This window comes from Miscanthus floridulus, chromosome 16 (assembly GCF_019320115.1).
Source record: "Miscanthus floridulus cultivar M001 chromosome 16, ASM1932011v1, whole genome shotgun sequence".
Lineage (NCBI taxonomy): Eukaryota > Viridiplantae > Streptophyta > Magnoliopsida > Poales > Poaceae > Miscanthus > Miscanthus floridulus.
In genome coordinates, this window is record NC_089595.1 from 24,345,020 (window position 1) to 24,417,108 (window position 72,089).

The following is a 72,089-nucleotide window of genomic DNA, read 5'->3' on the forward strand; positions in this document are numbered from 1 at the left end:
AATCAAAGACCTTGTTCACCACATCCTGAGCAGGTGTGATGTCCACAATGGCCTCAGCCGCGACGACAAACTCTTCGAGCATATCCTCATGCTCATCGAGGCCATTGCCCAATGGGAAACCCGTCTCCATGGTGTGGAGCTCGTACCTAGTCTGAACTTGCGCCGCGGTGAGCTCCACCACCGCACCATGACAAACACTGTGAAGGGTGATCTCCTGAACGTGGGTTAGAACATCATGAAGATGAACATTGATGGGGGAGCCCTAGGCATTGATGGCATCTATGGCCGCATTCGCCACTAGTTGGAGAGACTCCAACTGTGCTGTCAGGGCTAACGATCGTAGAGACAGGAGAGTTGTCAACATAAAAGACAATGGAAATCATGATGAAATGTTCCTAGAATTCATCTTACCTGCCACCATGGCATCAGACTTGGCAAGCCATGCTCGGACGGCGCTGGCCTCCTCCTCAGCCACGTGAAGGGTAGCCTAAGAGATCCTAAGACGAATCTCAAGTTGGCCGTTCTCCCAAGTCACCTCGGAATAACGATAATGAGTCATCCTCCACTCATGAAGGTAACACCAGGCATCATCACAATTGTAGGAGTCGAAAGAATCTGATGATGAGGCCAACACAGAAGATGCGGCATTAAAGGGCCCACCGACCCTAGGGAGAGGACAAAGACTGTCCTTCACAACAAACCTATAGGCGAGTCAGAATAGTTCATCATCATAAATAGGAAATGTCAATCTCACCTCATGCGTCGGAGACGCTGGTTCATCGGCATGTTCTCCTCTGGGATTTGCTCCGCCGCGCACTTGCCTCAGTTGTCCTCGCCAGCCATGAAAAATGATTGGTTCTATGGAAGGGAGAAAGAAAACCACTACAGGGTTTTGGCAGGCGGAGAAGAGCAAAGGAATAGTTACGAGTGGAGATGTGTTCGAGGCCAAAGCCATCGGCTGGTATTTGAAGACATGAAGCGAAGAGGCGAACGCATCGGGGGGCGCAAAAGGCAACCGCAATTAATGGAAGGCGAAGCGCCACTTCACTAATGCCGATGAGAATACGGTGTTGGGCAACTGAGGGTAGGAAATCAAAGAGTTTTCTTAATAAAAGCCATGTTTTCAGACTTAATTGGATTAAGATTGGAAGTATGGAATCGACTGTTTTCAAATCAGCTCTTTAGCCAAAACGAGAAAAACAACGAGACAACGGAAACATGGTTATCATTGATCCTACATAAGACACATGTTAACATGCAGATTATAAGTTTAGGACATCCTGGATGACTTTTAGTACTTCCAGCCGGATAGCATCAGCTTCTGCAATCTTTTGCTCATATTCTTTGACTGTCCTAGGAGTGTTCTCTAGGATGCCTTGGATGGCTCCACCTTCTTTCACCTTGGCTAATAGTTCATGTTTCTTCTATTTGATAGCATCAGGTATTTGGGCCAGAGTGGACTTGCGATGATCAATGGCAGCCTTCATGTTTTCTAGCTCCTTCTCAAGTTCTACATGCTTGATTTCCAATTGGGACAACTCTGGATCGGTCTTGAGGGAGGAGTTCTTCAAGTCATTAATCAACTGCGCCAGCTCTTTAGCCTCTTGCCTATTGGAGCTCCCCTGGCTAGCAGGGCTTCATGATTGGACAAATTTCTCTAAGTCTTTTCACATTCAAAGCTTGATCTTCGAGAGTGGACAAAGATGACAAGACTCTAGAGAGAGCTGGAGATGGATCGCCCTTAATGGCCAAGAAGACTCTCTGCATTGAATCAGTATCTTGGACCAGATCGGCTATATTCTTCTCAAATATTGACAGTGTATTTCTCAGCCAATTTCTAGTCTCCTTCGACAAAGCTTCACTAGAGGAAATAGTTGATGATCTGATTTCATCTTCATGAAAATATTCCTCAAGGTTGAAAGAGTAGCTCCAGGCTAGAAGATCGAGTGCCTATGTATAAGGGAAATCTTGATTGAGGGGTTTGAATCAGTTTATCACAAAGCAAATGGCAAAGAGGATACAATACCTTCTCTGTAGTAGCCTCTATCCGAAGAGGAGGAACAACTGATAATACACCCATAACATCCGGTTGAATCGGCTCTAAGCTTCCAATGTTGGTATCTGTAATGGCAAGGAAAATTTTAATTCATGATTATTGCAATAAAAAGGGGCATATGGCTTCCTTACCATCAGGTGTGTGCCAGATTGGGGAATTGGTAGTATGAGTATCAACAACAGGATTATTCCCAATGTCAACAGGATCGTTGTTAATAGGTAAACTGCCAGACTCATGTTCTTGCATGGGTGTTTCCTTAGAGGGTATCTGGCATGATAAATAATCAAATAAAGGGTGGAAAGCTAAGTGAATCAAAAAGTTAAAGAAAGTACTCCGATGAAATATCAAGGGTGGAAACTCACGTTTTCTGCTGTTGTGAAAGTATCGGTTATTTCAACCGAGATCGGCTCCTTTCTTGGATCAGCCAATGGGGGTTCAGTTGATGCTAAGTCAAACGCCTAGGATGGCAATTCCACGCCCAGGGCAGGTTGGGACACAATGCTCGATGACTATGAAGGGACAAAATCAGCAATGGGGTATCATTTTGAGAAGAAGATGAATTGTTTACCTGAGCAGCTGATGGTCTCATTCTACGGAGTCTCTTCCCGTTTACCTGAGCAGCTGATGGTCTCATTCTACGGAGTCTCTTCCCAGTGGTGGTTTTCTAGGTTGTCCCCTGAGCTGCCTTGTGCTTTGAAAACTGATACATCACGATAGTAGAGGTAGCCTGAGTTTTCATTAATTTTTTCAGTGAAGGCAGAGCCGATCCCATTCTTGAAACCAGGCATGGTGGCTGGTAATCTATAGGACGCCCCTTCCTATCCAAGCTTAGAGGATCAAATTCAACATCCTAAAAAGGTCGATTAGGATGGTTGGTGGAGGAATTCATCAAACATTTTTCCTGAAAAGAAATGGCAAATTACCTCTCCGTTAGAAACAAATTCTCCATCCAGGGCTATACACAAAGGGTGGATCGATCCACAGAAAAGATGAGAACACCATTCTTGCCACCAGGAGTCAAAGAAAGTAGAAGAGAGACTGACTCTAATCCAATCATGCAAACAGAGGGAAGGAAGATCTGATCCCAGCTGAAAGACTCTTCTAGCTTCTAGTACTTCACTGATATCTTCCCATGGCTTCAGTATGTTCTTGAAGAATAGTTGAGGAGGCAATTGGTCGAAACCAAACTAACAAGCTACCAAGGATGGGTTGTAAAATACATATGATGGGAGGTTGCCTGGAATGAAAGAGCCTATAGCCATTTTGCCACGGCCATGACAAAACTCGGATAGAAGAACATAGGGCTTGATGAAAGAACTAAAGATTGTAGCCGCCATATCGTCCGAACAACCTGACTCAAATCGAAACTTGAATGGGAAGGCCAGCTCATCATTCTCATCATCATACGGTAGCCAAGTCAGGATGTCTACACCAAACCCTTTGTAGAACTTCTTGAAGAGATGGCCAATATTGAAATCGATTGTTATGGCCGATGCAGCCTCACCATAGCTCATGCACTGTCGAGTTCTTCCTTCGTCACCTCTATATTCCTCATCAAAGTTGGAAGAAGGAAAACTCAGACTTTTGAGATTAGGTCTCACAAACTTATGCATATGCAGGTTAAGCCACAGTTGTATTAACCACCAAGGGCCACTGGCAGTTTGCACTGGTTCATTCTTCAACAATGGGCAGCCACCTGGTACATCAGATGATAAGTAGCTCCTAGTAAATACTTTTCAAGAGGGATATCCTTGCCTAATGCTAGGTGCTCCGCCATGAGCTTGTGATTGTAGGTTAGACCATAGGATGACTCATAGAAAATAAATCTTTCCAGCCACATGTTTAGAAAGGCCACGTATTCCCTTTCGCTGATAGCTGATCCATCTTCAACGTGGTTCAGAATATAACCGGCCCATCTTGTGCAATCTGCAATTTTGGCTAATTTCTTGGAGCCAGCACTCAAGTACTCGTAAGGCTGCATTGATCCAGTAATTCTAAGGATGGTCAACATGTAAACATTGACCAGAGTGATGGTCATTGGACCATGACTGAATACAAAGACATTTAGGGCATTAGATCAGAAATAAGATGCAAAAATCAGGAGTGAATCGTTCTTCTCCATCCTAGACAACGAGAGGGTTAGGCATTGATTTAGATCATAAAGCTCTCAATCTCCACCCTTTTTCTTGGACACCCTACGGAACCATTTTCTCCATCCCTTAAGGCATCTTTGGCCAATTTCTGAAGAGAGTTTTGGTATTCCAAGAGGACAAATCAACTGCAGATTGTTTGAAGGGGATTTGGTTGGTTTCTTGGTAGATGAAATCAGATGGATCAGGGTCACCCATAGGCCCAAGAAAATAGATATTGGGGGCAACAACTGATAGAATCAAGATTTCATTCCTCATTTCCTAAGAAATCGGACGAAATCAGTCTGAGGAGAAAAGAAATACAATGTAGCAGCCAATAATTGGAGAGTGGAAACTTGGAAACATATAGAGTGGAAACTTGGAAACATACCTCAGGGACGTGGTCGATGGTCGCCATTACAGCAGAAAAATTGATTTGAATCTGGCGAGGATCGCTTGGATGACGGCTTATTGGAACTAATGGTTTGCTAGGGTTTGGGGCCTTGGCGATAACGACGTCGACTGTTAAAGTTGGCTCGAGAAAGAAGGAGAAACCAAACAGGCCGAATGGGTTGGAAAAGATATTGTTGGGATGTTATATAAAACTCGGGCTGGGAAGTCAGGAGTCATGCGTATATCTCGGGATAGAGCAGTTGCGGCGTGGTAAACCAATGAACTGGAATTTTGGGATAAAATCATTTTATCCCAAAATTGGGGGGCATGTGTTTACACCAAAATTTGGGAGAAGAGCACAGGAACTCGTAGGCTTCCAAGATTGTGCCAATCAAGGAGTCGATTGTGTAAGGATTGATATCTGTCGGATCGGATGCGACACTAGGATCGTTTCTCTTTAAATGACGTCAGCAGGTAACGATGGTGAGATATGGTTGTCATCGAGAAGATACATATCGGACTCTACAAAAGGGGAAAGATTAGAGTCCAAGTTATCTTAAAATAGGAATGTTTTTTGTACCAAAGATTGTACTGAGTCGTACTCAAGTAGGATTCGTTTTTAGGCTCCGGGTATAAATATCAAACCCCGCTATTGTAAAAAACACACAATCAAACCAATACAAGTTATTTACTTTTTTCGGCTCTAGCCACCCCTTAGGAGTAGGAGTAGAGTAGATCTTGGCGAGTTCTTCAGCAAGTATGGCTACATCAATCCGGTCGACCTCCACTACTTGTCTGTAAGTACCGTCATGGCTTATACCTCTGTTCGTACGACTGCATCGATCTGGTCGACCACCACTACTACTCTAGTATAAGTTAGTTATCGACTCTTGTCTAGTTCAAGTAGGGTTGCATCGATCCGGTCGACCTCCACTACTCGAACTAGATTAAGGTCAAGTTATCGGCTCTATCTAAGGGTGGCGTTCCTTCGGATAGATTCACTAAGTTACCGATATTGCTTGTTGCTTCCATTATTTATTTAATTACAGCAATATCACTTTGCCTGATTGAGATTGATCTAGATTGGCCTTATATCTTTTTTAACCCATTGTTTGTTAATCTAAACTGATCTAATCTGCATTTTAAATGATGAGTTATGTTTTATCGACTGTTTTACATCAATCTTGATCGTGCATAGCATGCGGTTAAGACATGTTTGATCTTGAATGGATCTATTGGCTAACGAAAACTGTTCCATGGCTCGTTATTATGGCCTATGTGATTCTGCCTCACACCCCACGGTTAGCACCGTGGAGTGGGGATCGTATTTGGTAGATCTGTTCCTGAGAGGACATGACCTTAACTGTGCGCTATGTCTGAATCGGCTGTTTTAGCCGATATCGAGCGCTTTCACAAACAGTTCGCATCATGATATCGTTGAAGTAGCGATAGGTTGAAAGATATGTTAGCCCCATGATCTTATTATTGTATTATGGCCAGCATGATTCTGCCACATGCCCCACTGATATTAGTAATAAGTTAGGATCGTCGAGTCTATTGTTGTTTCTACGGCCTGCATGATTCTGCCTCATGCCCCACTGGTTATAGCGATAGATGAGATCTAATATGTTCATTAGATTTATCTCTATTAAATGGTTGAATGATGATAAACTATTTATTTTATAAAGGAGTTTGGTTACTTGTAGTCATTGGCTTAGCATGAACTAATTATTGTTAATATCTTATTGTCATTGACCAATATTTGTTTAAAGAATGATATTCATTCTGAATGATAACCGATTCTTCTTACACAACCCCATGAGCTTTAACCGATTTATTTTTATGAATATGCTGGAATCGACTATTTAGTCGATCTCCTTTTATATCAGGTCTTAGAGCCGCACATTCGGGATTGTCTGGCAACACCGGCATGTTCCACCTTTAATTACTGATAAACTTTCTCTCCTTGTCAATTGTAGGGTCAAATTTACTGGCACGTCTTAGGAGGAGTGCGCATGATTGACCACCCCTGTGCTGAAGTTAGGCAGATCTCTAGCTCCATCGAGCGGGCCCTTCCAGCTTGCTCGTGTGCCCTTGGCATGGGACAAAATTCCGTGTCGACATAATTCTAATGAAAAGAAAAGCTAAAGGGCGGTAAAATGGTAAAATGAATGCGCTAGCCATGTGCCATCCACACAGAACCCAGACTTGTTCATTACAGAAAGGTCGTACCCAAAATGCTGGATAATTACACTAGAAGACCCTCACGCATCGGGAGCCATGAACTGGAGACGAACGGTAGCAGCTGGCACTCTACTCGCGATGGCCTCCACACCTCGAGCAGTGGCACTACCTATGGTGAGGATGTCGCTCTCAGATCTCCCCGACGCACATCCTCGTCCAACGGCATCAAAGTTGACACCACCAGTGTGAGCCAACTGATGTCAAGGCGGTGTGAGCACCCCAATGAACCCCCTCAGAAATTAGGGAATCCTCTTGGAGATGAGCCTCGTCAAGGCGAGATGCCAACTAGGCACTCCCCCAGCGGCGTCAAGCACGACGTCGTAGAGAACCCATCTGGAGGTGGTCAGCGCTACCAGCTGGTTGCCCATCTCCAACACCTTTTGGTTCATAGCTTCCTTCTCCTCCTGATTTGAGAGCACCCTCGTGCGCAACCCTGAAGAAAGACATACCAGCTCATGGCCGGACGCGGCAATAGATCTAAAGCATAATGTAGAGTCCACGAGCCACGCTTGGTTGAGAGGAAGATCCTAGCTACTCGTGTACACCCATGTCCAGGTAGGACACCGGCACGGCACCACTTGGAGAATGGAGTGGTCGACATTGCCGATGGTGACATCGAGAAGCTTAGTCTAGAACCCATCCCACTGGCCAATGAGAATGCTGGTGCGCACGGTGGCCCTGGTGCAGCCATGGCGGGCTAAGACCTCGAGCAGGGTGTCATCCGGGAGGGCACTAAGGCAGTTGCTAGGGTGTGCACGCTGTGCCATCGGGATGGAGCTCAACTCGATCAACAGGGCACACTAAATCGTACATAGAGTAGAGCATCAACATTATCATGAAGCAATTAATATCGCCAATGCCATTTGTGGGCACCCATCGCATGGAGTCTTCCCCCTCGTGCAGTCACGTGGTAGCAGTAGGTGATCCCAGGCAGAATGGAGACATGTGCATGGTCACAGACGAGGAGCTGTCCAGCCAACGAAGGAGAGAGGAGCAGGACCCAAAATGTTGGGGAGGGAGTTCACTACATGCTCGCCGGCATAGCTCACGCCCAACAGGTGGCACATGATGATGGGTTTTCTCGTGCTCTGCCACTCCGTTGGTGTGCCGCCGTCGCTCATGATGTTTCGGCACTTCTTATTGAGGGACAGCGCCAAGACCACAAACGCCAACTACCGTCGCTCACCAGAGCCAGTGCATGGTGACCACGAGAGCACGACGCGTGCCCTCACGCCCATGTTGTACAAGCACTCAGATGCAGTTGCCAATTGAGCAACACATGTTGTAACTTATATAAACACACCAGAGATAAATGAAAACGCTGTTGGCTCTCATTCACTTTTCTACAAGGTATTAGAGAGCTCGGGTTGAGCCCTCGCTGCATCACCATCTTCTTCCCTCCACTCCGCTGCCTCTCCGTGGTTGTCGCCATGCCAACCATGGACGATAATCCCTTCTTCGGTCTCGACTCTTCTGACTCCGATGACACCTCCAAAGTCTCCTTCACCTCCTCTGTCGGTGACGATCCCCCTACCACCAAGCCTCCCACCACAGTCCTTCAAACCATCAACATCAAATCTCACATTCCCATTGTTCTCGAGCTCGCCACGCCAAACTACGATGAATGGCGGTGCTTCTTTGATGCCTTCCTCGGTAAGTTTGGCCTCACCTCCCCCGTCTCATCTCCTCCAACTACCGACCAGCACCATGATCCCAACTAGCATGTGGTTGATCAGTGCATCTTGAGTTGGTTGTACAACTCCATCGCCAAGGACGTGCGCGGCATCGTGCGCCATCCGAAGGCGACCGCGTACCATGTCTAGGGCGCCATCCACGATCAATTCTAGGACAACGAGCTCCATCACGCTGTCTACAAGGAGACGAAGTTCTGGAACATGGTCTAGGGCAATATGGACATCACCCAGTACACTGGATGACTCAAGCAGCCCGTGGATGCACTCCACAACGTTGGCTAGCCAGTGTAGGAGACGAGCCAAGTCCTGAACATGCTGAGTAGCCTGAGCTCCAAATATCACCATGCCATCCCCGCCATCACCGCTAAGCAGACAGCGCACACCTTCCTCTCAGCGCGCTCATACCTTCTTCTGGAAGAGCGCTACGACAAGGAGCATGCCAAGACGGCAGCACAGCATGCTCTTCTCGCCACTAGTGGACCTCGTCCCGTTGCACCCACCACCACCGAAGGTGGATCAAGCTCTACTATGGCTGGCAACTCTAGCTCCACTATGCCGACAACCGTCGCCAAGCCACCATCTACTACTCATGGTGCGCCTAACCACTATGACAATAGGCGTGGTCGTGGCTGTGGCTCATCTCTAGGTGGTTTCTCCTCCCCAAGGATGCCAATAGCCTAGATGCCCGGATTAAATCCGTGGACTGGCATGGTGCAGGCATGGCCCATGCCATTCCATGCCCTAGGACCTGGCGTGCTCGGCCCACGCCCCGACACATCACCACACTAGGCTTACTTCGCCGAGTCTAGAGTCGCTCAGCCACAACCCTCCATGGATCCATGGAACCATCAGGCCTTGCTCGCCACACTGAACGTGGCAAATTCCACAGCAGTTGCTCCTTAAGCGGCCGAATGGTTCATGGACACTGGCGCTTCTTCCCACTTGTCTTCCAACACTGGTAATCTCACCTCTTCCACCCTAGTTTACAATTCCACTCCTATTGTCGTCGACAACGGCGCCACGCTGTCGGTGACTCATCGTGCTTCCACACATATCCCCACTGCTCAATCCCCACTTTCCATCCCTAATGTTCTTGTCTCTCCATCACTTGTTAAGAATCTGATTTCAGTTCGTTCCTTAACTCGTGACAATAATGTCTCTATGGAGTTTGATGCTTTCGGTTTCTCTATCAAGGATCTTCCCACTCGTTCAGTGATCCTCCGTTGTAATAGCGACGGTGAGCTATACCCTCTGACCTCATCTATGCCAGAGGCCCTGACCGTCACCTCCATGCCCACTGTCGAGCTCTGGCATCAGCGTTTAGGCCACCCTAGAAGGCACACGCTGTAGCAGACTCTTCCTTGCCTTGAGTTCATCTCCACCAAACCATCCACTTGTGAAGCCTGTCAGCTTGGCAAGCATGTGCGTTTACCTTTTTCAGACTCTACTTCAGTTAGCTATGTCCCATTTTAGATTGTTCATGCTGATGTTTGGACCTCTCCAATGCCTAGTTTCTCCGGCTTCAAGTATTACCTTGTGTTGATTGATGATCTTACACACTATGTCTGGACTTTTCCATTATGCAACAAGTCTGATGTTTTTTAGTGCCTCATTGCATTTCATGCTTATGTTCATACTCAGTTTCAATTACCTGTCATTGCATTCCAAACCGATAATGGGAAAGAGTTCGATAACTTGGCCTTTCGGCGACATCTTGAACACCATGGTGCCACCTTGCGCCTATCTTGTCCATATACTTGATCTCAAAATGGCAAAGCCGAGCACATCATTAAAACACTGAATGACTGCATTCATAGTCTTCTCATTCATGCTGGCTTGCCTGATGCATATTGGGTGGAGGCGCTGTCCACGGCAACCTATCTTCTGAATCGTCGTCCCTATCGGGCCAGTGGTCAGACGACTCCATTTTAGCTTCTCCTCAGTGCCCCACCATCCTACATTCATCTAAGGGTTTTCGGGTGCCTGTGCTATCCCAATCAGGCTTCAACAGCACCGCATAAGCTCCACGCTCGATCCACATCATGTGTTCTTCTTGGTTACTCGGCTGATCAACGTGGATACCGATGTCTTGATCTACAAACACACCGCGTCATCACATCTCGCCACGTTGTTTATGATGAAACCCAGTTCCCCTTTCATTCTGAAACTCAGCGTCGTCAGCTAACAATAGCCAGAATGGCTATAGTAACTAACGAACCTGTCATTCTTCAGCAGAGCACACCTCACCCACCACTGCCTCCTCCTGCTTCTCTATCGCCTGCTATGTCTAGTGCCACACCCACTCCTTTCGCACCATCCTCTGGTGCTTCAGTTCCCACTCCATCACTGTCCAATAGTCCTATTCTCGACACCGTACCCATGGCGTCATCCCACGGTCACCAAATGCAGACTCGTTCCAAGGCAAGCATCTTCAAACCAAATCCACGGTATACTCTACACGCTGCCGACTCATCCACCGCGCCTGTGATCTCTCCGCTTCCTGCTACAGCTTGGACTGCTCTCAAAGATCCTAACTAGAGGGTAGCCACAGAGCTTGAGGTTGATGTGCTCCAGCGCAACAGAACTTGGTGCCTTGTTGATCGTCCACCGGGTGCCAATGTTGTCAGTGGCAAATGGGTGTTCCATCATAAGCTCAATCCTGACGACTCACTAGAGCATTACAAGGCGAGGTGGGTGGTTCGCGGAGTCACCCAACGAGCAGGGATTGATTTCAGTGAAACCTTCTCGCCTATCATCAAGCCAGCCACTATTCGTATTATCCTCGCCATCATAGCATCTAACCAGTGGCCAATGAAGCAACTCGATGTCTCTAATGCATTCCTTCATGGTCATCTCAATGAGCATGTTCTCTATCAGTAGCCCACGGGCTTCGTCGATGATGATTGCCTTGACACTGTCTGTCTACTCGACAAGTCCTTATATGGACTCTGTCAAGCACCGCGGGTGTGGTTCACTCGGTTCGCCGGGTATGCCACCAAGATCGGATTCAAGGCAACCCGATCTGACTCGTCCCTTTTCGTCCTTCATCGTGGCACGGACATCGCATATCTCCTACTCTACGTCGATGACATTGTGCTCACTGGGTCTAGCTCGGCCTTGCTCTAGCACATTGTCGACTGCCTTCGTGCTGAATTCACCATCAAGGACATGGGGGCGCTGCGCTTCTTTCTCGGGATCGACATCAAGCGCACTAAGGACGGGTTCTACCTTTCTCAAGAGAGGTACGCTAAAGACATCCTTGAACACACTGGGATGATGAACTGCAAACCTACCTCAACACCAATCGACACCAAGAACAAGCTCGCCGCCAATGGACCACCAACAGATGACGCGACGTCATACCGCAGTTTGGCAGGCGCGCTCCAATTCTTAACGATGACGCGGCCTGACATAGCCTTTGCCGTCCAGCAAGCCTGCCTCCACATGCATGATCCCCGCACACCGCACATGGTGCTTCTCAAGCGTATACTACGGTACGTCCACGGCACGATGTCGCACGGCCTCTAGCTTCGTGCCTCCTCCGACCTCAGCGTCACCGCGTACTCCGACGCGGACTGGGCGGGCTGCCCAGACACTCGGCGATCAATGTCGGGATTCTATGTCCATCTTGGTGACTCCCTCGTCTCCTGGTCATCCAAGCGGCAGCCCACTCTGTCACAATCAAGCGCGGAGGCTGAGTATCGGGCGGTGGCGAATGTAGCCGCGGAATGCATCTGGTTACGCCAGCTACTCAGCGAACTCCATTGTGGAATCAAGAAGGTGATAGTTGTGTTCTGCGACAACGTATCCGCGGTATACATGTCCTCGAATCCCATTCACCACAAGCGCACCAAGCACATTGAGCTCGACATTCATTTTGTCCGAGAACGAGTTCAACTGGGTGAACTGTGCGTCCTTCACGTTCCAACAGGTGAACAGTTCACCGATGTCATGACAAAAGGTCTACCGACGGCGTCGTTCGAAAGCTCCCACTCTAGTCTTTGTGTCCTGCCAATCACCCATCAGACTGCGAGGGGGTGTTGAGGGACAGCGCCAAGACCACGAACGCCAACTGCCGTCACTGACCAGAGCCGATGCATGGTGACCACGAGAGCACGACGCGCGCCCTCGCGCCCACGTTGTGCACTAGCACTCAGATACAGTTGCCAATTTAGCAACACATGTTGTAACTTATATAAACACACCAGAGATCAATGAAAACATTGTTGGCTCTCATTCACTTTTCTACACTTCTTCCTACTGTCCATTGTCAGCCAAAAGCAGAAAAAAAGGCTGGTACTGTTTTTGATCCAGGGACAGCTCAACGAGGCCGTCTCTCACTTCTCGTGCCATTACTGTCGCCGCCACACCTGATAGTCTGGCTCTCGCAGCTTCACTTCTTTCCTCTTCCAATCCTCCCTTACTTTGACGGACACCTATGTCCCCTGTGTGGTTCAGCAACAACGACAACAAAAATTTGCCCTGCAAGCAATTGCCAACTGAATCCATGTCGAACACGCCTTCCATCTTGGGCTTGCTCAGGATACTGGACAAGGTTCCCAAAAACATTCCTGTCGGCTCACTACCTTTCTCCTCCGCGGCGGATTCCGATGCGTGTGTCATATTTGGGACATGCACTAGACCCGACATCAAAGACGAGTTCCTTGGGTACGAGCTGCGCGGTGCCTCGGAGCTGCATCTGTGTGCCCACATCGAGGCAGGACACGGTAACCGCATGAGGGCAAGCTGCGCGGGCTTCGAGCGCCACTTGGAGAGTAGAGTGATCGATGCCGCTGATGGTGACGTCGGGAAGTGGGGTCCAGAGTCTGTCCCATCGGCGAGTGAGGACGCTGGTGCACGCGGAGGTGCAAGTGCAACCGAGGCGCGCTAACACCTCCAGGAGAGTGTCGTCGGGGAGAATGCTGAGGCGATCGCCATGGCGTGCACTCTGTGCCATGGCACCTAGCATATTCAAATCAAACCAACCAACTATGTGAGCTAGGATGGGTGCAAGCCAACTGATATATATCTTATTCTGTAGCCACTTTGAGTTACGATAATTACTATGTTAATTTACGAGATTATAGTAACTCTTTACTAAGTGGTTTACTATAACATTATGGTAAATATCCCCATGTGTTATAGTAACCCAACTATCATAAATATGTATTGACATTATCGTAAATTAGTATATAAAATTATCGTAAATGGAGGTGGCTACTGTCGGGTATCATAAGAAGGGGTCCCTTAAGCAACAACCAAAAAAATCGCTTAGACCCCGTCAAAACCAAGGCCAAGAGACAAACTATTGGCTAACCCCCAGCCTCGGACGGCCTACCAAATCTCCGCATCACTCGAGGCCTCGTACGAGAGGCCTCGGACGGTCTACTGATTTTCCGCCTCGCTCAAGGCCTCGCACGCAAGGGCTCGGACAGGGAACCAATTCTCCGTCTCGCCCGAGGCCCCACGCGTAAAGCCTCGGATGAGATGCCGATTCTCCATCTCGCTCGAGGCCGGCTCGGCAATAACCCTATCGCCTCTGCCTCGACCGATCTCCCCAACAGAGCATCGCGTCCAATTAATGCGACCAACCACTCTCGCAAAGTCAGATGGACGACGGCTCGACACAGCAGAGCAGCCGACGAGACAGGAAATCGCATTAGCACCATACCGTCCAGGACAGGACAGGGCAGGGGTTATCGGCCACTGTGCTCGGTACTGTGCCCACGATCGGCGCCCGTACTGCACTATGCTACCTAACCCCTGCTCCGGGAACAACGTGGCATGCGGAGTCAAGTTTGGGTTACTATAGCCTCGGAATCATTATACAGGACCAACTGCTCCCTCCACGCCTCGGCAGTCTACTTTAGGGTCTTGGCAACCTCGGGATTCACGCCCACCGAGCCCCCTCCCCCCACGATGGCTCAGCCTTGGCATCAACTGAGCCTCGGCTCTTCACGCGGTCAACACACAGCGACCAGCACGTCGCTCGCTAGGCCCTGCGTCAAGCTATCACTGGAGCTCCCACGTCACACAGGATCGGATGTGACCGGCGCGTTGCTCCAGCACTTCAAAGGCAGGACCACTCCGTCAACCATGCCGCTAGAGTAATAGGCTATAGGGCTCGGACATGCCGCCTCTGTTCGCACGACGCCATGTAGCTAACACATGTGTCACCCCTGTCCCCCCTTTAACTATAAAAGGGAGGGATCGGGGCTATTTCTAAAAGGGAGACCCGAGCGCATGAGATAGACAAACAAGTATAGGAGGACAGACTCACTCTCACACTCGCACACACCCAGGCATAGACGGGTTCATGAGGTAGACGAACACACGCTCGACACTCTGTAACGCGCACGCTTCTCTACTGCCTGAGATCAACATCTCAAGCAATCCATGCCGCTCCACGCAGAGACCTAGGACCAGCTCCCTCTCGCCCTGCTTATAACCCCCTACTATGAGCATTTCGGTGCAAGGAATACAAGATCGATCTCTTAGACTAGACGTAGGGCACCCGTTGCCCAAACCAGTATAAACCTTGTGTCTCTTTGCATCACCATCCAGGATTAGGGGCATGCAGTACATTTTTACTAGTTGGTTGAGGAACCGCCGGTCCAAAACACTGACAATTGGCACGCTAGGTAGGGGGCTCTATGAGTCAGCTTCATCATCCTAACGAGTTCCGGATGGTAGACCCCGTACAACCATCGCGTCTCGGCACGGTGATCTGGTTCGGGAGCCTAGAGTCAATGTCTCTAGGATGTGAGTATGATATGGTACTCCTCACACCCCAAGCCCCACCGACCGACGACGACATCACGCATCAGCAGCCTAGGCGTAGATGGCGCCCGACTGGCCGCTCTCGTCGCGCTCGCCAAGCACGACATGAGCGGGGCCACCATGACACTGCATGAGCTCATGGCAACGCACCGCATTCCGCCGGTATCCCATGCCCAGCTGTTGGCACAAGGTCCCTAGTTGGGGACCTGTCTAGCCTGAGCCTGGACAAGGGAAAGACGCCGGTGGTGCACGGCGATGCCCCGTCATCAAGCTCTACCCCGCCACCTCCTGAGGAGCCGACTTCGGCGAAGCAAAGCCTAACGATGGCACCATCCCCGTACCCCTTCAGGTTGAGAAATGCCACAGCCACCTATGCTTCCACCTACGCTTCCGCTCACGCGGAGCCCTCAGGATGCCACCAACGCTTCGCCCTCGACTTCAACACCATGACTTTGACCCACACCCACGCTGACTCCTCGGAGGAGGACGAGGCATGGGCCGGAGCAGACTTCTCTGGACTTCACGACCCTGAAGCCATGCACCGCTTCCAGGCCGTGAGTGACTACTGCTTCGGCTACTCTAACTCTGACGATGAAGGCACTTACGATCCCACTCGTGAGTGCTTCCACGTCGGACTCAAGATGCTGAGCACAGACGATGAGGACGAGGGGGTAGGCAACCATTCCCTGCTTCACCAGGGGGCAGGCGATGACACACCTCCACGCATTGTCCCACCGGCAGCATGGAACGGGAACCTTGCCCCCAGACAACTTCGATGCCTGGACCCGGAACAACTCTGAGAGCTTCAGGCCAAGGTTGAACAAGACCGACTCCTCCTACAGCAGCTTCGAGACACTCTCGAGCAGGAGCAGCAAGGTCGCGGTGATGGTGGAGGAGCCCGGCGGAGGGCCCACAATGTCCACCACCGCATTAACAACGACAAAGGGGGTGAGCAACCCCCAATCTTCAATAGCGCTAGCAAGAACGTCGCGGCTGTGGCGATGCTAGTCTGAACGATGCCCAAGCCCTCTACCATGGAGGGGCAACGGGTCCGTGGCGAGCTTTGGGATCTCCTCGAGACCACCGCGGTGCAGCAGGCCAAGAGTTCTACCTCCCGATGGTGCGGAGGCGCCTCGGACCTTCCCACGGCACCGCCTTGATAGGATAGGGAGGCCTCGGTTCATCTCAAGCCCGCTCGGGCACCGACAATCAACAGGGTCCCCTTGCTGCACGACCGCCTCGGCAACCGACATGAGGCGTAGGGCGACCACGAGGTGGTCAGCAGGCGATGGCGCCACGACAATGAGGGGCCTACCCAGGGCTACCATCCACACTGAGGTGGCCGCTACCATAGTGGGGAAGACCGTAGTCCTTCCCCTGAGCCGCCTGGTCCTTGAGTCTTTAGCAGAGCCATCCGTGCTGCTCATTTTCTGGCCCGATTTCAGCAATCGGCCAACCTCATGAAGTACAGCGGTGAAACCAATCCCAAACTTTGGCTGGCCGATTACCACCTAGCTTGTCAGCTAGGTGGCGCGGACAATGACCTGCTCATCATCCACAACCTCTCGTTGTTCCTGTCAGACTCGGCGCGAGCCTAGCTTGAACATCTCCCTCCCTCATAGATCCACGACTGGCGTGACTTGGTAAGGGTCTTCGTTAGGAACTTACAGGGCACATACGTGTACCCTGGGAACTCCTGGGACCTCAAAAGTTGTCGCCAGGGCCCAGACGAGTCTCTCTGAGACTTCATCCAGCACTTCTCCAAGAAATGCACTGAGTTGCCAAGCGTTGGCGACTCAGAAATCATCCAGGCTTTCCTCTCTGGCACCACCTGCCGAGACCTGGTCCGAGAATTGGGCCAGAATGTGCCAACCTCGGTGGCCGCACTCCTCAACATCGTCACCAACTTCGCCTCGGGCGAAGAGGCCATTGGGGCCATCTTCCCTAACAACGACGCTAAGGGGAAGCGGAGGGACGAGGCCCCTAGGGTCTCGGCTCCCCACCTCCACAAGAAAAAGAAGAAGGGTCGCCAGGGGAAGCAGGAAGTCCTCGAGGGTGGCCTAGTTGCGGCCGTAGAGCACAAAAATCCCTGAGGCCCCAGAGGCCCCGGGCTCTTCAACGATATGCTTAAGAAACCCTGCCCTTACCACCAGGGCCTGGTGAAGCATGCCCTCGAAGAATGCACCATGCTCTAGCATTACTACACCAAACTCGGGCTCCCCGATGATGATGCCAAGAGGAGGGGCACCGGCGACAAGGATGACGACAAGGATGATGGATTCCCCGAGGTGCACAACACCTTCAAGATCTTTGGCGGGCCTTCAGTGTGCCTCACGGCATGCCAGTGGAAGAGGGAGCGCCGGGAGGTCTTCTCGGTGAAGGTGGCCGCTCCTCGGTACCTCAACTAGTCTCAGGAGACAATCACCTTTGACTAGGACGACCATCCCAATTATGTCCCGAACCTCGGGCAGTACCCACTTGTCATCAACCCCATCATCGGCAACACCTGGCTCACTAAGGTATTGATGGACGGAGGCAGCGGCCTCAACATCCTCTATGCCAACACCCTAGAGCTCCTGGAGCTTGACCAGTCGTAGCTCCGGGGTGATGTCGTGCCTTTCCACGGCATTGTGCCGAGGAAACGCACGCGGCCCCTCGGGCGCATTGACCGACCCGTCTGCTTCGGTACTCTCTCCAACTACCACAAGGAGGTCCTCACCTTTGAGGTGGTTAGGTTTAAGGGAACGTACCATGCCATCCTAGGGCGGCCGTGCTACGCCAAGTTCATGGCAGTCCCCAACTACACGTACCTCAAGTTCAAGATGCCAGGCCCCAATGGCATCATCACTGTCGAGTCCACGTATGAGCATGCATACAACTGCGACGTCGAGTGCATCGAGTACGCCGAGACTATCGTAGAGGCCGAGACCCTCATTATCAACCTCGACCAGAGAGGCCTTGGCTTTCTCCTTCCAGTGCTAGGCCTCGACCAGAGAGGCCTCAACTTTCTCCTTCTAGCCCTAGACCTCAACCCAAGAAGCCTCGGCCGCCCTAGAAGCCTCTTTCTCCAGCTCTGCATCACACCAGGGAGTTAGGACTCGAACACAAGAGAAACAAATAAAACAAGGGGAACAGGACTCACCCTCGACCTTTCCCTTCTAGACCATAGCCTTGGTCTAGGAGGCCTCGGCTACCTTGAGGGCCTCTGCCAGGGCACCTTTTGCCAGTAGGTGCGCACCCTGCTCTGCCCCTAGCTGCCCAGCGAGGGCCTTAGCGGAGGCCGTCGCTTCTTTAGCCAGAGACCAAAAGGCATCTCGATCGCTGGCCACCCGGGTCAGCTCCTCCTCTAGCTCCTTGACCTACGCCGCTAAAGGGGCAACCTGCTCCTGAGCCATGGCCGCCTCGGCCTTCATATCAGCACAGCAGAGGTGGAGGTCCTCCACCTCCGCGCTCCACGCCGATAGAAGCTCGTTGGCGTCAGCGAGCAAGCCCTTCTGCCGCTGGAGCTGGTCCCAGATGTCCCTCTCCCATTGGAGGAACAATGACTTCCCGAGGGACTGGGTCTTGAGCTCCTAGATAGGCAAAACAGGGGTCATTCACTATGAGAAAACTCAAAAAAGACGACATGACATGAGAAAAGAACGCGTGAACCTGGGCGACCCCGGGCAGATTGTCGGCCATGATGGACAGCGCTGTCCACAGTGACCGCTCCGCCAGCTGGCGGTATTGCTCGAAGGTGTCCCAGCGCCCCCCTCGGCTGCATCCTCGAGGGCGAACAGAGGCTCCCCCTCAGGGTCATCCCAGCTCTGCCACAGGACATGTGGGTGATCCCACCCGCGGGGCTCGGGTCGTACCCGCACGAGGGCCAAGCTTCCCTCACCCGAGGTCAGAGTCGGCTGCTCCATAGTGTCGGCCGCCTCGGCATCGACCACCACCTTCGCCCAGGAAGTATCGTCGGAGGAGATCAAATGGACCTCCACTTCTTGGGCGCTCTCCTGCAACGGCGGCGGGCCTTGGACCGGCGGCAGTATTGAGGCTTGCCCCGCCTCCGCCTCCACTTCCTGGGCCACCGGCTTCGCCGCGCTCACGCCGGCTCCCGCCACCCTAGCCTCGGTGGTCTCGGGGGCTTCGGTCCCCGCCACCCTAGCCTCGGTGGTCTCGGGGGCTCCGATCCCCGCCACTTTAGCCTCGGTGGTCCTAGGCGCCCCGGCCTCCATCGCCTCAGCCTCAGAAGTCTGGGGGGGCTCTGTCTTGCCCTCGGTGGCCTCGGCAACTGAGGGCGCCTCGGCCCCATTTGACTCGTGGGCCTCGGTCTCGTGAGGCGTAGGCGTTTCCTCCCCTGCTCGCTCTGTGGCCGCCCTGGTAACCTCCCCCTGGGCGACCAGCTCCTTCGGGTCGGCCCTCGCCGACGCCCCACCACGCTATATGGCGGCCTGCGCCTCCACCACTTGTTGAGCGGTGGTGCCTGTGCTCACCTTGAGCTACTTACGCGGCGCCAGGGCAGGCACCTCCGCCTTATGCTTCCGACTGAAGGCAAAACACCCACTTGGTCAGCATATGACCATAAAGTGAGCAGGAAACGACATGAACTCCGCTGAAAAAACACTCACCTCGAGCAGGGGTGCAACCGCTTTGGCACTGCGACCCGCCTCTGTAATGGCGGTGGCGGCGGCGACGGCACGGCCTCCATATCCACTGGTGCCGGCCAGCCCTCGCCGAACTCCAGCACCCCCTCGGTCCTCTGCGGGGGCAGTTGCGTCACCCCCGCCGCCACCTGCTCCACCTCTACCATCGAGCCCACCAGGCTGATGGCGCGTTTTCCTAACGCCCGTGCCTCGAGCGTGTCGGCCTCGGCATCAGAGCAGGCGGTCACCGGCCCCGAGGTGTCCTTAGCTCCTCCTCCTAGAAGCGCCGGGCTGCTCGCTAACGCCCTGGGCACCGTCTCCCCGACATCAGGGAGATGGTCCAGGGGACCCCGCCCCATCTCGCTCTTGTCATCTCCATCCGAAGCATCCGTCGACAGTGACGGTGATGGAGACGACTCCACCGGGAGACCGTCCTGCCTTTGCTGCCGGCGGCGCTTCTCCAGTCCCTCGCGCATAAGGATCTTCCTCTTGTGCTTTGCCTCCTTGGCGTCCTTCCACCTCTTCTGCACCTCGGCGTGCGCCCGGTTCACCGCCCGCCGTGCTTCATCCTCGGGAATGGGCGGTGGGGAGGCTCGCACGTCTCTCATCCCCTATAGGAACGGCGAACGCAAATAAAGGACCGGAAAACAGTAAGGAATGAGGAGGCCTCGGGGGCCGCAGCAGCATGTGACTTACCAAAGAAAGGTACCCCTGCGATGGGCGCATCGTGAATAGGGTTAGACCACCGATCTTCAGCCACCCCTCCACCGTCTCTCTCACCCGACGAAGAATCACCTTGTCGGAGAGGGCAGAGGCGGACATCCGGATGCCCTCGATCGGCTCATTTGGTCTCATCTCGAACAGGCACCGCTGCTAAGCCATCAGCGGCAGTACCCTCCAGCGGTGGAAAGCTACCATGACCATAGCTGTCGTGAGGCCACGGCTATGTAGCCTCTCCAGTCCCTCTAGGAGCGGCTGCAGCTTGGGCTGATCCTCCTTCGGGACGCCATACCTCCACTTCTTCAGACAGCTCTCCATGATCTGCTCGGTGTAGGGGGGAAGTCCACCATCGTTGTTGCAGAGGTAGAACCAGCTGGTGTACCAGTGGCGATTGGTTGACGTGAGCTAGGCTAGGATGTAAAGGTGCTAACGGTCCTGGTGCACTTGGAGAGTGCAGCCGCTGGCCCTCACCACCTTCCTCGTGCCCATCATGCCCGTCGGCTTGGTGGTATGCCCTGCCCAGAAGAGGTGGAGCCACAACTCCCAATCGGGGGCAATCCCTAGATACCCCTCGTAGACGGCAACGAAGATGGCCGCCTGCGCGATGGAGTTGGGGTTGAAGTTGTGGAGCTCCATGCCATAGTAGTGCGGGAGCGCCCGTATGAACCGGTCCGCCGGTAGGCCAAGACCACGCTCATGGAAGGACACGAAGCTCACAATGTAGCCATCACACGGCCTCGGCTCCAGCTCGCCCGACGTAGCAATCCACTCTGGCCTGTTGGGGTCGGTAACTGGACAGAGAAGGCCGTCATCGACAAGCGACTAGTGCATCTCCACGAATATGTTGGACCGACCCCAAGCATCCGCCTCGAAGACAACAGTGCCGGCCATGAGTGTGGTGGAGAATGCAGCTACGGTGATAAGTCTCTCTCTCTCTGCCTCGCCCTTCTCCCTTCTTCTCCCCGGTGCTCTCTGTTCTAGCAATGGCTCAAGGGCGGCAAAGGCGAATGTAGGCAAGGTAAGGAGGGGAGGGGCGAGGCTCATTGCGTATTTATGCAAGAAGGGGGTGAAACGGGCGGGCGATGAAATCAGGAAAGTTTCCCTCAGATCCGGCACAGTTAATCCAGATCCGATTTTATCGCCCACGTACCCACCTTCGCCTTATTAATCGCGTAAACAGTTATGTCCCATCCGCTGACACAGCATCGTGTCCGACCGCTGCAGCGGCAGGCGCTGTTCTGCCTCCCCAAGAAAACCGCCTCAAAAGGCGCGCCTAGCGTTGTCAAGTCGATGGGGGGGGAATATCCCCCACCCGATTCCTTTTAGACGAAGAAACTGGGCACCGAGCCCGTTATGATCCAGGGGTTCGAAGGCTGGGCCCCCGAGGGTTTCGACAGCCGCCCCAGGGCAACAGAGTCTGGGACGGCTACGGGCGAGCCCATATGGGGCCAAGGCCTAAGCAAGCGAAATGTTTGGGATGCCCTAAGTCGTGTCCGAGACCGGCAGGGAGGTCTTCGAATGAGATCCCACCGTAGGGAGGCACCGAGCCACCAGGCCCATCGAATGGCCCCGGCACCCACTAGAGAAGCCCTCTAGTACTCTTGGAGTGCGTCTCTGGACTGCTAGCCGACCCCTATCGAATGGGGCACGGGCTTCCACTCGGACTTACCCGATAACAGTTCACCGGAAGTGTCGCTGCTCGCGCCCACCGAGGGTAGCCTGGCATATTCCACCCCTCCTTCCGAGCGAAAAGAATGCGCGAGGGTCGCACAAAAAGCCAGGGGAACCCCTGACAGCACTCTCGCTCCGTGCAGAGGCTAGGGGGCTTTTCCTACAAACTTGTTGAGACCCAGCGACCCAGGCTCGCACGCAAGGGCTCGGCAAACCACCCCTCCTTCCGAATGAAAAGGATGCAGGAGGGTCGCACAAAAAGCTAGGGGAACCCCTGATGGCACTCTCGCTCCATGCAGAGGCTAGGGGGCTCTTCCTACAAACTTGCCGAGACCCAGTGACCCAGGCTCGCACACGAGGGCTCGACAAACAACCCCTCCTTCCAAATGAAAAGGATGCACGAGGGTCGCACAAAAAGCTAGGGGAACCCCTGACGGCCCTCTCGCTCCGTGCGGAGGCTAGGGGGCTCTCCCTACAAACTTGTCGAGACCCAGCGACTTAGGCTCGCACGTGAGGGCTCGGCAAACAACCCCTCTGTCCAAACGAAAAGGACATGCAAGGGTCGCACGAAAAGCCAGGGGAACCCCTGATCGCCTTCTCGCTCCGTGTAGAGGCTCGGGGGCTCTTCCTGCAACTAGGTCGAAGATGAGCAACCCGAACTCGTAGGGAAAAACGCAATAAAGGGCACTGAGCCTGTTATAGCCCCAAGGGTTTCGACAGCCGCCCTAGGGCAACAGAGTCAGGGACAACTATGGGTGAGCCCATACAGAGCCAAGGCCTGAGCAAACGATCGCTCAGGACGCCCTAAGTCGTGTCCGAGACCGGCAGGGAGGTCTTCGAATGGGATCCCACCGTAGGGAGGCACCGAGCCACTAGGGCCCATCGAACGGCCCCAGCACCCACTAGAGAAGCCCTCTGGTACTCTTGGAGTGTGTCTCTAGACTGCTAGCCGACCCCTATCGAATGGGGCACGGGCCTCCACTCGGACTTACTCGATAACAGCTCACCGGAGGGGTCATTGCTCGCGCCCACCGAGGGTAGCATGGCACCCTCCACCCCTCCTTCCGAACAAAAAGGATGCGTGAGGGCTGCACAAAAAAGACAGGGAAACTCCTGATCGACCTCTTGCTCTACGCAAAGGCTCGGAGGCTCTTCCTGCAACTGAACCGAGGCCCAGCGACCCGAACACGCACTCATAGGCTCGGCAAACGCAATAAACCCCTCGCACGATGTAAGAAAAGCCCTAGAGGAATAAATCCACTCCTCTAGGGTCTCGGGGGCTACACCCGGCGGGTGCGCTCGCGCGCACCCACTGAGGCCTCGAGTATGAAATACCATCCCGCCAGGAGCTGCTGCGAGCTGAGTCTCGTCAAAACCTCAAAGAGAGCGCTCACACTCTCCCTGAGGCTCGGGGGCTACTGTCGGGTACCATAAGAAGGGGTCCCCTAAGCAACAACCAAAAAAATTGCTTAGACCCCGTCAAAACCAAGGCCAAGAGACAAACTATTGGCTAACCCCTGGCCTCGGATGGCCTACCGAATCTCCACATCGCTCGAGGCCTCGCACGAGAGGCCTCGGATGGTCTACTGATTTTCTGCCTCGCTCATGGCCTCGCACGCATGGCCTCGGACGGGGAACCAATTCTCTGTCTCGCCTGAGGCCCCGTGCGTAAAGCCTCGGATGAGATGCCGATTCTCCGTCTCGCTCGAGGCCAGCTCGGCAATAACCCCATCGCCTCTGCCTCGACTGATCTCCCCAACAGAGCGTCGCGTCCAATTAATGCGACCAACCACTCCCGCGACGTCAGACGGACGACGGCTCGACACAGCAGAGCAGCCAACGAGACGGGAAGTCGCATCAGCACCATACCGTCCAGGACAGGATAGGGCAGGGGTTACCGATCGCTGTGCTCAGTACTGTGCCCATGACCGGCGCCCGTACTGCACTGTGCTACCTAACCCCTGCTCCAGGAACAACACGGCGTGCGGAGTCAAGTCCGGGTTACTATAGCCTCGGAATCAGTGTACAGGACCAACTGCTCCCTCCATGTCTTGGCAGTCTACTTCAGGGTCTCGGCAACCTCGGGATTCGCGCCCACCGAGCCCCCCCACGACGGCTCGGCCTCGGCACCAGCTGAGCCTCGGCTCTTCACGCGGTCAACACACAGCGACCAGCACGTCGCTCGCCAGGCCCTGCGTCAAGCTATCACTGGAGCTCCCATGTCGCACAGAATCAGATGTGACCGGCGCGTTGCTCCAGCACTTCAAAGGCAGGACCACTCCATCAACCATGCCGCTAGAGTAACAGGCTACAAGGCTCGGACATGCCGCCTCTGTTCGCATGACGCCACGTAGCTAACACATGTGTCATCCCTGTCCCCCCTTCAACTATAAAAGGGAGGGATCGGGGCCGTTTCTAAAAGGGAGACCCGAGCACGCGAGATAGACGAACACGTACAGGAGGACAGACTCACTCTCACGCTCGCACACACCCAGGCATAGATGGATTCATGAGGTAGACGAACACACGCTCAACACTCTGTAACGCGCACGCTTCCCCGCTGCCTGAGATCAACATCTCAAGCAATCCACGCCGCTCCACGCAGAGACCTAGGACTAGCTCCCTCTCTCGCCCTGCTTGTAACCCCCTACTACGAGCATTTCGGTGCAAGGAATACAAGATCGATCTCTCAGACTGGACGTAGGGCACCCATTGCCCGAACCAGTATAAACCTTGTGTCTTTTTGCATCGCCATCCGGGATTAGGGGCACGCAATACATTTTTACTAGTTGGTTGAGGAACCGCCGGTCCGAAACACCGACAACTACAGAATAACTTATTTTATAGCTGGCTACTGAATATACTCTCCCTATATATATATACACACACATATGTATATGTCTCTCCCTATATATATACACGCATACATATACATATACATGTACGCATACATATACATATACATATACATATACGTGTACATATATATATACACGTATATGTATATGTATATGTATATGTATGCGTGCACGTATATATATACATATGCGTATATGTATACGTATAGGTATACGTGTGTGTGCCAAGGCAGTGAGGAATGACGAGCCTTTTGCCGGTTTCAAAAAAACAAAGGACTGGATAAGGATAAGGAGTAGCCATGGCCTGAGGAAAACGATTAATGTTCATAGTTCACACGAACCTGCATGCACGTACTAACTTCGACTCAGGAACTTCAGAAGTCCAATGCTTGTTCGAGCGCCACTTGGAGATCAGAGTGATCAACGCCGCGGATGGTGACGTCGGGAAGTTGGGTCGAGAGCCCATCCCACCGGCGAGGGAGACCTGGAAAATCTGCCGACTTTCCGTGGTCCACTCAAAATCCTTTTCTCCTCGATGCACCTTGAATGAGAGCTGCTTCAGTCGTCTGAAACCACCTAGGATCCTATTTTCAAAATTTGAAAACGAGGCCGCCTCTCACTTCTCGTGACATTACTGTCACCGCCGCACCTGATAGTCTGGCTCTCACAGCCTCACTTCCTTTCTCTTCCAATCCTCCCTTACTTCGACGGACACCTATGTCCCCTGCACGGTTCAGCAACAACACTATGGTCCCGTTTAGATGCGATTTTTTTTTTTGCTTTTGGCTACTGTAGTATTTTGTTTGTATTTGATAAAAATTGTCCAATTATGGACTATTTAGGCTTAAAAGATTCGTCTCGCTAATTACGGACAAACTGTGCAATTAGTTATTCGTTTTACCTACATTTAATGCTCCATGCATGTGCCGCAAGGTTTAATGTGACGGGGAATCTTGAAAAATTTTGAATTTTGGGTGGGATATGTAAGAAAGTCTCAAACCCACGCCGAGGCTCACACCACCGTCACATCCCAACCCGTCAAATCGATTATATTTCACTACTTGGGCCTTGTTTAGATTCCCAAGTTTTTTCACTCTCTCTCCATCAAATCAAATCTTTGGACATATACATAGAGTATTAAATATAGATAAAAAAATTACTAATTACACAGTTTGATTGTAAATTACGAGACCAATCTTTTAAGCCTAATTAGACAATGATTGGACAATAATTGTCAAATATAAACGAAAGTGCTACGGTGCCGAATACTGATTCCTAACAGCGATCTAAACAAGGCCTTGGTTAACTGTGTCTATATGTGTCTGGTAGTTAATAACCACCTGGAATCCAATTTTCGAAATTTGAACTCCTCTCGTGCCATTACCAACGCCGCCACACCTGGTAGGCTGGCTCTCGTAGCCTCACTCCCTTCCTCTTACAATCCTCCCTTACATTGACGGACACCTCTGCTCCTTGCGCGATTCAACAACAACAACAGAAAATACCTGCCATGCAAGCAATCTCCAACCGAATCCATGGCGAACACGCCTTCCCTCCTGGGCTTGCTCTGGCGGCAGTCCCCACTGCCTTCCTCCTTCCTCCACCCTTCCTCCAACCTCCAATCGAGGTTATTTCGTGATGGTAAAAAAAATCACTTTCGTAGATCGACATGGATGATGGGATTGGAGGTTGGAGGAAGGGTGGGAAGGAGGAAGGCAGTGGGGAGTGCTGCCAGAGCAAGCCCTAAGATGGAAGGCGTGTTCGCCATGGATCCACCCATGGTCGAAAAAATCACTTGCTTAGGGACGGGCCATTTGGTCTCACTTAAGCCAGTTTTTGTAAGCAAGTGATTTTTTAACTTGTAGATGATTGACAGCCATAAAGAGGAGCTTGACAAAACAAAGGAAGACTACAATAAAACGAAGAAAGTGGTGGAAGAACTGAGTGCGTTGACGCACCCGATGAACTCATCGCCGCGGAACGTGTTCCCGGTGAAGTCCGTAACCACCGCGGCGCCGCGCGAGAAGGCCAGTAAAGAAACAGAAAATCTGGTTGCTCAAAAGGAGAAGTTGACGTCTGTTTTCAAAGAGACCGAGAAGAAGGCTTTTCTCGTTCAAGAAGATTATAAGAAAACCCAAGAGGCTAAGTGAGTCATGTTGCTCTTATAGTGCCTCGTTGAATCTCAGGTCAAAACCTCGGACTTTACCTTAAGGGGACATTGTAAATTTCACATTTTTTTAAAAAATTCTTTGATAACTTGTAGATGATTGACAGCAAATTTGGCTTGATTTGGAGATGGTCAAAAAAATCACTTGCTTAGGGACGGACCGTTTGGTCACTTAAGCCAGTTTTTGTACTGTGGCATTCTGCGTGTGATCCGTTGAGCAGACCTTCTTTTCGGGACGTTAACTGACGTCCTGGTGTTGTCCTGGCCAGACCTGGACCCGTGTTCCCCGAGGAGGGGTTAGGCTCGGTCGCGGCTACCCCGTCGTGTTCTTCAGGAAGAGCTTCGACTGAGCAGACGATGCGCCTTCCAATCTTAGTCCCAATACGTCGGAAGGTCTTGGCTGCTACTTTCTGTAGGAATTTCGTCTTGGACACTAGGAATTTTGTCCTGGATCGTAGGAATTTCTTGTTGGCCCAAATGAATGACTTTAACTTAAGGGGACACTGTAAACTTCACTTTTTTTTTGAAAATTCTTCGATAACTTGTAGATGATTGACAGCCATAAAGAGGAGCTTGACAAAACAAATGAAGACTACAATAAAATGAATTGACAGCCATAAAGAGGAGCTTGACGCGTCAGGAGGGGTATCAAAACTTCTCCAGGCTTCGCCTCGCCGACATTGGCAGCCGGAGCAAGAGCAAGGCCACGCCGCTCGCCCCCGCCCTCGACGACGCGCTGGATGTGGTCTCGCGCCGCGTGGACGCACACAAGGTTCCATAGCTAGCACACAACACCGACATCAGCTTTGGATGAAACAAAGGAAACACAGGGAAAACAGAGGGGTTACCTTCTTCTGCGGTGGTGTTCATGGCGGCTGTCAGGTTGCTGTCACAGAGGTACGTCCTGAGATCAACGGCAGCGTCGCCGTGAGCACGAAGCAGATCCGCCGCCGATTTCTTTTCCTCCCCGTCGAGCACCTGGATTTTGAGGGAGCTTTTTGACGGCTCGCCCACTTCACGGGGCAAGGCCACGGCTCCGGCCAAGACCGGAAGAACTCTAGTTTCCAGTCCTGGGGTTGTTGCGAGCCCACGGCTTGCACGCGCAGCAACCACCATGGCGCCATTGGCGACTTATCCCCGTCCTCTTCCTCGTCTAAAGAGCTGGGAGCCAGGGATAGCTTGCGTTTGGACTAACGGGAAGGAAGAAAGTGTGGAAAGGTGAACGGTGCAGGTGATCAACGGGCCGGAGGTGACAAGCGACCTGATAAAGAAGAACCTACCTTACGCCCAGGACCTGTCACGAGGTGGACTTGACGCGCCTCTTCGTACGCCTCTACGTTTGGACGAGTCAAGGCGCAAACCACATTTTCATGATATAACATGCCGTCGCGAAAATGGCAATGGGAGTACGGGAACTCGGCAGGCGTCGGGGTCGCCGCCATGGCGTGCACGTTTCTTCAGCCTCGGCAAACGGCACGCCTGCAGGCATCTTTTCGCTATGGGAGAAGGCGAAGAACACACACAGTGCGATGCGACGACCACGCTGACCTGTTCATTGACACGACGGAGGAGACGCCATTGATAGAATTTGGGGAGGCGGAGCTGGGCTGGTGGCTCAACGACGCGCATGCACGTGGCGACGAGTGTCGCACGGCAAACACGCCGAGCGGGGCGTCAACCAACAGGGTATCGGTGCACGTACAAGGCGGGCATGGACGACGACAGGTTCATGTCTGGAGCCGGTTGAGGACAGCTTCGTGGGCGAGGGACTGCATCTCCGCGGCGTTCAACAAGGTAAAGATAACATGAACAAAAGAGGTACTTCGTCGGCACTCTCGTCCTTGCCCAGTTTGTTCCTTCGGCGTGAGCCGGCCTTCCTTCATCTTCTCCCGAACTAATGTCCATAATTGGTTTCTCTAGTTCATCGATTCGAGCGAGACCATGAACATCTTCCTCGGACATGTCATCGTTACTGTCAAAAGAGTTCTCCTCATTTTCATATTCGTCATCATCGGGCACATACATATCTTCTTGATCCTCCTCATGAACTTCTTGATCCTCCTCTTCCTCACCATCATCCATCTCCTCTTCCTATTTGAACAATTAAAATAGAACATCACTACATATGCATACACAAAATTATTTGCATACATCAAATTCATTACGTTTGCATAGACCAATTGCATCAAATAAATATTTCCATAGACCTGCATCATTTCACCACATTTGCATACGCCAAAAAAATAGACACACACACAAAAACAAGAGCTCACCTCCGGTGCCGGTGTCGTCGAGGACTCGGTACGGCCAGCGGCGCGCCCAGTAGCGGCTATGTGGGCAGGGATACCGAGCTTCTTCTTCTTTGCAGCCCCCACCGGGTGTCCATAAAGAGAGGACAAGTCGTCCTTCTGTTTTCCTGGATCCATGGTAGTGTTGGAATGCTGCCGCAGGGAGGCGTGGACGACGGACGGAGAGAGGTGCCGCTGGACAGCCGGCCAGCCGCAGCCCGCAGGGGAATCAGCGGAGGCGCGCGCGGCCGCGCGGGTCAGGGACGGACGGGACGGGGAGAGGCGGCGGCGGGTCAAGGATGGCGGGGACCGCAGCTAGGGGGAGGCAACGGTGGCGACATCCGGCGGTGGCGGCGGCATCGCGTGGTTGCGGGCGTGGCGGCGCGTGGGTTTCCTGGGGCGTGATCGAGTTCGTTGCTGCGTGCCCTACCCCCTCCTCCCGATCGATTGTGGCTAACGGGCTGGACCCGAACAGGAGCAGCCCATCTCCCTCTCTCTGATAAAAAAAAAATATACCGCGAGCTGACGGGCTAGACCGAGCCGACCGGGCGAGCTTTTGGCCCGCAACGGTCCAGGATTTTGGGCTCGGCTCGGTCCTATCTCGGGCCGAGCCCAGCTCGGGGCGAGTCAGCGCTGGACCGGGCCGAGCCAAAAGCCCACGAACCGGCGTCCAGCCTTAATCGCGGGGAAGCAGCCCGCGATCACGAAGGGCCTCGAGGTCGGATTCCTTTGCGGAAGAACCGCCCCAAGTTATCCTGGCCATCGGGCCGGCCCGGCACGGCTCGATGAGGTCGGTACTGTTCGTGCCGTGCCTGGCCGGCCCACAGGCCTCTTTTTGGAAAAAAAAACGGCCCAGTTCAGCATATTTTTCTCTAAAATTCATAATTAAAGAAGAAAAAAATCCGTTTCGTGCCTAGGCGAGCCCATGGGCCTCTTTTCAGAGAAAAAACACGGCCCATCATGGGCCTCGGGCCTGGCCCGGCCCGATTTAGCCGTGCCTCGGGCCGGGTTTTTCTCGTTCTTCGGACCGGCCCAAAAAACCCAATGGCCAGCATTAGCCCCAAGTCCCATTATCTTTTTTTTTAGCTGAAGTCCCATTAGGTCACGAGGAGCGCAGGAAAAACGCATACCGTCTCAAACTTTTCCCCAACCAAATCCTCGCCGCCTCCACCGACCATGATGCCACCGGCGCCGGCCCCGGCCCCGGCACCGGCCCCGGCGCTTCCGGACGAGCATCTCGTGGAGATATTTCTCCCCCTCCCGTCGGAGGAGCTTCTCGATGAGATCTTCCTCCGCCTCCTGCTGGACGAGCCTTCTGCTCTGTCGCAGCCTGGTGAGCAACCGAGGAGCTACGTTGCTGCCAGGGGGGGCCGCCGCCTCCCGCTGGATGAGGTTCTCGAGGAGATCTTCCTACGCTTTCTGCCGGACGATCCTCCTACTCTGCCGCAGCCTGGTGAGCAACGGAGGAGCTATGTTGCTGCCAGGGGGGCCGCCGTCCCCACAGCCAATTGAAATTCTCTGTAGAAGCATTTGTTCTTTTCCTCCTGTCTACCCTTTTGCCTCCCCAAATAGCTGGCGGCCCAAGCTTCGCCGCTACTGGTGAGTGTCTTTTTCTTAATTATTCTAGGTTATGAGAAATTATTTTGGATGAACTTCTTATGATCCGGCTGATCAAAAAGAAATTCAAGAGTACACCAGAAGAAATTCTAATGAACCATGTTTTAAAGGCGGCTAGGCGTCCAGGCGAGTGCTTGGTACGGTACGCCTGGACGCCTAGGCGACAAGGCACCACTGTTTCCCAAGGCGAGCTGGGTACGCCTAGACGCCTAGGCGACGCCTTTAAAACACTGCTAATGAAACAAGACAACATAAGGCGAATGTATTAAAGTCGAGAACCATACATACGAACTATGTCTTGCTTAAGAATTTTTATGGTTTACTTAAAGAGTTAAGAACATCTTGCTTATAACTCTAGATGAATCTTTTGTGTGAACCGAAGTGTGGCGAGAACAAAAACATTTTTGTCATGTCAGGAGTTTATCATGCAAGAAAGATGGGTTTTTTGAATTTTGGTGAAATAGTGTTAGTGGGAATTCTATTTTTATCTGGCTCTGAGCACCTGCAAAATGGTGCTTCAAGGGGTATGTTCATGGGTGTGAAGGAGGAAAACATACGAAGGAAGGAGTACAACTTTTTGGGTTGGAATAAATTTCTTTATTGGGAGATGATTTTAATTTGATTAGAAGGGATTGTGGGAAATAAATTTAAGAAAAGGTCAAAATGGTCTGACCTGTTCAATTACAGTAATTGAGCATTGGGGTTTAAAGGAAATCGGTAGATGTTTTACATGGTCAGTTAATCAGGTTGAAATCTTTGTTTTGTGCAATTAGATAGAGTTCTAGTTACTTCATCCTGGGAGCTACAGTATCCTTTAACTACTCATGCGAGGGTTATCTGACCATACTGCTCTGTTTCTGGTGTTAAAATTCAAGAAGTTCAGAGATTTTCAGGTTTGAGTCGTGTTGGTTTCAAAGACCTGAGACTGCGAAAGAGAGAACCAGTATTGATTTGTGGATTTTTTTTTTTTTTGAACGCTAGGCAGATTTTGAAAGGGTAGAATTTAAATATAGAAGGTGGAATGAAAGAAATGGAATTATTTTCTGTAGTCAGAGTGATTCACGGGATAAGTTGAACAGAATCTTGAGTGAAGAAAAGAATAAATGGAGGCAAATATCCAAAGAAAAGGACTTGCTGGAAGGGATCGGAATACAAAATATTTTATGCATAGAGCTACTGGTCGTAAGCGTAAGAATGAGATTGTTAGATTGATTCAGGGTCAGGGTTTGGGTGATGGAGTATATTATTGTATGCTACAGACTGTTACAGAAGTTTGTTTGGTGCTGTTCATTTACTGCCTGTGTCTTTATCTGAAGGGTTACCTGTGTGTCTAGAAAAAAATGACAGATTAAAGTTAGTAGAACCTTTTTCCTCGGATGAACTTAAATTAGCTGTTTTTGAAATGGAACATAACATGGCCTGTGGCCTTGATGGGGTCCCTGCAGTTTTTTTCCAGAGCTATTTTGGTTGCTATTAAAGTAGTTCTGTTGTTCAATCTGCTTTCATTCGTGGTCGTTTTATATATGATAATGTGGCAAGGAGATCCCTTTTCGCTTTTATTATTTCGAAGAGCAATCAAACAAACAGTCGTCAAAAGTTTCTTGTCAGTTGTTGCAGATACTTCTAAGATAAATGAGACGAGATGGTGTGATTTTGTGGTTGAATATCTTATAACTGCGACAAATGATTATAAGCATCAAGAAGTGAAAGAAACTCTACCCATGCTTTATGTAAGTGATGTCTGCACCAACATATTACATATTCCAAGTGATTTGTTTTGAATAAATTTTGTTGCAGTTATTTTTCTGATAGAACCGTTTTTTTGACATATTTCGGTACAGAGTATTTTTGCAGAATTCACGATTCTACCAGATGAGCTACCTCTTCCTCCTAGCTTCCCACGTATACATCATGTTACTGATGAACATTTGAAAAAACTGAAGGTGCATGACGAAAAATGGAAAGCCTTGAAGGTAACAAAACGTACTCTGGCATTTGGAGAAAAAACAGTTTACAAAATGATATATAATAGTGATACAAAATGACATATAAATATCTCTTATGCTGGTGTACTTGCGGTTTAGGAAACTTGAAGACTTCGCGGAATACAGAAAAGAAGTGTCTGCTCACAATACATCATTCAAGAAGCTGGAGAAGGCAAAAGGAAGAGGAAGGTCGTGGTTTAGCATGTTTTTGTGGTTCCTTTCTGTGTGTTTTGCTATGTTTGTTGGTGGGGCTATGGAAGCTGGGAAGAGCAACTAGACAAGATTCAGATGTTGTGGTTCTTTTCTATGTGTTGGTGCGGCTATGTCAGTCCAGCGAGTTCTGGCAGCTCGGTGTTAGGAATTTAGGCTTATATATAAGTAGTTTCGCTCTGTGTTTCGAACTCTGGATTTGAATGATGTAATAACTCGTTTCCAGCTCGTGTTTGTATCAGATGTTCTTTTCCTAGGAGTTGCATTTTTGTTCAGGATTGACGCTTATGCAATGCTCCTATTTGTTATTTTTTCACTGTACCTGCTATGGTTTGATGAGTTTCTTGAGTCAAACTTCACAACCAAGTATCTAAAAATATTTCTTATGCTAACATATTTCTTGGAGCGCCATCATCTTCTCGAAAAATTACATGGATCCACAACTGCTTTAGGTGCACATATTATCTTTTACTTTGTCCAATCATAAATAAAATTAAACATGATGGATTTCGATATAGTATGGAAAAAAAAATATTGGACCATTTATCGGAAGTCAAAAAAATCACATGTGTGGGAGGAGGCCCTCCGCGTTGGCCCACACGAAGCTGTTGTCCTCGAAGCAAGCGACGACGACGGCGTCACCGTGCCGCTTCGGATGCTCGTCGATCGCGGATGCGGACGCGCTGGTTGGGTCGAAAACCTGCCCCGAACACCATGGGTAGCCTAGGACCTTGGCCCACACCAGCCGGGGCGGCGCGAACCCACCCTCTGCCGGCGGCTTTTCCTCAAACGTGCAATCGTACCACGCGCACCTGGGCTGCGGGTGGGAGGGGGTTTATGCCCGTGGCCCAGGTGCCCGCGGGTGCGCGCGGTGCCCAGGACCTTGGCCCACACTAGCAGTCGTACCACGCGCACTTGGGCCGTGGGTTGGGCTATGGGTGGGAGGATCTTCGTAGCATTATACGCGTGGTGCATAACAGCCATATGTGGTGGTCTGGGTGGGCACGACCCCACCAGCGGACGGTGCCATGCCCCTCTACGCGGTGGGTGCGGAGCTTCCTCGGTCTCGAAACTCCTCTCACCTGGACACGGGCGTGTGCGGCAGGGTCACGCTCTTACCGCAGCCGATGACACTGGGGCCAGGCCGCGGGCGTGGTGGTCCCAACGTCTCTCTCTCTCTCTCAAGTGAGTCAATTCCTAGACATGGGTAATTTTTTGATTTTTTAAATATCCTTGTACCTGGGTCAAACCCGCAGCTTTCACCTTATGGTAGCATGTTTAGTCATAGTCGCATCAAAGATGCAGAGCAGGATGCTGCTAGAGTGGCTTATGAGAACTTGGTAACAGAGAGAACGGATGATGACCAAGTATATTTGCTTGGGCTGATTGATCAGGTATTTTCTTGGCACCGCCCCTTTCTTTCCATTGTTTATCATATATTTCATTTCATGTTTCAATTTTTTCTGTGAATTCTGCTATATCGTATCCTAAATCAGATTGCTTCGTCAATTTTCCTTGTAGTTTGCCTTAGAATGAACAATGCCAAACACAATTTGGTTTGCTTTTATCAGTTTTCTGGTTTCCCCCTCTTGCCTATTTGTGTTACATTTTTCAGTCATGGAATTAATGATTTTGAAACATGGATTTTTTTGTTACGGGAAGTAACAGCATTTATAGCCACAGAATTGAGAGTTTTGCCGATAAATGCAATTGCAGTCTTGCAGATAGTTAACTCATCAAAAAGAAATACTCACACACACATAGAGATAATAAGGACGGAACAGCAGGCTAAGTTTAACTAGTAATAAAAAGACAGTTCACAAAGTAACAAGGCTCTTTCTCTCACACTCACACACAGAGAGATAATCCAACACCATCCTCTTGCTACGAGTTAACCATCTCATTGCATAAACCGAGTTAATAAGAAATATTCAGCTCATCCAGAGTAGGAGGATTCGAGGGATGTATGCCGATATAGGATTAGAGCCGACTGCTTTGGTTGCTCAATGCCTTGTTGTTGTGCAGCAACCAATCTCATTAGTCACCAGCACACAAGCTCTTAAACATCACAAAATATTAACTGCATTATTGCGAAACTTGAATCTTTGCGGTCAGGTTATACCAGCAATATTAGGTTAAAATAAATAGTCAATCTCCATATTCATTCCAGGTTTCCCGAAAACTTAAAAAGGGTCATGAGGATTCATTTTAGCCCCTTCAGCCTCGCTTTGCTTTCTTCTTCTTCACTCATTTTTCCTTTTTCATTTTTTTCCATATGAGGGGTATTGACGATCTTTCAACATATAACAATCCTCCAAGCGCTTAGGAAGACACTTTTTGCGCGGTGAGAGCTGTACTGCTGGGTTTAGAGGCTGTGCTGCTGCCAAAGACACAAACACATGCATATATCAATAAGAATATTTAAAAGCTTACGAGAATGAGACGAGCTAAAAATCACATTTCTTCGGAAGCCCCTTTTTGCGCGGTGGGAGCTGTACTGCTGGGTTTAGAGGTTGTGCTGCTACCAAAGACACAAACACATGCAAATATCAGTAAGAATATTTAAAAGCTTACGAGAATGAGACGAGCTAAAAATCATATTTCTTCAGTGAGAGTTGGCACAAAATTAATAACAGAGCAAAGGGATAAAGAGCAAGCTTTCTTCAATGCATATCATGCTCTACTTGGTTCAGTATAGCCTAGGGATTGTGATGAGGACGTGACACCCATGCATATGGCCATGTTTGGTACATGGTATGGAGGGGTAGGAGGCCAGTAAGGGTGTCCAAGTCAAGAAGGAGATCCGAGACTAATTCGGTTCGAGTCCCCGAGTTGGAGACCCAAAGCAACTCAAGTTCGAGTCTCTCTCGGCCTTCAGGACCAGTCTGCCTTAAACTGATCACCCAGGACGCATCCGGACTCCGTTTTCGACGATTTACATATGGTTGGAAAACTAATTTGATAAGGAAGCCAATCCAAGTGGTTTCACGTCAAAAGACCTTCGGAATCAACAGAAATCGTCGAAACAAGTCAGCGTCCAGAATCTGCCAGGGTCCTGCGACACCGTCTTTTGGTCCGTTGGACCGTGTATCGTGTTTGGGCCTATTAGGGGACGCGTCCAGGGGGGTGACGCCCAAGACTCTATAAATAGCAGTCGTCGCTCTCCTTGAGGTTTGAGTTTTGTTTAGTTCTTGATTTCCTCGTGAAATAGACGTCGTTTTGCTGCAACTATCGCCGCCAAGGCCGCTTGCTGTGAACCAGGACCCCAGTTCTTGATCTTGTTCGCCTGTGGCGATTAGTCCTTTCGAATAAAGACTTGAACTCATTCTCATAATCATAAGCCTCATATTTATTTGTAATTTTAAATTATGTGTTATCTTGTTCTTGCTTTTGTTCTCGATTCGCTTGCAGGAAAGCCTTCTCGGCGAGGTCAATCTTGTTCGCGTGGTTGATAACCAACGGAGCAGTGGTGTAACGGTTGCGGGGGTCCGAATCAGTCTTGGTTCGAAGCCTAGATCATGAACGTTGAGTCTCCACTAATTGACGCTATCATACCTTTCGGAAGATCGGGCCTAGTCTACATCAAGTGGTATTAGAGACCTTGTTGTCCGTTAGGTATAACTTTGTTTTCTCCCTTTAGATTTTTACTATTTTTGTATTACCTATAGTCCACAAAAAGCCAAAAAAATATACATTGTCACATATTTCCTGTCATATAGCCTCATTGTGCTATGTAATTTCGTCTCTATTTCGCGTTGTTGAGTTTGTGCCCCGTCAAGTTCTGGTTGCTGGTTTTAGATCGTTTTTGAGTCTAGTTTGTCTTTTCCCCTTTGTTTGTAGTCATAATCCGTGAACATCTCCAAGTCTTGTTGAGTTTCCTTTGTATCCATCAAACCCTAGTCCACGCCATCTAATTTCCTACACTTGTCTTTACTGTTTCCATCAAATCATTGCTGTCGTGACCAATTTTGCGCGCATTGTTCCCGTTTTGTCCTCTAATTCGGAGTCCGTTCTTAAAACTGGTCTAGTTTTCGCATACGAACTCGGATTTCGACGTTCCATATATCAAAATCGATCAGAAAAAAAATTCGGATCCGTCCATCACCCGCACTTTTGGGGTCGGAGATTTTTATTTTGGTCAAAAACTGGTCACAAGATCCTCTTTTCGTGGTCACAAGCTTTTTGTCGATTTTGAGCACGTCTTCTGGAAATTCCACAGGCCACGCCTTTCACTTGTTTAAGCTCATATTTTCTGTGGTTACTTCTTTTGTGCTCCTAAGTGAAGAAAAAATATCAAAAAAATAAAAAAAAATTGAAATTTCTCAAAAAAAAAACAACAACGGTCCAAAAAAAATAGAAAAAAGAGAGGCAAAAGAGGAACAATATCTAGAGGAGCACATAGAGAGTGCCATTTGAGTTGTGTTTGCGTGTGCTAATTTTTACCTTGTTCCTAATCATATTCTTGTTGTTCACATCACTTGATACATCTAGTACTTGGAACGTGAGTAGGCCAGCAACTAAGACAAGTACTTGGGATACTTATTCAGCTTTGACATTTAGTTGCAAATTTTGCTATTCCTTGCTATTATATTGTGCCTGTCCAAGCTCCACTTTCTTCTAACCAAGTACAGGTTTACCTTGCAACTGTTACACTCAAGCTACAACGGTATCACAGTCACCGACCGATTGCACCGCCTGTTGCTTTGGTAAGAACACTTATAAGACCGTGGTAAGATGCTTAAGAGTGTGTGACTTTACTCCTTGACCACATCCTATAGTAGTTCATAGGAAAATACATACTTGTGTGTTTTCTTGTTTGATTCTAACAATGACAGGTTGTTCATATCCACCGACTTATGATGGTATAGGTGCTGATGAGTACATGGAGTGGGAAATTGTCATAGATAACATATTTGCTACTCGCTTTATGTGTCCAAGGAGGAAGGTAAAAAATGCATCTAGTGTTTTGCGACATTCTACTTTATCTTGGTGGGAGTCTTTAGATCATTCTGATAAATCTTAAACTTGGAATGATATGAAAGATCTTATGAGAGAAAATTTTGTTAATCCATCTCTTGTAATTAATTCAAATGATGAGGTGTATCAACTAGATCAATCTCTTGTTATTCCTCCTGCTATGCCTAACCTTTTGCAGGACAATGTACAAAAGAGCGAGGATGACGTGACAAAAAATGAGGAGCTCACAACCTCATATGCAAATTCAGAACCATCACTTCACAATGCACCTATTACTCCTACTGAAAACACAGGTAATGCCCATGGTGCTACACTCATAGAAGGTGAAAATTGTTTTAATGTACTAAATTCTTCCATACACATGCTATCATAGAGCAATTGATAGTGGAACCCTCTCTTGATTTATCTTTGTCCCATGATAATTTGCTTGATGTTCCTTGTGATAAAGATGAATTGGTTGATGATGCTTCAGTTTTACATGTTTTAGAACCAACCACTTGCACTGAAAATAAACATGTTATTCATATTGCTACTAAAACTGATGAGTTCAAACTGTTGTCTTCTTTACATACTTTGGGTTACATTGAATTTGATGTTTCGTGTAACCTAGATTGTTTGGAGGAGAGCCTATTTAAATATGTTGATTTGCCTTGGTTTTCTAAACATATATATCATGTTATTGGCAAATATAACAACAAGGGACAATATATGATACATCACGTATACATTCGCAGTAATATGAATTCTCCTTTTGTTGTATAAGATTATGATCGTTTAGAGGTCAGCCATAATAATACAAATATTTTCTCATGTTACTCAAAGAAACAAGTTCACTTCCAAGAAGGAGAGCATTGTTGGTTGCTACCCATGTCTGCTAGATCATCTATTCCCGCATTGTCTTTGGTTAGTTCTAATCTTTTGCAGGATAGTGTTGACATACATCGTGTGCGTTTGGATCATGGAGTCTACATGCTTGCTAAAATTTTTATGCGAGATGACATGCTACAAACTTGGAAACATGGTCACGTTCCTTCTCATAATTATTTCAGTTCCCTTTGTTTTTGCAACCCCGTTCTCCTTTATGTTGTGCAGGATCAGTTTCAAGCACAATCGACACCGAGGACGGCTTTTCGTCAAGCCAAGGAGGATGATGAGGACATAACACCCATGCATATGGCCATGTTTGGTACATGGTATGGAGGGGTAGGAGGCCAGCAAGGGTGTCCAAGTCAAGAAGGAGGTCCGAGACTAATTCGGTTCGAGTCCCCGAGTTGGAGGCCCAAAGCAACTCAAGTTCAAGTCTGCCTCGGCTTTCAAGACCAGTCTGCCTTAAACTGGTCACCCAGGACGCATCCGGACTCTGTTTTTTACGATCCACATATGGTTGGAAAGCTAATTTGATAAGGAAGCCAATCCAAGTGGTTTCACATCAAAAGACCTTCGGAATCAATGGTAATCATCGAAACAAGTCAGCGTCCAGAATCTGCCAGGGTGCTGCGACACCGTCTTTTGGTCTGTTGGACCGTGTATCGTGTTTGGGCCCATTAGGGGACGCGTCCAGGGGGGTGACGCCCAAGACTCTATAAATAGCAGTCGTTGCTCTCCTTATGGTTTGGGTTTTGTTTAGTTCTTGATTTCCTCGTGAAACAGACGTTGTTTTGCTGCAACTATCGCCGCCAAGGCCGCTTGCTGTGAACCAGGGCCCCAGTTCTTGATCTTGTTTGCCTGTGGCGATTAATCCTTTCGAATAAAGACTTAAACTCCTTCTCATTATCATAAGCCTCATATTTATTTGCAATTTCAGATTGCGTTTATCTCGTTCTTGCTTGTGTTCTCGATTCGCTTGTAGGAAAGCCTTCTCGGCGAGGTCAATCGCGTTCGCGTGGTTGATAACCAACGGAGCAGTGGTGTAACGGTTGCGGAGGTCCGAATCAGTCTTGGTTCGAAGCCTAGATCATGAACGTCGAGTCTCCACGAATCGACGCTATCATACCTTTTGGAAGATCGGGCCTAGTCTACATCAGATTGTTCCTTGCATTTGGATAATCTGGGCATCCAAGAGGTCAATCTAGACCCTTGCATTTGGATAATCTGGGCATCCAAGAGGTCAATCTAGAGGAGCTAGATGGGATTTTCACTGAAGAGGGTTCATAGGCCTCATCTACACAAATTGGCCACTGGTGATGGCAGAGGCTTTGCAAAATTAAACCTAGCTCGCTTGCCAAGTAGGACATTATAGGCCTATCAGCCTAGTGCATAGTTTCTCTAAACGGGTGACCAAACTGCTGGCAGTGAGACTGAGACCCAAAATGAAGGAGCTGGTCTGTAGCAATCAATATGCATTTACAAAAGAAGAAACTTGCATGACAACTTACTTGTCTGGCAAGTTGCAAGGAAAATTCATCAAAGAAAGATCAAAGGAGTCAGCCATGAAAGGAGTGCTGCTCAAATTAGATATCTCAAGGGCATTTGACTCTGTCTTGGCCCTTCCTCTTTGAGGTGCTCAGATGCAGAGGTTTCAGCAGAGAATGACTTCCCATGACTGCAATCATTCTGCGCACTGTTGGTACCAAGATAATGGTCAATGGAAGTCTGACTCGCAAAATTAATCATGTGAGGGGTGACAGACATAGAAGGAGGCCTCTTGGGTCTGGTTCAATATGTCAGGGACAATATTGGGGCGAGCCTGTTACGGTAAAAGGGCGCCGAGCCTGTTACGGTCTAGGGATTCGAAGGCTAGGCCTCCAAAAGGTTTCGACAGCTACCCCAGGGCAACAGAGTCAGGGACAATATTGGGGCGAGCCTACGAATGGCCCAGACCCGAGCGAACGGTCGCTCAGGGCATCCTAAGTCGTATCCGAGACCGGCGGGGAAGTATTCGAATGGGATCCCACCGTAGGGAGGCACCGAGCCACCGAGGCCCGCGAACGGCCTCGGCACCCACTAGAGAAACCCCCTGGTACTCTTGGAGTGCGTCCTTGGACCACTAGCCGTCCCCCAGCAAACGGGGCTCGGGCCTCCACTCGGACTACCCGCTAACAGCTCACCGAAAGTGTCCACGCTCGTGCCCATCGAGGGTAGCATGGCACGTTTCACCCCTCCTTCCGAGCGAAAGGAAGCGTGAGGATCATACCCAAAGTCAGGGGGCCCCTGGCGAACCTCTTGCTCTACGCAGAGGCTAGAGGCCTTTTTTCCTGCAGCCTCGCCGACACCCCCGCAACCCGAACTTGCGCTTGGGGGCTTAGCAAATGCAATAAGAACTACTCGTTCAGACACGGAAATGAAGAAAGCCCCTGGAGGAGTAACTCCACTCCCCCAGGGGCTCGGGGGCTACACCCGGCGGGTGCGCTCGCGCGCACCCACCAGAACCTCAAAAAACAAGCCTCAATTCCTACGGGGCAGGTATGAACCAAGCCTTGGCAAACCCTCAGGGGGAGTGCAAGCCTCGGCAAACCCTCAGGGGGAGTGCACGCACTCCCCCCGAGGCTCGGGGGCTACTGTCGGGTACCTTAGAATGGGGTACCCCAAGCAAAACATCAAATGGGTTGCCCAAGTCCCATCCAAAAAATAATAATGATGATAAAAGCAAAAGGTTAAGTCATGGGCCCCTCCCCATCGCGACCAGGCCCACTGGGTCCCCCTCCTCCTCGCCTCGAGCCCCGAGAAGGAGGTCTCGATAGCCTGGCGAGGCTCCCCAGGGAGGCCTCGGCAGGGAACGCCGTCTCTGCCTCGCCTGAGGCTCTCCACAGAAGGCCTCAGCAGGAGGCGCGTTCCCTATACTACGCGAGGCCTCTCGCGCGGAGCCTCGGCAAGGAGCCTGATCTCCGTCTCGCGCGAGGCCCCATTCTCCGTATTGCTCGAGGCCGGCTCGCCCGCGGTCCGTCGCCCCCCGCCTCGGTCGACCCTCCCGACAGCCGGTCACGTCCCATTAATGCTTTCAACCACTCCCGTGATCTCAGATGGACAGTGGCTCAACGTCACAGAAAGACCGATGCGACCCGAAGTCGCATCAGCACCATACCGGCCAGGACAGGGCATGGCGGGGATTACCGGCCACTGTGTCCAAACACTGTGACCACGATCAGCCGCCGTCAGCGCCTGGGACAGCATGTGGCGGGGGTTACTGGCCACTGTGTCCTACCACTGTGTCCACGATCAGCCGCCCGCTTAAGGCCTCGGCGCTGTACACCAAGGCCTCGGCACTGTACATCAGGGCCTCGGCAATGTTGGGGTCTGCGCCTGCCGAGACCCCCCCACCGCAGTACCAACCTCGGCCCCGACCAAGTTTTGGCCTCGTGCATAGTCCATCCACAGCGGCTTATGGTCGCCGCCACGTCCACTCCGAGGCATTCCTGGGGCTTCCACGACGCACAGGACAGGAGAAAGATCGACGCGACCCGAAGTCGCATCAGCACCATACCGGCCAGGACAGGGCACGGCGGGGATTACCGGCCACTGTGTCCAAACACTGTGACCACGATCAGCCGCCGTCAGCGCCTGGGACAGGATGTGGTGGGGTTACTGGCCACTGTGTCCTACCACTGTGTCCATGATTGGCCGCCCGCTCGAGGCCTCGGCGCTGTACACCAAGGCCTCGGCACTGTACATCAGGGCCTCGGCAATGTTGGGGTCCGCGCCTACCGAGACCCCCCACCGCAGTACCAGCCTCGGCCCCGACCAAGTTTCGGCCTCGTGCATAGTCCGTCCACAGCGGCTTATGGTCGCCGCCACATCCACTCCGAGGCATTCCTGGGGCTTCCACGACGCACAGGACCTGATGGGACGATCACGCCGCCCCAGTACTCCAAGGATGGGCCGCTCCGACGACCACGCCACCACAGGAACAGGCCACAGGGCTTGGACATGCCGTCCCTGTCGGCACGACGCCGCATAGTAATACATGTACTGCCCTTGTCCCCCCTTCAACTATAAAAGGAGAGGACTTGGGCCACTTAGGGGGGACGCCCGGAGAACACACACACGCACACCTTCCAGCCGCTTGAGAGCAACGTCTCAGACGGCTCCACGACACCCTGCCGAGACCTGGGACAAGTTCCCTCTCTCCCTTAGCTTGTAACCCCCTACTACGAGCACTTCGGTGTAAGGAATACAAGTTCTATCCCTCAGACTGGACGTAGGGCGCCGATTGCCTAAACCAGTATAAACCTTGTGTCTCTTTGCATCACCATCCGAAATCGGGAGCACGCAGAACAAATTCACTAGTCGGTTGAGGACCCCCCGGTCCGAAACACCGACATAAAGGAACTACAAAATATGTCCGGGGGCTGCTCTACTTCACAAACTACCATGTTCATGACCACGAAGGTTTAAACAGAATATCCAATGGATGAAAACAAGCACTCCGGAACAATATTTATAGATCAAAGGAGCGGCGCACATGGACTAGGAGTACCAACGAAATAAGCCTAACAAAGGACACAGTAAAAAAAATAGGACTCAATAATGGATGACTCAGGCAAGAGGGAACAGTACTCGAAGACAGGCATATTCGAAAAAATATACCAGCACAGTACAACCCGTGAACAAAAGGCATTTACACTTAACCACCACCATACAACTACCTCTGACAATAGCAGACTATCAAAGAATACACCAAGACCTCGCATCCGAGTTCTTCCGGAACAAAACAACAAGGATATACGCTCGGAGGCTGCATGCTGCGAAACTACTCGGATGATGGTTTAATCCAAGACTAAAGGGCTGCTTCGAAAAAATGCCGCAAAACTACTCAAATGATGACATGACCCAACTCTCAGGAACTACTTCAGAACATAAATTTTCAAACAACATAAAGATTCAAGACCCTTCAACTTTTTGTTCCAAATAGCAAGAGGCTCGGGGGGCTACACTCAGTGAGTGCACTTTTTCTTCGAAAAAGCGCACATCACCAAAAGACTTCCTCAACGCAGATCACTTCAAGACATTACGACAAAAAGAACCCGGAACGAGCCATATTCGAGTTCTTTTTGATAAAACTTCAACGAACAAATAGAGCAACTTCAAGACAAGATCCTCCAGCTACTTGTTCCAAATAGCAAGAGGCTCGGGGGCTACAACCAGATGAACATACTTTTTCTTCAAAAAAAGCACTCACCACTCGAAGGTCCCAAAGAAGCGCTAAAAGGTTTCACTCCAGAAAGCACTCGGATGACGTTTGTTACTACTCATCAAGACCTGAAAGAGCAAAACGAGACTTTCAGAGCTCAACCATGAAACGCTCGGGGGCTTGTCGATACGGGATCCACAGGATACCCCACAAAGGAGAGAGAAGATCTAGTCTAACTAGGATTCTTCCCATGTAATCCTAGTAGTAGTACTATTTAGTAATCCTACTAGTAACTCTCATTATAAACTGACTAGGACTCTGGCCTCCTGACTATATAAAGGAGGGCAGGGCTCCTGGACGAGGAGGACAATTGTACAACACAACATATCACGATCAATCCAACGCAAAGGCTAACGCCAACTGGACGTAGGGTTATTACTCGATCTACGATCGAGGGCCTGAACCAGGATAAATCGACTGTCTCTTGCGTTTACCGTCGAGTTCTGCATACGCTGAAACCCGAACAAACTACCCCGGGTACCCCCGTGGTAGGCTATCGGTGGTGAAACATCGACAGGGGGGATTATCAAGAGGCGTTTGGGTCCATGGACTAATTTAGTCCATATCATATCGGACGTTCGGATGCTAATTAGGAGGACTAAACATGAGTTAATTATAAAACTAATTACACAGATGGAGACTAATTTACGAGACGAATTTATTAAGTCTAATTAATCCGTCATTAGCACATATTTATTGTAGCACCGTATTATTAAATCATAGACTAATTAGGCTTAAAAAATCGTCTCGTAAATTAGTCGCAACCTGTGTAATTGGTTATTTTTTAGTCTATATTTAATACTCTATGTATATGTCCAAACATCCGATGTGACAAGGACTAAAATTGGGTCTAAGGAACCAAACAGGCCCTTAGGCTACTGCTACAGCATCTCTTCCAATCAGCCTGTTCATTTGTTGGTTTCAGCCAAAGCTTATCAGCTAGTCAATAGTATTTTTCTCTCACAATAAAACCAGCACCCGTCGAACTTATCAACTCAGAAACCCACCAGCGAACAACAGATATTAGACTCCTCCTATTATCACTATATTGGGGGACTTATATTAGGAAGCTGCTGGAGACGTGGAGACATAGGGCATGAACCTAAAGAAATTTAGATGAATCTAAATAAATTTATGAGAAAATAAATAGTATTTTTTATCCGCGCACTATGAAATCCGGCTGGTTTCGTGACCGGTCGAACGAGCCCATAGGTAACTCAATAGAAAATTTAAGATACGATTCTTTGCTTCTTTCCGAAAAGTAAGAAAAAGATGCACATCTGAGCTGTAACGTCTTTTCGTTGCCTAACTTTGTACAGTACTGCGTACAGTACTGCAAGTAGAAAAATGATTCTGTGGAAGTGCTCACCCCGTAATAAAGGAAACAAAAATATCAGGAGTCAAATAATCTAAAGTTTAATTAAATGTATATAAAAATGTCCTAATATTTTTCATAGGAACAAGTATTATTAAATTAACTTGGAAATAGATTTTCATAATAAACACACGTAAAATATAATAAATCTAGTAAATATTGAGATTTTTTTTAACTCTTGAGAAAACAAGGTTTGCTTTTTTTTTTTAATCTGACGGAAAAAAGTAACAAGCCCTTCCCACGCCTTCACCCAAGAAAGATCAGCTGAGACGTGCAAACAGGGCGAGGCCCCCCCGGCCGCCACCTTTCCCTTCACATTCGTATCGCTCGCCACACCTCCACTCCACTGCCACCAAGATCCCAAAGACCAGCTGAGATGTACCCGAGCGACCTCATCGGAGGGCTGGACCGCCTGAGGCGGCAGGCGGCGAGAGCCGCGGCCTCGACCGTCTCGCTGGCCAAGCCAGCTGCTGGCGCCGCGGTGGCGGGCCTAGCCTCGACAGTCTCGCTGTGTCGGGGCTAGCCTCGACCGTCTCGCTGACCAAGCCGGCGACCGGCGCCGCGGTTGCGGTGACGCGCCACGCCGCGGGCATGGTCTCCACCCGCGAGGGCGCCGTGAACACCGCGGCGGTGGTCGTCGGGGGCGCCGTCGGCGCCTACTTCCTGTGGCCCACGGGCGCCGCGGGTTTCCTCATCTCCCGCGGTGCGTTCGTCGCCAACCCGCAGCTCTACTTCCAGATCCTCCGCACCGCCGGCGCCGCTGCGGCTGCCGCGGCCTTCGCCGTGTAGCGGATGAGTGTAGTGCATGGATCTATGCATGTGTCTACTGCTGCTACGAATCTACAATCTGTCAAGCATCTCTGCCTCTCTGGCCGTCGTTTGCTTGGGCCCAGTCGTCGTGGGGGCGGCGGCTCCTAGCTCCTGCCGTCGCTCTACCTCTGCCTCACAACCGGCGGGTGTCGTATGGGTTGGGTTTGGCAGCGCGTCGGCGAGTGCCGAGAGGACGGAAGCAGCGGTGGGCCCCACAACCGTAGCTTTTACTGGCCCCTCCGGCAACGGGCCCCGCGCCACGGCGGTTTATGAGCGCCGGCTCGAGTGTCCGTCCAACCGACCGCGAACACGTCCTTGATTTTCACCGCAATTTCGGGGGCACACGAGCCGATCAACGGATCCTACCACTGTTTCTCATGGATTATTCATCTAGGGAAAAGTCTCCGAGTTTCCAAATTAGGCCCGCGGATTATTTTCTTGTGGCCGCTCTTAAGGATTGCCGGTGATTTAGTACATCCTTGATGTAAACAATTTACATGAGTTTTGGATTGCGCGGTATGTTTGCTAAATAAATTTCACTGTGCTAAATAATCTTTCAAATACACAGGAATATGCATGGGCCTCTGATACGATGGGCTCAGGCCTCAGAGACATGGGTGTGGTTGAGCAACCGTGGTCGTCGATCCAACTCGCTCATCGCCGCCGGCGTCGAATGCCTGCATGCCCGCATGTCGCTACCATTCGCGTCCAGTCCAGCTCCAGCATCCCGACGACAGGCGAGAGCCCTGCTTGGACGCTTGTGCGAATGCATTGCCCATGTGTCAGACTCAGTACGACAACACCAACACCAACACCCAACAGCAACGGGAGATAAGCGCCGGACTTATAAACCATACTTTTTCAGTCAATAAATAGTATTTTTTTTTCACAGTAACAATGATGTTTTCACTTATCAGTAAGCGTGAACAGACACTACGCCATGCATGATGTATACACGGATGGTGAGGTACACACGGGAAGTCTCTCCTGCTCCACCCCCACAATACGTGGATAATTTAATTCGCGTCCAGTCCAGCTCCAGCATCCCGCATGTGTCTGCTTTCCAGGTGTTGCTTGTACAGAGTACGTGGGATATATAAATAGTTAAATACAATGCTCACTAATTTAATTATCCATGTAGCAAACCGTGCACGGTTAATCCACCCTCGGGCCAGCGGTCGTGGTCTCGGAGATGGGCCGCTGCTGGTGATTTTTTTTTTAATTTTAACACTTTTTCGAACTTAATTTTAAATCTAACACTCTCGGGTTTTTTTTAAAACTAACACTTTTGCCCGCGCCTATTACCCTGGCGCGGCCAAATGCCCGTGCCGCGTCATGCATGGTGGCGCGGCAGAGGGCTGACGTGGCGGCGACCAGAAACGCTGGCCGCTGACGTGGCAGGGCTCTGTCGCGCCACCGATCTTGGCGCGGCAGTGCCGTGCCCTGATCCATGGCGCGGCAGAGCCGGGTATAACCTCCGTCGCGGCCAGTCCCGCTGGCCGAGCAGCAAAGCGGCCTACCGCCCACGCCTGCCTTCGCCCGCACCTGCCAGTCGCCGTGCACGCCGTCTGCCGCGGCCGCGTCCGCCCACGCCAGCCAGCCCGCCCGTGCCAACTAGGCAGCTAGCCCGCCGGTCGCCGGGTGCGGCCACCGCGCCCGCACGCCGGCGCGCCTCCCCCTCCGGTCACGCACGGCGGCTGCCCTGCACCCGCGCCTCTCGGCCCGGTCTTGCGCGCTGCAATAAGGTACTCCACTAATATAGTTAGCACAATTAATAAAGTTAGTAAAACTATTAAAGTATAATTAGTATAGTTAGTAAAGTTAGTTAGTTAAGTTAGTATACATAATATAATAAGTTAGTATATGTAGTAAAGTTAGGTAGTTTAGTTAGTACAGTTATAGTATGCCTTGTATAGATGTTAATATTTGATTAGTTAGTATAGTTATAGTTAGAAAATATATTAACGTTAGTATGGACATTACATACGATGATTTCGACGACTTAATGAAGTTTCTTGAAATGCTTCTGCAGATAGATTTTTGTGTTAGAGTTTTGTACGGAGGAAGTGTTAGGAGAGAGGATGGTATGTTTGAGGATATAGAAGAAGAATTGAAATGGTTTGATGAACCTCCTAGCTTCAACGATCTTTGTGTCCGTTTGAATATAAAGTTTGGTAATGATTTCACACTAAAGGGGAGGTTTGATACTGGAAAGACTAGGGCACACTATGTCCTCATGCCCTTGCGCGACCCTGCTCACTGGTCCTGCTACACTAGGGTTCTTCAAGGTTCCAATGTGCCCATAGTTGAGGTGGTGGTGGAGAATGGGTACAGGATGCATGGTGTTCAGGACGACCTGTCCAGTGATGGTTTCGGAGGCAATGAAAAAGAATTAGGGGTCGAAGGGAAAGCATCTCAAGATAACATGGATTTAGACGGTCAGTTGACACAGGAGCAGTTTCATTCAACTGTAGTAGGCTGTATAAGCAATGACTTCGATGTGAATGAGTTCGAACGGGAAGAGGAGCAGGAGGAGGAGGACAGGATCAGTGATGTAGTTAGCAGTGATTCAGACGATTCTGATGATGACCAAGGAGGTACAGATGCTATGGCAACAACGGCTGATGTCATGCCAGTACCGGTACATACTATGCCATTACCAGTACCAACTAAGGTTTTGTAAGGTGTCCATGCTCAGGGTAGACTAGTCACATATTTGGCTACAGATGATATCCCCTATGATTCATGGGCCAGAATTAGTGAAGCGCAGCAGTATGTTCCACCACCACCTTACACAGCGACTGAGCTTGAGCAACTAAGGTCCAAGAACGTACCTTTCAGGGGCGTTCCGAACTATAGGGATGTCAGCATGACAGATATGGCAGTTTGTGATACCGGTCTCCAGATGTGTAGGAATTCATTGTATAACCATGAGACAGAAACCCTTAGAAAGGGGATGATATTCAACATAATGTCAGAGATGAAACTCTTCCTTCAGGACTATGCTGTGTACCACCATAGACCGTATACCGTCACTCATTCGGACCAGGAGTTGAGGTACCTCTTGATATGCAAAAACGGTTGTCTATGGAGGTTAAATGCATGAAGGAGACAGCGTGATGGCAAGTGGAGGATAACTAAAGTTGTTGAACCCCACACTTGCCTAGACAATAGAGGGAAGGAAAATCATCAGCAGCTCATTACACGTTACATTACCCGTCGTATATTAGGGCTCGTTGATGACAACAACGACATCTCGGTGTCTTTTTTACAACAGTCCATATCTGGATTCGTTAGGTACGATGTGACGTACAGAAAGGCTTGGCGTGCTAAGCAAATTGCTCTGGCGATTCGATGGGGTACTTGGGAGGAAGCGTACAACAGGGTGCCCCGCATCTTATGTGCAATGCATTATTACAACCCTGGCTTGAAATGGTTTGTGGACACCGGAGGGATGTTTTTTCGGGACCCATTGAGGCATGTCCTCTATCGTGTGTTCTGGTTGTTTGCGCAAATGGAACATGCATTCTAGTTTTATCGGCCAGTCGTACTTGTTTATGGCACTTTCCTGACAGGAAAGTACAGGGGTACCTTGATGATGGTTGCTGCTGTTGATCCTGTGGACCAGATAGTACTCATGGCATTTGCTTTGGCAGAGGCAGAGAATAATGAATCGTGGTCATGGTTCATGCAGCTTCTATATGTGCAAGTGCTTGGCCCAACTCGCACTATATGTTTGATCTCCGACCGTCACGTAGGACTTCTTAATGCTGTAGCTGAGCATATAGATGGGTTCCCACCGCTAGTACATAGATGGCGCATGAGACACTTTGCCGCTAATTTCTGGCGGCGTCAGCGGAAGCAGGAGGTACTCACTGGCACATAATGCAGCAACATGCTCATTTAAGACCTGCATCTGTACTCTTGTCTCCTCCCTTGCCTCCTTCCTTGTCCTCTCCTCCTCTAACGTCATCCATCTCTCCAATCCCCATTTGTTAAGCCCAACATCGATCAGGTTATAAATATCGCGCTGTCTAGCAAACTCACACATCTTTTCTTTGTGATGTTTAACAAATAGGTTGACGTAGTCAGGTCTATATCCCCTCTTCCTTGCAATTAGTTGCCTCTTCTTCACTTCATCCAAGAACTTAGCTTGACCATCGTAACGTTCCCACCTACATTTCCTAGTGCTCGGTTCAAAAGAAATATTATATCATATATGTCTTAGCAAAAGAAACAAAATACGATTTCATGTTTACCACAAAAATAACGAACCTCTTCGTACTCAACCATATGGCCGCAATAATGGTCTATTCCAAGCTCCGAAGGGACTAGGCCATAGTTAGAATTAACACCACATTCATACTTGACTGGTGGTGCTTTGTAAATTAGCCTTTCTTTCTTCTTTTGTTTTGCTTTTGGAGGTTCTTCGGGCCATTTGTTCTTAGGACCATACAACCACTCCTTGAAACGACACTTCGCCATTGAATACACCTAAATAACGTGACATTAGTACATGACACATATAGCTCAACATTTCAACACATACACTTTGCACTTACTTCATGCTTGTTTGGACACACAAACTCCAACGTATTGTCAAGGTTTATCACGGCTCGGTCTCCGTAATGGCATAGAGAAGGTTCCTCGAGTCGTCTAACTGTGGCTAAGTGCTTCTCCTTAGCCGTCATTGGAGGGGGGTTAGGGGGAGGTGGAACCCACCGCTTGAAGTGCTCTTGTGGATGCCGCCCTCTCCACCAATCGTCGAAAAGGAGGTATCTCGGGTCAAACTTGTCTGCACCGTCGATCCACTGAAAGAAAAGACACCTCTCATGGGCCTACACAACAAAAATTCAACAAAATATTAGTAACCTAGTAATACAAATGAAGAAGAAAAATATACGAAAACAATAACTTACATTAAAACGACTGCACGTGTAGAAGCAACGAGCCGCTGTGTCCGGATGTCTCGATTGAAACACGTCGGCCGAACGACCACAGTCACAGTTAGGGACTGGGAGTTCAAGAGGGACGGGGGCATCTTTGCTAGACTCGTCGGGGTACATTTCTCTAGGACGACCCCGTTTTCGCCATAACTGCTCCCGAACACATGTCTTCCATCTAATAAAATGGTTTAAATTAAACACCAATCAAAACAACGCAAATTAATGTAAAATGTAATCATTTGCAATGCAACTAAAATATTATAAACAACAATTATAGTAACAAAAATATACATGGCAAACATACTTCTAACTAAATAATTAACCTTAACATTGAAAAACTCATACTAATATCTTCACTATAGTTCCCAAACATAATTTTCCTACTTACCTTAACTCCCATTCATAATATCCGATCCACCATTCAAATGAAAATAAAATGTGCATCATTACCTTGAACTAGGACGGGGAGGGAGGGAGGCGGTCGGGGAATGGAAGAGAAGGGACGGAGGCGGCAATGGAGGGTTGGGCTGCCGTCGCTCGTGGCACGGCGACCGGCGTGCTTGGCGACGGTCGGGAGCGACGCCTAGGCCGTTTTGCTGCTCGGGCAGCGGGACTGGCCGCGGCGGAGGTTATACCCGGCTCTGACGCGCCACCGATCTTGGCGCGGTAGAGCCCTGCCACGTCAGCGGCCAGCGTTTCTGGTCGCCGCCACGTCAGCCCTCTGCCGCGTCACCATGCATGGCGCGACACAGGCATTTGGCCGCCAGGGCAATAGGCGCGGCCAAATGTGTTAGTTTAAAAAACCGAGAGTGTTAGATTTAAAATTAAGTTCGAAAAAGTGTTTAATTAAAAAAAATTCCTACTGGTGGTGGAGCGGGGATGGACCCGCAGCGGAGCGGGGCACGCAGTTCGGCCGCGGGGCGTGCCGGTGGTGGGGCAACATGCCTGCTTTCGTCTTCGCTCTCATTTTGCAGCGGAGCGGTGCGTACAGTTTGGCCGCGGGCTTGCCGACGGCGGGGCTGCGCGCCCATGGACGTCTTTGCCGGTGCGCGGCTCCCACTCACTGCACCACAACCTTTAAACAACGACTGATTTGGAGTCGATAAAAGAGGTGTACAATGATGGATAGTCAGTTGCTAAAGGCTATAACGACGGACCTCTGCAGTTGTTAATGAAGCCATCGCTATATGTAAACAGCGACGGTCCTACTTTTAATGACCGGCAGCATGTTAGAGCTTTTAGCGACCGACAGTTCATCATAATAAAGAACTTTTAGCGACTAACAATCCATCGAGCTTAATTAAATAGATAAAAATAAATAAATCTTGTATATCTAAAACTTATGTACATTAGATCAAACATTCCAGACCAATATTATATTGAAATGATATAGGACGAGACACACAAATGAATCACACAAGACATACTCATTAAATTGTCAAACTCAAGTACATATGCAATAATGTCACTTAAAATCAAGCTATCCTTGTCAAAGTCAAGTACATATGCAATTATGTCACAACAAGATCAACCGACCATGCCAAAGACAGCTCTCTAAACCAAAAAACACGGATGCTGCCTGGTAATTCCCCCTAAAGTATCAATCACCCGGAACTGAAACAGTGGCGGTAGTAAATAATATGATCACTTAGCAAGCAATAAAATCTGGAACTATACAATCTTGAATTACTAGTGGACAAGCACATGCGGCACGCACGTGTTCATAAAAAAGTTCATTCATAAAGAAGAATTACAGTGAAAATTTCAAGAAATAATAATGCACATTCGAGAGAATTCATATAATAGATAATATGAATTCAGATAGCAATAAAAATGTGTATTTCCCATAAGAGTTGGCTGCTCAATTCATGTAATAGATGACAAGAATTCAGGTAGAAATAAATTGTGTATTTACAACAAGAGTTGCTTGCTAAGCACTACACCATATTTACATTCATATTAAAATCCAATCCACAGCTAAAAGGATAAACTCTCTTTCACAAGAACTATCGTTTACCATATGGTAGGCATCAAAATTTCCTACGAGTAACAGCACGTACCTGCAGTCATTGGGGAAGGAGCAGAATACGCATTTGCCGCACAGGTTTCGACCAAGCTGCAGTACACAGCTTTTCCTTCCAGATTTCGATCCTTCCCTTACATCGCCTAGTTGGCTCCGGAACACGAACATAGTGTCATGGATGCTACATTTATTTTCCAATGAGAGCCATGATCAAAGATTGTCCATTAAACAAGGATGCATCCTGTAAATCGCTTCACTACAAAATGCTGGTGCGTTCTTTTTAGGCACAGAACAAACTGAAAACATACAGTTCAGTGCACTCGAAATCCATAAAAGGAACTCTTGCCGATACAATGATATCAAAGATTTGGATTAATGCATGGCTATCCTTTCAACACTTTCACGTGTAATTCTTGAAGCAAATTTTCTAACTTGACCAGAGCTTCTTCAACACTTTCAAGTGACTGCAATGATTAAAACCAATTTCGTCAATGCTTCAACTGAACATAGCATCTCTGAGGCAACTATCATCCTTAACTTCCAATAAGCACACGACATCCGCGCGAGGTGGGGGCGCACGGGGGAGGAGCAGCGGCGGCCGCCGTGGGGGAGAAGCAGCCACGGCCGCCATTGAGGGAGGAGGCGCCTGGGGAGGAAATGAGCGGCGGGGTGTGGGCGGGGAGCGGGAGTGAGGTGTGTGCGTGTATTTCGTTTTGGCAAAGCCTGGGCGGTGACTTAGGGTTCAGATTTGAGTTTTGGGTCAAAATTTTGCAGCCCAATGGATAACTTTATTTAGCGACGGACGATCCGACTCAGTTACTGATATATAGCGACTGACGATTCAACGTAAAAGCAAAAAATTTATAGCAACGGACCATCCATCGCAGTATTTGATATTAGCAATTGACGGTTTGAGGAAAAGCTTTAGTGACTCACCGTTCAACGGTAATTGTCAACTTTTAGCAACAGACGTTAGATGCTATTGTAGTGTTGTGGTGTAGTGACTATCGCGGGCGAGTTCGGGAACGGCTCCGCGCGGTGCGGCGGCAGCCGGCAACACCCCCCTCCGTCTAGACATGATCACTTGGCGGTGCGTGCCTCCCACTGTCACGGGCGAGTCCAGAAATGGTTCCGCGCGGTGTGGCAATGGCCGGCGAGCCCCCCTCCACCTCCGTCCAGGCGTGGACGATAGACGGTGTGCGCCTCCCACTGTCGCGGGCGAGTCCGGCAACGGCTCCGCGCGGTGTGGCGGCGGCCGACATCCATCTCCTCTGACCAAGCATTGACGTTTGCCGGTGCCCCCCTCCATCTTTGGGCGGGTCAACGGGAGCACTGCCAAAGGTTCTGGGCGAAAGCTCAGCTTAGATTAGTCTGGGACAGTGGTGAGATCTTGTAACACCCCAGGTGTTTGCCACCAGTTAAGCAATGGGTTTGAGCTAAAATATGGTATGTTAAGTGATGATGAAGATGTCAAGGTCAAACCTATAGAAACGAGCCCCAACCTAAACTTGGATATTGCACCTGTGCTCGCCTATAGACCCCTTTTCAAGATATATGCTTGGGTGGTGTGATTGGAATATCTTCATGTGTCTCACATCAATACCCATCTATATTGATCCATGGAAAAGTTTCGTGAAGTTTGGAATCAAGAAGTCACATGAAATGACGAGTTATGTCCTTGCTTAAATAATTTTATAAAGCGAATGGAATTCTTGATCGTCAACCAAATCTTGCAACCTTGCCCAAATGACTCTAGATGAACTCTACAATGAAAGTCATGAAAGGTTCATGTTGAGGAGAAGTCAAGAAAATGCCTCAATCGGTCAATAACTCTAATTTAAGCTTTATAGTGACGATACTTTGACCTATGTTGACCAACCACTTACAGTGCTTGCATGGAGTTGCACCTTAAATAAAAGTTGAAGATTGGGTAGAGTAGAACAAACTTTGTTTTTGGACTAAGAGCTAGATCAGCTTGGAAGTAAGTCAAATCAAGGTCACAAGATCAAATTTGCTGCTGATTTCAGCACTTAGAAAAATTTCTAAGTCTGGAATCCATTGTCATCACTGTTGGCATTCCGCGTTCTCCGAAATTCGTTAAGCAACTTGAGTTGGTCCAAAAATAAAAGTTGAAGGTTATATTAAGGAGAAGAGCATGCAAAAAGTTGCACTGAGTTTGACCGAGTTTCGACCTCCGAAAGTGAATTTCCGTGACCGTTAGCAAGGCGCTGACACTGTCATTTTATGGCTTAATTATCTGCTGATGAAGAGCTCTAACGACCATACCGCCTTAATCAAGTTTGTAGAGCATCCAGAGTAGAACAACTTTGCTACTGGCGCCAAGGTCCGAATATGCACGGAATATGCCGAAAAACGAACTTCAAGTCGGGCACAGCGACGCACGCCACGTATTCGAGTTTATGTCCGCGTGGCCACCATGCACCGAGAGCGCCCCCACCATTGCTGAGCTTCCTTGCCACGCGCCCTGCCTCCCCTGCGCGGTATAGAGCTGGACGCCGAGCTCCCCACTCCCCAGCGCTCTCCCTCATTTGCTCTTCCTCGCTCTGCTCCGCGCTGGGACGCGCGTCCGCCATGGCCGGCTGGCCGAGCTCGCCGCCGCCGCGTCCTCGCCGCTCCAAGCCCCCACGGCCACAGCCACGTGCACCACCGCCTTTGCCTCGTCGTGCTGCACCTCGCGTGCACGCTCGCCCAAGCCATCGGTCGCCGTATCGCCGTCGCCACCGGAGGACAGCAGCCGCCGCCGCTGTAGGCCGCCGGCGTGCGTGGCCAGGCCGCGTCGGGCCTCCTCGGAGCAAGCTACGGCCACCTACGGGTGCGCGTGGACCCACCGGTGCTCCCCCGCCCCCCAGCCGCCGACGGCATGGCCTCCTACGGCCGGAGCAGCGAGCTCCGACGGCCTCCCCTGCTCAAATCCCGTCAGGGACCTCCTGCTAGAATTCGACGAAGTTCAGGGTCCTATCTGCGAAGTCAGTGACTCATGTGAATAGTGCGTGAGGACTGGTTTGTAATTATTTTGCAGGAACTTTGGAAATTCATAGTAAATCGTAGAAAATTCGTAAAATAGTAAATGAGGACTTTTTGGAATCCTTGTGAAATTGTCTATGCAGTGGATCTATAATATGGCATGTTTTAGTTTAAATATTTTGCGGTAAAAATAGATTTGTGCAGTAAGGTTTTAATGCTAGTTGAATTTGTTATTTTTCATAACTATAGATCTAGGGCTCCAAATGAAGTAAAATTTTTGTGGCATGCTACTCATGTGATAGTTGATGTGTGGTAAAAATTTCATGAGTATTGGATGAAGTATGAGTGAGTTATTGGTTTATCTTGCTCTCACATGAATTCTTGCTTTAGCAACTTGTCTTTTTCGTAGAGGTTGCTATACATATCCAAATGGAGTGAAATTTATACAGTAGACTATTAAGAGGATATGTGAGCCACTGTAATTTTTGTAGAAGTTATTGTGCACTTTTGGTATATGTTCATTAAGTCACCTTATTATCTAAAATAAATTAAGAAATGCATTAAAAGAATTTATTTGGTCATGGACACTAGGTTTTCTGGTGTTCTTTAGTCATGTGTGACATGTTGGTAAAGTTGGTTTTGCCTAATTATGTATTTGTAACATAAGTTAATAATTATTTTCTTGCCGATGTGGTTTATGGACAGATCTGGGAACTTAGCAAAGTTCTTCATGATAATGTGCTTTGTTGTGAAACTTGTTTATACAAAAGTTGTAGATAATTCATGTATCTAGCTTCTATTAAAATTTGGTGTCATTTGGCCAAGTAGTTTAAGAGTTATAGCTGTTTAAAGTTGGGTTTCAGAAATGGCTGTTTTCTGTCAATTGTGGACCAGTTTCTGTAAATGGATATATTTGACTTAGTTAACTTGAGAATCATGCTAAGATGATTAAAGATGAATTGTAGAAAATTTCATAAGCTTTCTAGAATGTCTTCTTTCAAGTCATTTGGATTTGTGTAACTCCAATTATAGCTAAATCTTATAGCTGCTGTTTGCATGTCCAGAAATTGACAGATTCCAATTATAGTTGTTTGCTTGTATATTGCTAAGTGTGGCTTTGTTGATAATCAAGTTATGATACTTGTGACCTTATTAAACTTGTGTCATGCTTGATGTGCTTGCTCTCTATACTTAGTTGTGTGATGATAGTTAAATAGCTACTGGTGTCTATGTCTTACATAATCTTGTGTTGTCTTGAATGCTTATGTGATGCATCTTGTGTTACCATTCATCACATTCATACACATGCATCTTGCATCTCATTTAGGTACGCTAGATGAACCACGTGAAGGACGTGATGTTGGAGCCGAATCCGAAGACGATGTATGGAGTATCTGTCCCGAAGATGGAAGGACTAAGCGAGTGCTAGGAACTGAGATGTCACCAGGATGGTGCAAGCTAACTGAACTGACTTGTGTCGGATCCCAGGCAAGCCCCGGAGCATTATAAGTCTCCTACTTTATAAAAGCAATTCTTTCTATATATATGAGTTTATATATATTGTTGCATTAAGTTGTAGGAGTTGATTGAAACCGTTGATGCATTTATTACTATCCTTGCCTACCTTACTACCATGTTACCCTGTTAGGTCAGGATCGAATAACTGCTTAGCCTTGCTTAGACCGGTAGCGATCGGTGATATCCGGTCACCTACATTATAGGTGGTTACTGGAAGAATTTAGCTATGGAAAGAATGATATCCTGGAATTAACCATATGTGATGGATAATTGGAGACCGGACGGAAAAAGTTGGAGGCAACCAGACAGGGTTCTGGGGTGCTGTTAGTTTCCGTCTGTGTCGATTAAGGACCGTTCGTTGTTGGGCCTCGAGTCATGTTGAACGCATGCCTTACATTTAGCTGGCCGGATAAAGTACCTTTCGACCGCGAAGCTGGGAGATTTTTCGGGCCGAGTAGATTGCCCGCAACGCACTGTGCCGGAGCAGGTGTGGTAGGACACGGGGGCGAGATGATAAGACCAAAGTGCAGTCGGTCGGCCCCCGGGTACATGTGGTTCCTAGCAAACTCGAGATTCCTGGAAAGTTGACTCGGTGATCAATATCTCACTTTAGCGGGTGAGTGAGGTTTGTGTAAGGAATAAATCGCCAGCTGGTTAGGAATCGATTCGAATCGCCATCGCTCCTGGATAGTGAGCACTTGACTCGAGTTACTTCATCATAGTAATTATTATGGAACAATGATGGTTATCTGGATGGTATGGGATATGCTAAATCTAAATTGGTAACTGGATGTTATTGGTTAATCAAGTGATTGCTATAGTACAGGTGCTTACCTAGATGGATAGGCCATAATAAAGATGATGCAAAGTACTTAAAATGGTTTCTTCATGATAGCTTATGCTTTTCGCAAACAAGTCAGCTAGCCCACTAAAGAAAGCCTTGCATAATCCTTGGTGTTATTTGTTTTGGTTTCCGACGGGTAAGTCTGGCTGAGTACATTCGAGTACTCAGGGTTTATCCCACCTTGTTGCAGGTGATGTTCTCGACCTGTTGATGATGGTGGCTAACCACCGGTGGGCTCGGTGATTCTATACTTACTTCTCCTCTATATGCTTTTGTCGGATGATGTCACTATGCTAGCAATATATTTGGAACTTATATTAATGTAATCATTTGAAAGCTATGTTGTTTCCACTAAGCAGTTTTAAAACCCCAAACTTGTACTATTATTTGTTAACCCCTTTTTAATATTATTTCCGCTGCAACTTGATGTATGTGATGTGTATTTGCTTAATCACGCGATCTTGGTTGTGATGTTGATTTACCGAGGTCTTTCGGGACACTCGGCGGACTACCGGGTTTATATGAGTGAAAGTATGGGTGTGTCAACGTGTTAGCGGGGACAACCGTACTTGATCTTATATAAATTGGGCGGTTCTGTCACAGCTGGTATCAGAGCGAGATTAAGCATAATACTGTCAGGTACATAGTTTTAAAAGCTAAGTTTTGGTTTTAAAAGGTCTATTTTAACTAAAACTTTAGCTACAGGCAAATTTGTCAAAACTTAATTGCAAAACTATGCTAGCGACATCTTCCTTTATGCCCAGTTAAGGACTATTAGGTGGCTATCTAAGTACTAACTTTAAGGGATGTACTTTATTGCAATTTTTCTTTCGTCGTCCATACGACGTGCTATTGTATGGATGCCATTCGCTTGAATGGTACTGTATGGATCAATTGCCTCTACGCCCAGGTAAGTGTGAGTTGTGAGAGTATGACCGTCCAACTATCGGTCTAGGGGAGAGTTAGCTGTGGTTACTGGAATATTTACATGTTACACACATGTATATATGAAGGTACTTAATTGTGGGTATATCTGTCGGGTAGCTATGGATATCAAAGTATATACATCTGGGGATGTATATATGGAGAGTATCTTAGTTTACTACTTTCATTGTGTGCTTATTTATCTTTTTGTGGGGATGGGCTGCAATGAATTTGCCTGCAGGTACGCTAACCACGAATGCATAGATTGAATGTAGCTGACGACTAGCTATATACCGAGAGAGTACGTGTTATGCCACCGACATAAAACGTGATTGTCGCCTTAGGCTGGCAATTTTGTGAGGACGAATAGGACGAGCATGCATCATGATTGTGCTTGTGCATAAATATGCTTTCCCTCACCTTGTTCTAATACTAAGTAACTTGTGATCAATGTGATGTTACTATCTTCTCTGTGTGAAGTTAAACAAGAATGCCTTGTTCCATGTTGCTTGAATAGGAAGTGCTTGAGAAAAGTGTGTGCTTAGCCTTGCTAGAAATAATTGTGGTTACATGCTTAAACCTATAATGTCCTCTAGTTTAGCCAAGTGGTGGGTATGTATGCTTGTTATTTAGGTAGTGCCGTAGTTGTCACCCTTTTGTCCTCGGTAAGCGTACGAGTGTTGAAGAGCACCATCCTAGAACCACGTCCAAGTTTTGGTAATCACTTGGTGGACACAAGACGTATATGGAAATTCGGCAAGAAGTCCCCTGCTCAGTTGTCCTTGGAAATTAAGCTATGCTCTCTTGCGTTGTGTTTTGATTTTCGGATCCCCTGCTTGTTGACTCCTAACCTTGTGACTACCTTTGTTTGCTATCCCTCCTTCGCATAGTGCTTGCTCCTATGCAACCCAATTTATGCCATGTGAGATTTCTTGTGGGTTGTATGTTCAGTAATGGTGCCACGATTAGCGATCTATGGTGCCGCGACGAAACCGAGAGCCTCCTGTGGGTGCACACACAAGGCTGTGCTGCTCGGCACGCGCTGGTATCGAGGTTTCTAGTCATGATCCATTGCAGAACTACACCAATATGTTATTCTCACTTGAGCTCTTCCTTGGTTATCTCTCCTTATCATGTCAAGAGATCTATATGCAGAACTAGATGCAATAGGACTTCCTTCTGGAGTAGTCCAACGGTTAACCTTTGAAGAACAGGTCACTAACAGGAACATAAATAGACTGCAAGAGGTGGTAGACAAGTGACTCTACTCGACGTGACTGTCCCTATAATGACGTCGATCATCTAGTGAGCAACTTATGTCATTTTCATTGGATCAGATAGGTGCACCACACTTAAGGTTAAACAAGTTATCAGTCGGATGATAAATGGACCAGGATATTATGTGCTGTGATAGGTCACCTGACATATATGAGTTCCTGTCCAAGTCGCAATCTTTAGGTGCATAAGGATCACGTAGACGAACCGACCTTCTTTGGTGTGACCCCTTTCTGCAGACTTCAATGGCGACCATCTATAGGCTTTGACCACAATTTTTATTATCAAGAGTGAAGATTCGGAACCTTTTTAGTGTTGAGGGACAACTGATTTGTTACCAGTAGGAAAGTTAGTCTTCAGTTAGGTAACGACTATTTGGTAACTATGAAGGCCAGATTTCACAGAACAATGTTGATCAAGGAAACAGCAAACCTGGCCCCGTAATGCAAGTGTTACTTCTTCTCCAAATGTGATATCAAGTCAATTCCATCTTGGACAATTACGTATATAGTACAAGACGCTGTATCGGCTAGGTAGGAGCTAGCGAAAGCACGTCCCTAGTTTTAGTCAGCATCTTTGTGCCCCAAAGTGCCACTAACACATGTGTCCAGACTCTATTGGATGAAGTGCCGAAGGATATATAGGAATGGTTCCTTGTCAATGTAGAAATGCCCTACATGTGGAATAATGTTTTGTGCCCTGCGAAAACAGCCCACAAGTCCAATGCTTGTGCATAGTCAAGTTGGTGCCTAAAACGATGGTTGAAGTATTACTAGAGAAGCATGTAAGGAAAACTCTAGCCTCCATCCTCAGCTAGAGAAAGACTGCTGCTGCTATGAGAAAGGTTAGAGAGTGCCAAACACACACCTCAACGTGTGGAGCGAAGAAAAGGGAGGACACGAAATCTGTCCAGATTTTGTGGCACTAAACCGGTTATCTTCAAGCCGGCGGTTAGTGACTCAAACGAAGTTGGATTGACCCCAAACTTGGTGATCTCATTCATTGCTTAGGACCCTTCAATGTCTTAAGTTAGTTTGAGTATTGGTTGAGTAAAACATCGGATTAGAGAGATATCTTGTCGGCTTGGTTTGCTGCCATTTTCAAACACAGCAGTTTTGGTAGATGAATTGTTTGGATGGTCAAACGGTGCCCATTTGAGTTGAATTTTGGTGAGTAGTTAGAAGACCCATGGATCTACATGTCCACAAAAAAAATTGTGCATGTTGGAGCAGTAGTTTGTGAGATATGAATAGAAAACAAAAGGATACAGAATCTGCAATTTCGCTGTGACTGCGATCATCATTTGCATTAAACGGTTGTGTTTGTAATTCATGCCAAGAAATTACAACTTGTAGGTGTATTGCTGATTAGACAACCCTCCATACCCTTGAGAAGACTAATTGCACCCCTATGTGCCTTGCCTTTGCCCTCTTAGATCAGCAATGCGTGAGCAGTCAAGGTGTTCTAGAAGTCAAAATTTGTGCCCTTGCAATTCGAAAGCAATTGGAAAGATGTCAAACCGCAGATTTTTGGATTATGGTTTTTGAGATATTGATTGGCCTTGGAATGGAAGTCTCGAAGACAAATGTAGTAAGAAGGCTGGTTTTGCTACGATGCAAGTCAACCCAACTTGTTGTGCAACTGCACCACGAAGGCAAATTGTGCTCAACCTGCTTGGTAGTGAACTAGTCCCTAGTTTTGTGATTACTTGCAACTTGTATTGTCCTCCAAGCCTCGCTAACATCCTTCTACGTCAATGGTTCTCCAATGCTGACATGCATTTGGTACCTTATATGTGTTTTTACCCAAGAGGTTGCATCAGATCCAACCTAGATCACTGTTGCAACTTGGATACGAAGGCTCCCTAAGGAATGATCATCGAGAACGTTGAGCCGACAGAGTCAGCTACTATGTTTACCACTCACTCAGCAGACTCAGACCATACAATATTGTTATCAGAGAAAGAGAACTGCACACATGGAACCATTGCAACGAGTATCCTTCAGAAGATTATCATCTAGTGCAAAGTCCATAAGGTCTGTGCTATATCCACTTGGGAAGTAGATGCTGCAAGTATTTAGTCTACGTTTGTATCGCTCTTCGTACATCAAGGACGAAGTACGTAGGACATTGCTATTTTGGATTCCTCCCAAAATAACAATATTTCATGAAGGCCAAAGAAGGAAATTATTCAGACAACAGCTTACGACGAAGAGCAAGTATCAGAAAGTGTCATGACCAAATTAGCCTCTCTGATGCTCCAAAGTTAAGTAGCCTAATGCTATCACTGATGTTGGAAACTGGATGACATGTTTCTCTTCCCTTAAAAGTCTTTCGCATCGAATCTCGGGACGCAATTCCTTTAAGGGGGGAGGGCTGTAACACCCCAGGTGTTTGCCACCAGTTAAGCAATGGGTTTGAGCTAAAATATGGTATGTTAAGTGATGATGAAGATGTCAAGGTCAAACCTATAGAAACGAGCCCCAACCTAAACTTGGATATTGCACCTGTGCTCGCCTATAGACCCCTTTTCAAGATATATGCTTGGGTGGTGTGATTGGAATATCTTCATGTGTCTCACATCAATACCCATCTATATTGATCCATGGAAAAGTTTCGTGAAGTTTGGAATCAAGAAGTCACATGAAATGACGAGTTATGTCCTTGCTTAAATAATTTTATAAAGCGAATGGAATTCTTGATCGTCAACCAAATCTTGCAACCTTGCCCAAATGACTCTAGATGAACTCTACAACGAAAGTCATGAAAGGTTCATGTTGAGGAGAAGTCAAGAAAATGCCTCAATCGGTCAATAACTCTAATTTAAGCTTTATAGTGACGATACTTTGACCTATGTTGACCAACCACTTACAGTGCTTGCATGGAGTTGCACCTTAAATAAAAGTTGAAGATTGGGTAGAGTAGAACAAACTTTGTTTTTGGACTAAGAGCTAGATCAGCTTGGAAGTAAGTCAAATCAAGGTCACAAGATCAAATTTGCTGCTGATTTCAGCACTTAGAAAAATTTCTAAGTCTGGAATCCATTGTCATCACTGTTGGCATTCCGCGTTCTCCGAAATTCGTTAAGCAACTTGAGTTGGTCCAAAAATAAAAGTTGAAGGTTATATTATGGAGAAGAGCATGCAAAAAGTTGCACTGAGTTTGACCGAGTTTCGACCTCCGAAAGTGAATTTCCGTGACCGTTAGCAAGGCGCTGACACTGTCATTTTATGGCTTAATTATCTGCTGATGAAGAGCTCTAACGACCATACCGCCTTAATCAAGTTTGTAGAGCATCCAGAGTAGAACAACTTTGCTACTGGCGCCAAGGTCCGAATATGCACGGAATATGCCGAAAAACGAACTTCAAGTCGGGCACAGCGACGCACGCCACGTATTCGAGTTTATGTCCGCGTGGCCACCATGCACCGAGAGCGCCCCCACCATTGCTGAGCTTCCTTGCCACGCGCCCTGCCTCCCCTGCGCGGTATAGAGCTGGACGCCGAGCTCCCCACTCCCCAGCGCTCTCCCTCATTTGCTCTTCCTCGCTCTGCTCCGCGCTGGGACGCGCGTCCGCCATGGCCGGCTGGCCGAGCTCGCCGCCGCCGCGTCCTCGCCGCTCCAAGCCCCCACGGCCACAGCCACGTGCACCACCGCCTTTGCCTCGTCGTGCTGCACCTCGCGTGCACGCTCGCCCAAGCCATCGGTCGCCGTATCGCCGTCGCCACCGGAGGACAGCAGCCGCCGCCGCTGTAGGCCGCCGGCGTGCGTGGCCAGGCCGCGTCGGGCCTCCTCGGAGCAAGCTACGGCCACCTACGGGTGCGCGTGGACCCACCGGTGCTCCCCCGCCCCCCAGCCGCCGACGGCATGGCCTCCTACGGCCGGAGCAGCGAGCTCCGACGGCCTCCCCTGCTCAAATCCCGTCAGGGACCTCCTGCTAGAATTCGACGAAGTTCAGGGTCCTATCTGCGAAGTCAGTGACTCATGTGAATAGTGCGTGAGGACTGGTTTGTAATTATTTTGCAGGAACTTTGGAAATTCATAGTAAATCGTAGAAAATTCGTAAAATAGTAAATGAGGACTTTTTGGAATCCTTGTGAAATTGTCTATGCAGTGGATCTATAATATGGCATGTTTTAGTTTAAATATTTTGCGGTAAAAATAGATTTGTGCAGTAAGGTTTTAATGCTAGTTGAATTTGTTATTTTTCATAACTATAGATCTAGGGCTCCAAATGAAGTAAAATTTTTGTGGCATGCTACTCATGTGATAGTTGATGTGTGGTAAAAATTTCATGAGTATTGGATGAAGTATGAGTGAGTTATTGGTTTATCTTGCTCTCACATGAATTCTTGCTTTAGCAACTTGTCTTTTTCGTAGAGGTTGCTATACATATCCAAATGGAGTGAAATTTATACAGTAGACTATTAAGAGGATATGTGAGCCACTGTAATTTTTGTAGAAGTTATTGTGCACTTTTGGTATATGTTCATTAAGTCACCTTATTATCTAAAATAAATTAAGAAATGCATTAAAAGAATTTATTTGGTCATGGACACTAGGTTTTCTGGTGTTCTTTAGTCATGTGTGACATGTTGGTAAAGTTGGTTTTGCCTAATTATGTATTTGTAACATAAGTTAATAATTATTTTCTTGCCGATGTGGTTTATGGACAGATCTGGGAACTTAGCAAAGTTCTTCATGATAATGTGCTTTGTTGTGAAACTTGTTTATACAAAAGTTGTAGATAATTCATGTATCTAGCTTCTATTAAAATTTGGTGTCATTTGGCCAAGTAGTTTAAGAGTTATAGCTGTTTAAAGTTGGGTTTCAGAAATGGCTGTTTTCTGTCAATTGTGGACCAGTTTCTGTAAATGGATATATTTGACTTAGTTAACTTGAGAATCATGCTAAGATGATTAAAGATGAATTGTAGAAAATTTCATAAGCTTTCTAGAATGTCTTCTTTCAAGTCATTTGGATTTGTGTAACTCCAATTATAGCTAAATCTTATAGCTGCTGTTTGCATGTCCAGAAATTGACAGATTCCAATTATAGTTGTTTGCTTGTATATTGCTAAGTGTGGCTTTGTTGATAATCAAGTTATGATACTTGTGACCTTATTAAACTTGTGTCATGCTTGATGTGCTTGCTCTCTATACTTAGTTGTGTGATGATAGTTAAATAGCTACTGGTGTCTATGTCTTACATAATCTTGTGTTGTCTTGAATGCTTATGTGATGCATCTTGTGTTACCATTCATCACATTCATACACATGCATCTTGCATCTCATTTAGGTACGCTAGATGAACCACGTGAAGGACGTGATGTTGGAGCCGAATCCGAAGACGATGTATGGAGTATTTGTCCCGAAGATGGAAGGACTAAGCGAGTGCTAGGAACTGAGATGTCACCAGGATGGTGCAAGCTAACTGAACTGACTTGTGTCGGATCCCAGGCAAGCCCCGGAGCATTATAAGTCTCCTACTTTATAAAAGCAATTCTTTCTATATATATGAGTTTATATATATTGTTGCATTAAGTTGTAGGAGTTGATTGAAACCGTTGATGCATTTATTACTATCCTTGCCTACCTTACTACCATGTTACCCTGTTAGGTCAGGATCGAATAACTGCTTAGCCTTGCTTAGACCGGTAGCGATCGGTGATATCCGGTCACCTACATTATAGGTGGTTACTGGAAGAATTTAGCTATGGAAAGAATGATATCCTGGAATTAACCATATGTGATGGATAATTGGAGACCGGACGGAAAAAGTTGGAGGCAACCAGACAGGGTTCTGGGGTGCTGTTAGTTTCCGTCTGTGTCGATTAAGGACCGTTCGTTGTTGGGCCTCGAGTCATGTTGAACGCATGCCTTACATTTAGCTGGCCGGATAAAGTACCTTCCGACCGCGAAGCTGGGAGATTTTTCAGGCCGAGTAGATTGCCCGCAACGCACTGTGCCGGAGCAGGTGTGGTAGGACACGGGGGCGAGATGATAAGACCAAAGTGCAGTCGGTCGGCCCCCGGGTACATGTGGTTCCTGGCAAACTCGAGATTCCTGGAAAGTTGACTCGGTGATCAATATCTCACTTTAGCGGGTGAGTGAGGTTTGTGTAAGGAATAAATCACCAGCTGGTTAGGAATCGATTCGAATCGCCATCGCTCCTGGATAGTGAGCACTTGACTCGAGTTACTTCATCATAGTAATTATTATGGAACAATGATGGTTATCTGGATGGTATGGGATATGCTAAATCTAAATTGGTAACTGGATGTTATTGGTTAATCAAGTGATTGCTATAGTACAGGTGCTTACCTAGATGGATAGGCCATAATAAAGATGATGCAAAGTACTTAAAATGGTTTCTTCATGATAGCTTATGCTTTTCGCAAACAAGTCAGCTAGCCCACTAAAGAAAGCCTTGCATAATCCTTGGTGTTATTTGTTTTGGTTTCCGACGGGTAAGTCTGGCTGAGTACATTCGAGTACTCAGGGTTTATCCCACCTTGTTGCAGGTGATGTTCTCGACCTGTTGATGATGGTGGCTAACCACCGGTGGGCTCGGTGATTCTATACTTACTTCTCCTCTATATGCTTTTGTCGGATGATGTCACTATGCTAGCAATATATTTGGAACTTATATTAATGTAATCATTTGAAAGCTATGTTGTTTCCACTAAGCAGTTTTAAAACCCCAAACTTGTACTATTATTTGTTAACCCCTTTTTAATATTATTTCCGCTGCAACTTGATGTATGTGATGTGTATTTGCTTAATCACGCGATCTTGGTTGTGATGTTGATTTACCGAGGTCTTTCGGGACACTCGGCGGACTACCGGGTTTATATGAGTGAAAGTATGGGTGTGTCAACGTGTTAGCGGGGACAACCGTACTTGATCTTATATAAATTGGGCGGTTCTGTCACAGATCTCCTTCTTAAAGGCGTCATTAAAGAACCTTTTGTTGGAGTCTCTGGGATCGACCCGCTGAAAGGTCCTAATGGCTAGAGGGGGGTGAATAGCCTATTAAAAATTTCTGTAACAACACTAAGACAAATGATTAGTCAATAAAATGGTGAAGCGAATTTTTGCGCTAGCACTATACTTTGGCTTGCAAGCCACCTACCCAATTCTATTTTCTATGATCTCTAGTATATCACAACAAAGCTATGTCACTAATATACACCTAGGTGATCAACCTAGTGAGAGTAATACAATCAAATGATTCACTATCTAGTCTTAACTAGCACTAGCTCTATTCAAGTGAATGTATAATGAAATACAAGAGAGTGGTAGAGGGGTATACCACCGTGGCTAGTGATCAATGAGTGAATACCAATGAATACCAAGGAGATAATCAAGACACAATGATTTTTCATTCGAGGTTCACTTGCTTGCCGGCAAGCTAGTCCCCATTGTGGCGATTCACTCACTTGGAGGTTCACGCGCTAATTAGCATCACACGCTAAACCTTTAATAGGGTGCCGCACAACCAACACAAGATGAGGATCACACAAGCCACAAGTAATTTACTAGAGTACATTTTGGCTCTTCACTGAAGAAAGATCAAGAACCCCTCACAATCACCATGATCGGAGCCGGAGACAATCACCAACCTCCGCTCGACGATCCTCGCTGTTCCAAGCCGTCTAGGTTGCGGCAACCACCAAGAGTAACAAGCAAATCCCGTAGCAAAACACGAACACCAAGTGCCTCTAGATGTAAACACTCAAGAAATGCACTTGGATTCACTTCCAATCTCACAAAGATGATGAATCAATGATGGAGATGAGTGTGAGGGCTTTGGCTAAGCTCACAAGGTTGCTATTTTCATGTAAATGGTCAAGAGAGTGAGTTAGAGCCGGCCATAGGGCTTAAATAGAGAGCCCCCATGAATAGAGCCGTTCGCTCTCTGTTCCCTGAAAAATCAGGGCGACCGGACGCACCGGTCGGATTGACTGTACGTAGGACCCCAGTGTCCGGTCCTCTGATGATCACCACATGTCAACAGCTTCAAATGTTGAGCGCCCGATCTTAACGGCTAGTCTGCTTCACGCCACATGTTAAGTTGCGACTGGACGCGCCGCTCAAAGTGACCGGACGCTCCTTCACTGGCGTCCGGTCGTTTCCAATAAGGTTCTAGAGACGATTTTTCGCGACCGGACGCGTCTGGTGGCTCATGACCGGACCTAGGCCAACGTTTGGTCAACACAACCTCTCTTTGTTGCTTGCGTCAGTGTACGCCACTAGGTGACCGGACACACCCCTTACGCGTCTGGTCCCTTTTTCACTTCAGCATCCGGTCAAGGGATCGAGTGTGGCCTTCACTGCGCGCCACTGACCGGACATATGGTCAGAGTCCGGTCACTGCCCAAGGCAGAGTCTGGTCAATACGAAATAGCTCCTTTTGACCCTAAACTTCACCACCCTTGATCAAATGTGCCAACCACCATGTGTATCATCTTGTGCATGTGTGTTAGCATATTTTCACAAACATTTTCAAGGGTGTTAGCTTTCCACTAGATCCTAAATGCATATGCAATGAGTTAGAACATCTAGTGGCACTTTGATAACCGTATTTAGATACGAGTTTCACCCCTCTTAATAGTATGGCTATCGATCCTAAATGTGATCACAGTCTCTAAGTGTCTCGATCACTAAACTGAAAAGCTCCTATCAATTTCACCTTTGCCTTGAGCTTTTTGTTTTTCTTTCTTCTTTTTCAAGTCCAAGTACTTGATCATCACCCTGGCATCACCATCATCATGTCATGATCTTTATTTGCTTCACCACTTGGAGTAATGCTACCTATCTCATAATCACTTTGATAAACTAGGTTAGCACTTAGGGTTTCATCAATTCACCAAAACCAAACTAGAGCTTTCAATCTCCCCATTTTTGGTAATTGATGACAACCCTTAAACAAAGATATGAATTGAAATTTAATTGAATCCATGTTGCTTGCCCAAGCTTATTTACCATGTGTAAAAGGATATGGACAAGTTTTATGAACCCCAAATGGTAGCAATTGCTCCCCCTACATATGTGCTAAGAGTTTAGATTATAGCTTGCACATATGCTTAGATAGGAAATATAGGAGACAATGTCTACCGAATGATGCTAAGTTATAAAAGATGGATCTTTAAAGCGTGATACCAATCGGAGTGCACCAATATACCAACCTTAGCACCATTAGTAACTAGACATACACTAAAACTAGAATACATCATGAGATCAACATTAGAAGTAAGGGTCTAGTTTTCATAATGTGAGCATGAGTCTAGTTACTTAACCTATGCATGCTAGTTTTTTATTTCATCATTCAAACCTACAACTAGCATACATCACACAAGTATAGATATTGAAATTTAAAACTTGTGCCATGTAAGCAAATATATGAAATGCACATTCAAATGCATCCACCAAGTTTATGAGCTTGCTCCCCCTACTTGTGTGCTTCAAATTTTAATTGATCCCCCTTCCTTTGTCATATCTCTCTTCCTATGTCAATTTTCACTATTTCTCCCCCTATCACTTAATTTCTCCCCTATCACTTATATCTTTGTTTTTTCTCCACCTTGTTGTCTTTTCACTATCTTTGTACACTATTTCTCCCCCTTTGTCATCAATGACCACAAAGGATTAAATGATAGATAGGTAAGCATTATCAATGTCAATTAATGGGGTGAGAATCATTTTCCCAAATGTAGTTCAATCTAGAATACTTGCCAAAGACATTTAACTCAGTTTGATCCAAGGACAAGCTTCTCCACACCTCCAAATAAGGGTTATCTTGTATCATGTTGAGTTAAACACTTAGAGCTCATTTTCTAGATCAAACACTAGGTTTACAAGCCCACAAACATGTCATATGCTACCACTAGATCAAGTCAAGCATAGAAGCAATAGTGGTACCATACAATCATCAAATTCATTTGATGTTCATGAATGAGCCTCTTAAATGTGAAAGATATCTAGATGCACTAAACATGTCCTTAGCAAGGAAATATGCCATGCCAATCAACTTTTACCTTGGATTGCTCGAAGGAGAGGCGTGTCGTATGAGTGGGGGTGCATCAACACATATTTGAGAAATCCAATATGTTCAACTCATTCCTTAGCTTGCAAAACATTTTCTCATCTAATGGTTGTAAGGTCGAGATGGCGGACTAGAGGGGGGATGAATAGTTATTTCTAAAATTAATCGCGTCGGCTAACCGAAATAAGTGCAGAATTAAAACTATTGGTCTAGCCAAGACTACACCCCTCTATCTATGTTCTCTAGCACCTTCCAAAGATACTAATTAAGCAACAAAGGTGCCAGGCTAGCAAGAGCTCACTTAACCAATTCTAGAAGCAAGGTCACACAAACCTATGCCACTAGTACTTCAAGCAACAAGGGTGCTCCTACACATGCTAGTAAGCAAAAGCACAAAGCCAACTAAGCTCACTAGCAATGCTCAATAACAAGGCAACCAATGCCAAATTAGAGAGCATAAATACTTAGCTATACAAACTAAGTAATGTGACTAACAAGGTTACACAAACTAAATTAGCCACGCAAGGGAGCCACTTCTATGCTACACCAGCAAGAAGGTAACTAGTGAGCTACATAAGCTTAACTAAATACAAGAGCAACTACACAAGCACAATGTATATGAAAGTAATTACAAGCTTGTGTAACGAGGATGCAAACCAACAGGAAGAACAAGGTTGACACGGTGATTTTTCTCCCGAGGTTCACGTGCTTGCCAACACGCTAGTCCCCGTTGTGTCGACCGCTTACTTGGTGGTTTGGTGGCTAATTGGCATCACCCGCCAAGCCCGCACATCGGGCACC

At 48.2% G+C, this 72,089-nt stretch overlaps 2 protein-coding genes, 1 long non-coding RNA gene and 1 pseudogene across 8 annotated transcripts; 3 read left to right on the forward strand and 1 right to left on the reverse strand.

Moving 5' to 3' along the window:
• The first annotated feature begins 11,684 nt into the window (after window positions 1-11,684).
• Window positions 11,685-12,044, forward strand: LOC136510430 (uncharacterized mitochondrial protein AtMg00810-like). Its single transcript, XM_066504875.1, has one exon. It carries the CDS (start codon window positions 11,685-11,687, stop codon window positions 12,042-12,044), a length of 360 nt encoding a protein of 119 aa, XP_066360972.1.
• Window positions 12,045-27,882: 15,838 nt separating this feature from the next.
• On the reverse strand, window positions 27,883-28,685 carry LOC136514363 (uncharacterized). Its single transcript, XR_010773625.1, has 3 exons — window positions 28,618-28,685; window positions 28,186-28,527; window positions 27,883-28,118 (listed from the first exon to the last, which is right to left on the reverse strand). It is a non-coding gene; the product is annotated as an uncharacterized lncRNA (long non-coding RNA).
• A 360-nt stretch (window positions 28,686-29,045) lies between these two features.
• On the forward strand, window positions 29,046-33,696 carry LOC136512623 (uncharacterized). Of its 6 annotated transcripts, none has more exons than XR_010773168.1 (4): window positions 29,046-29,131; window positions 32,851-32,972; window positions 33,084-33,215; window positions 33,327-33,696. XR_010773168.1 is itself a non-coding variant. In XM_066506583.1 (4 exons), the coding sequence occupies exons 1-4, from the start codon at window positions 30,802-30,804 to the stop codon at window positions 33,333-33,335; spliced, it is 540 nt and encodes a 179-aa protein (XP_066362680.1). In that variant the 5' UTR covers window positions 30,748-30,801; the 3' UTR covers window positions 33,336-33,696. The 6 variants fall into 6 exon arrangements, 2 of the variants coding, with proteins under 2 accessions (XP_066362680.1, XP_066362681.1); XR_010773171.1 differs by having other exon boundaries at window positions 29,054-29,131; window positions 32,860-32,972; XR_010773169.1 differs by lacking the exon at window positions 29,046-29,131 and adding an exon at window positions 30,748-31,224.
• A 12,490-nt stretch (window positions 33,697-46,186) lies between these two features.
• Window positions 46,187-47,744, forward strand: LOC136513919 (predicted GPI-anchored protein 23; annotated as a pseudogene).
• Window positions 47,745-72,089: the final 24,345 nt, after the last annotated feature.

What these genes read in the sequence shown, in the direction of transcription:
- LOC136510430 (XM_066504875.1), top strand. Translation starts at nt 11,685, where the DNA reads ATGGGGGCGCTGCGCTTCTTTCTCGGGATCGACATCAAGCGCACTAAG.
- LOC136512623 (XM_066506583.1), top strand. Translation starts at nt 30,802, where the DNA reads ATGATGCCACCGGCGCCGGCCCCGGCCCCGGCACCGGCCCCGGCGCTT. An exon ending in TCCTACTCTGCCGCAGCCTG is followed by an intron (nt 31,079 to 32,850) that starts GTGAGCAACGGA and finishes GTTTCTTGTCAG; the next exon opens with TTGTTGCAGATACTTCTAAG. An exon ending in AAACTCTACCCATGCTTTAT is followed by an intron (nt 32,973 to 33,083) that starts GTAAGTGATGTC and finishes ATTTCGGTACAG; the next exon opens with AGTATTTTTGCAGAATTCAC.